Raw genomic sequence first — 72,089 nt, forward strand, 5'->3', positions numbered from 1 at the left:
CATCGACAGAAGCATCCACCAAACCAGACATCACGACCCCTGACCGTCTTTCGCCGCCTCAGATCTCCTTCCCTATCGCCGGCACCCACCGCAACGGCATCACCATCATCGACTCAGCAGATGAACCTGAGGAGTGCTTATGTTATGCATTGCTTAATATTACCTGCTACTTTATTGTCCTGTTCACCTCTTAGACTCCAAGTCATGTCCAAATTGATGTTCAAACATGAGTTCTAAATTAGTTGTGGGGCACATATCGAGGCAGCAATGAATAGTATCTCTTTCTAATATCTGGTTCACCTACGGTATGCCTATGTTGTTCATCTTGGGTGGGAAACAAATAGTAAAGCAATCATCATCTGTTTTTTATTAAATTAAAGCAATCATCGGCCTGCTATCATTATTTTTGGATCCATCCACTGGTTGTTACCATTACTCTAGATTTCTGCATGCTCTCCTTACATACTCTCACTATTTTTTGTATGCATGTCAGATATTGTACACAGTCATGCTAAACATGTAGAGAAAAATAGAAGAGTTTTGTGCGGCAATACAATGTCATGCAGACATTGCTCCATGGTGGGTTCAATGGCAAACCCTTCCCCCCCCCTCTCCAGATTGTAATCCAGAGGAAGATATCTGTTCTGAGGCGGATTCAGACGCAGCTGACCACTCCTATTTACCCCCCAAGGTGTTTGCTCTAACTTTGCATGATGATGTTACTCATATCATGCATATGTTGCCTTGTAGTGCCTACTTTCGACATCATATATGTCATCTGCTTAGTTTAGACATGTTCTGTAAGGCCACCTGTTTAGTTTGAATATCCTATGGGAATTATGCAGTCTCATGTCTTTTAGCCAGCCATAATATATGTGAAATGTGCAATGCCATCCTGTTTAACCTGGCATCATATATTTGAATGATATCTTGCCTATCATTTTCTTCATTACATTTCCATTTGTCGACAATGTTTGTACATTAAACTAATCTTCCTGTGAATCGGCCATTTGAGTGGCTGATGGAAAAATCTGGAGTGAAAACAAGGCCTTGAGAGCAGACAGTGCTAGATGTCGAAGCAGATCTCTTGCTGGGTCCCGATAGCTCCTCAGAGATGGATTCATAGATGACCAGTCCTATTCCCCCACCAAGGTGTATGCTCTAACTTGGCACGGTTATACTGCTCATATCATGCATATGGTGTCTTGCATTGCATAGTTTAGACATCATATACACAATATTCAACACCATGTTCTTAGTTCAGACATCATATATGCGAATGCCCTCTGCTTAGCATATAAATCACATATGTGAATTAAATCATGCGATCCTGATTACTTAGAACATGTATATGAATTATGTCATGTGATCCTGTTTGGTTAGTCATCATATCTTTGAATTATTGTATGCTATGCTATCCAGTTTAGATAGACATCATATATGTGAAATTATGTTATGCTACCCGTTTTAGTTAAACAATATACATGTCAACTATTTCATGCCCTCTTTTTTCCACACTATCTATTGCATCTGTCTCTCATACAATGTCTATACATTCAACTATGTTTCCTATTTATCAGCCATTTGAATTGGAGTGGGTGATGGCAGTATCTAGCGGAGTAAAAACACGGTCTTCAAATAAAACAGTGCTACCTCTTGGTGGAGATAGCACGCTGGTTGTACCTGCACGAGAACCAGCCCTACAACACATAACCTAGACTCTCGCAGATTCTACCCCTACTGCGATGGGCAGAGAACCAGCTTCACCCAATCTAACCCCAACCCCAGCAGATAGTAACCCAGTTCCTGTTGACACAACACCATCTCCACCACAGAGCTCCCAAACAAGAGCAGTTAGTAAGGCAGCTCCAGTGCCCAAAGCACCAATACTACCACGGAGAACCCCAACTCCACCGGTTAGTACACCTATTCCTGTGGAGGAAGCACAACCAGCCATTCATAGTTTAGCATCTATCGCATTTGATGTTGTTAAATCCTATGTGCGTATCTTCCCATCGTCGAAATATTATACTAAAGATGAAGGAAAATGCGAGTTGCAGGTGTTTGTCCAGGAGTTATGTGTAAGTAATATTATTCATGGCAATTACTTTGCTTTGTCCCATACATTCTACCTCCATGATGGTTATAATACAACAAATTTTCCAATTTTTCTCTATAGAGAAGGACCAATTTGGAAACTCAAGATGAGGTAACCTGTGCTAATACCTATGCTATCCTCAAGAATTCTTGGTGGCAGTATCGGAATTACCTGAAGAAAACGTACTTCACTGGCAAAGAAACTCATCAAATTCCCTTACGTTCTCCTGAGGCACATTTACTGGACGATGACTGGGAACGCCTTGTTCTGTACTGGTCCCGAACCAAGAATGTGGTAAGGTCTATGAGCTCATTTTATTTTAAGTACTATATGCTTGTGTCTTACTGTACTCTGTTCATGTAGAACAAGTGCTTAAACCTGAAGAACAACTGCTCTCATTTAAGATTCCATTGTTATCATGCATACTACTTTGCTCTTGTATCACTGTATTTACTCATACGAACTTATTTTTAAATTGAATGATCCAATGGAAACTACAATGGCACAACAGGTATGTTTACGCATGTTTCTTTAACCGGTTTGCTCTTATAAATAGCTCTGTTTATTTCAATTTCAATTGTGTGTACAGTTGACTTCTCATATCATGCACATTACTAGCATCACAACAGGGCCAATAGTGTTGTTGTACATGTAGACCCGTGGTACCCATCTGAAATCTTGTTGTGCTGTGTAGTTTCCCACGCTTTGTATTCTTTCAGTGTTGCTTTCTCTTGAACTGATATGATTTGAACCGTGTCTCTATTTTGATTTGGCAAGACAATGCAGTGACCATAGGACATAGATATATGTTTGTTTGATGCTTTTATGATGTACTACTTGGCAATAGAAGACTTAGTAGTTTAATCTTATCCACCTTACTAATGAACCGGTTCACCAAAATGAGTTTCATATACTAGTACATGCTAAACCTGTTATGTGTCTGCTTGTTTCTTCTTTTAGAATGCTCACAGAATATTGGGGAAGAGTGCCTTATTAAGCAATGGTAAAGGAAGTAATGCAGATAAGGTTCAGGATAGTGAGACATCCTTGTTGGTCTCCAACAAAGCTGATAAAACCGCTAAGGAAAACTATCTTGAAGACAGTGAGACAACCCCAAAGTCCTGTCTTGGTTTACTGTTCGAGTTACTGGCCACTACCGCTTGCATGAGCTATTCAAACTCACTGTCTGAATCAGTTCAGTTTCTTGAGTCTCAACTACAAGCTGAAAGACATCGATCAGCTGTGCTACGACAAGAAGCGGAAGGACTACGGAAGTCCCTGGAGCATTCAGATCATACTTTCTGGTGCAACAGCAATTGTTGGAGGATTTTAGCGCCAAACACGACAAAGCTAATAAGCTTGCTAAGATTATTGCCAGCATGGTGGATACCCAGGATAACGTTTCTTGAGCTCTTCTGAAGTTGCTTCAGCTATGGACTTGTTTTGCTACCGCGTTTATTTGCACTAGTGGCCAATTTTGGCGGCCAGTGTATGTAATATGATGCTTTGTTCCCTATATTTGCACTGGTGGCAAACTTTCATGCCAAGTGGATGTAATATGTGTAATAGCTGTAATAGGCTAGCGTTAGTTGCTTGCTTGTTTATTTCCTTATTGTCTTGTTTACTTGTTTGCATGTAGTCACTGCAGTTCTTTCCGCGTTTTTCTAGTGGCCACAATAACCTATTTTTCGTAACTAGGCCACAATAATCATGGCAACACACGGATTGTTGTAACCATGGGCCTCCTGCAGGCCGTAGGATCCATGTGCCTTCTACGGGTTGTAGGATCCATGGACTTTCTACGGGCCGTATGATCCATGGGCCTTCTACGGGCCGTAGGATCCATTGGTCTTCTACGGGCCGTAGGATCCATGGGCCTTCTACGGGGCGTATAATCATTTCGCCAAACATGGGCCGTACTATTCGTGGACCATAATGGGCCGTTAATAGGCCTTATTTGATAACGCTATGAAAACAGCCCAATGGGTTAAGGGGCCACAAACGGGCCGAATGTAACCACAGGCTGAATTTGGCCCACAAACGGAACAGGCCAGTAACGGACCGTAACTAGCCGAATTCTAGAAATGAGCCCAATAATAAATGGGCCCTTAGAAGGCCGAAGGTTAACACGGGCTGGAAACGGCCGACGGAATAATGGGCCGTTAATGGGTATAAAGCGAAACAATGTTCATTATGGGCCAGTTTCATCTTGGGCCTTTAATGGGCCCAGAGTTACAGAGGGCCTCATTTGGGCCGAAAGATATCATGGGCCATACATGGGCCGGAAGTTACAACAGTCTAGAATCACATTGGACGGCCCAGATGAAGCTACTGGGCTTAATTCCGATACGTCGTAACGGGCCAGGAGTTAGCGGGCCGTAAATGGGCGATATACGAACAGACCGTTAACAGGCTTTCCGTGGGCCGGTCCGTTACCTTTTGACCAAGTCAAACGGGCCAGCCTTTTCACCGGAGTGGGCCTATGATGGGTCGTGCCATGTGTCGACGTATCATAGGCGCCTCATGTCCAATGAGTGGATGACATATGTCCAAACGGTGAGCCAACACGTGTTTCCTCTGGCCAATGAGAATTTTACACGTGGAAAATTTCCATTGGTCTGGGCTGTTAACGGGTTATCGGATCCAAAACTGGGCACGATAGCTTAACAGCGACCTGTTACGGTGGATGCCACGTGTCGGTCACCCTTGACAAAAGCACTTCTATGACGCGCGATTTATCGTCATGGAAGTGGACACTTCCGTGATGATAATTTTGGTAATGTCATGGAACACTTCTACGACAGCACAGGTATGACTATCTTGATTCTGTCATAAAATCGTCATGGATGTACATGCATGACAGAAAACGTGACCTACTGTGACAAACACGTATCATCACGGAAGTGTATTTTTTTGTAGTGTGGGGAAGGTGCTCCACGGCATCCATTGCACCATACTCGGCAAGCATCTTGCCATTCGCGTCCGCCATCTCTTTGGAAAAGGCCGCCACGAGCTGGGTGTGGGCGGCCGCAATCTGGGCTTGGACGGGCTCCGTCGTGGCAAGGTATGCAGCGGAGGAACGGATGGCTGCTCAAACGCTCTCGGCGATTCCCAACTCTTCGGCCGTGGGTTGCCGGCCGTTGTCGGAGAAGCTTCATTCGATTTGTGAGGTGGCCACCATGAGCTGGGCGTGGGCGGTCTCGACATGGTCGTGGGCGGCCTCCATCAGGGCTAAGGCTGCCACTACAAAACGGATAGCTGATGTGCCGCTCTCGCCAGTTTCTATCCCCGAGGCAGATGTTACTGCCGCCACCTGAGAAGCAACATCGTCCGTTTGGGCTGCCTTGGCCGCCCGGTCGCAGATTGCGGCCGCGCTCATGCACCTTGTTAGCACACGCATGGCAACTGCGGCCGCGCTCTCGCCGGAGTGGGCCGCCGAAGTTGCCCTCATGGCGTGGGTCCACGTCCTCATATTTCACTGGCGATGATTGAACAGTGAAATGATATTTGGGGAGCGAGCTAGTGTGCTTGACACACCGGCTATGGACTGTAGCTGATGCACCTTCTCGTGTAAACCATAGGCGTACTATACACCGACGGTGCTCCAGGCTATTTTGTACTGCATCTCACACGGTTAGTGATAATAAATTGTGTGGGATCTACTTGATTTTTCATCTTGATTTGAATTACATAATGGGGTCACAGCGGCAATGGACAGTGTTTGAATTGCTAGAACTTTTATCTGCAGTGAACATGCAACTATATGTGTGTTGTAAAAGAACTGGAATTAATCAAGGTTCGTTTGGACATTTTATACATTAAATTGGTTTTCTAGCCAATTCAGGTGCACAATTCAAAATTAAACTACATGCACATGCTCCGGTGCACCAACATGGGTTGTAAAATCATATATGTGTCCATGGGTTTATGCTTATGTCCCATGCAAGAAATGGGGATGAATTTCGAACACCACGGCACCATGGCTCTCCGGCAAACATTGAGGTACTTGCTTTTGTAATTCCAGTAAATCCAAAACCCGTCTGAAATTCATGAACCTTGGCATGCTATCATGGAATGGCATCAACATGCTGGGGTAAAAAATATTGTCCCATTTGGGGAAGGTTATGGTATAAGCTTCTCACAAACCAGAGCTTCTCAGAAGAAGCCTCATGGTTCCGTTAGGGAAACGTGTCACCTTTGTGGACAAAACGATATTTGTGGCCTCTTCTTCCTTTCAATTGTTTTCCTGCTGTCAACATAGAACAACAGGAGTGTCGTGTTAAATTTTGATTTTTTGGGGATCGTTTGGACATTTTTATACGTTAACTGAGTTTTCTAGGCATTTATGTGCATAATTAAAAATTGAACTACATGCACATGCTCCAGTCCATAAAAACGGGTTGCAAAATCAAATGTTTTTCCTTGGTTGCGAGCCTAGGACACATGCAAGAAATGAGAATGAATGTCAAACACCTTGACACTGTCGCTCGGCCGCTAACATTGAGATACATGGTTTTAAAATTCTAGTAAACCGAAAACTCGTCTGAAATTCATGAAACTTGACATGATATCATGGAACGGCATCGACATGCCGTGGTAAAAATATTGTCCCATTTGGGGCAGGTTTGGGTATAAGCTTCTCGCAAACCAGAGCTTCTCTCACAACAAGCCTGATGGTTTTGGTAGGGAACGTGCCACCTTGGGGGACGAAACAATATATGTTGCCTCTTCTTACTTTCAAAGATTTTCTCGTGTCAACATAGAACAACACGAGTGGTGTGTCAATTTTTAGGATTTTTCGGGGTTCGCTTGGACATTTTTGTACATTAACTGAATTTTCTATGCATTCATGTGCATAATTCAAATTTGAACTACATGCACATGCTCCAGTGCATATAAACTTGTGCAAAATTGGAATGTGTGTCCTTGGTTACATGCTTAAGTCCCATGCAAGAAATGAGAATGAATGTCAAACACATTGCCACCGTCGCTAGGCCGCTAACATTGAGATACATGGTTTTAAATTCTAGTAAATCAAAAATGCGTCTGAAATTTATGAAACTTGACATGCTAGCATGGAACTGCATCAACATGCAGTGCTAAAAATATTGTCCCATTTGGGGCAGGTTGGGGTATATAATCTTCTCACAAACCAGAGCTTCTCACAACAAGCCTCATGGTTACGGTAGGGAATGTTTCACCTTTCTGTACGAAACGATATCTGTTGCCTCTTCTTGATTTCAATTTTTTTCTAGTGTCAACATAGAACAACATGAGTGTTGTGTTGATTTTTAGGAATTTTTCGGGGCTCGTTTGGACATTTTTATACATTAACTAAGTTTTCTATGCATTTATGTGCATAACTCAAATTTGAACTACATGCACATGCTCTAATGCATGTAATTGCGTGAAAATTCAAATATGTGTCCTTGGTTGCATGCTTAGGTCCCATGCAAGAAATGGGAATGAATGTCAAACACCCTGCCACTGTCACTCGGCCGCAAACATTGAGACACCTGATTTTTAAATTCTAGTAAATCCAGAACTCGTCTGAAATTCATGAAACTTGGCATGCTATCATGGAGCGGCATCAACATGCCATGGTAAATTTTTTGTCCCATTTTAGGCAGGTTTGGGTATAAACTTCTCACAACAAGCCTGATGGTTTTGGTAGGGAATGCTTCACCTTTCTAGATGAAACGATATCTGTTGCCTCTTCTTGATTTCAATTTTTTCTCTAGTGTCAACATAGAACAACAGGAGTGTTGTGTTAAATTTTGTAATTTTTCGAGGTTCGTTTGGACAATTTTATACATTAATTGAGTTTTCAATGCAGTTGTGTGCATAATTCAAATTTGAACTGCATGCACATGCTCTAATGCATATAAATTGGTTGAAAATTCAAATATGTGTCCTTGGTTGCATGCTTAGGTCCCATGCAAGAAATGGGAATGAATGTCAAACACCCAGCCACCGTCACTCGGCCGCAAACATTGAGATGCCTGGTTTTTAAATTCTAGTAAATCCAAAACTCATCTGAAATTCATGAAACTTGGCATGCTATCATGGAGTGGCATCAACATGCCCTGGTAAAAATTTTGTCCCATTTGGGGCAGGTTTGGTATAAGCTTCTCACAAACCAGAGCTTCTCACAACAAGCCTGATGGTTTCGGTAGGGAACGTGCCACCGTTGGGGACGAAACGATATCCTTTGCCTCTTATTGCTTTCAAAAAAATTCTAGTGTCAACATAGAACAACAGGAGTGTTGTGTTAAATTTTGGAATTTTTCTGGGTTCGTTTGGACATTTTTATAAATTAACTGGGTTTTCTAGGCATTTTATGTGCATAATTCAAATTTGAACTACATGCACATGCTCCAGTGCATATAAATTGGTTGAAAAATCAAATATGTGTCCTTGGCTGCATGCTTAGGTCCCATGCAAGAAACGGGAATGAATTTCAAACACCAGGGCATTGTTGATTGCCAGCAAAATGTTGAGATACTTTGTTTTTAAATTCTAGTAAATCCAAAACTCGTCTGAAATTCATGAAACTTGGCATGCTATCATGGAATGGCACGCGACATGTTGTGGTATTTTTCGAGTCCATTTTGAGAGAAGGCGCGCTCGAATAACAGCCAACAAAGGCATTTTGAAAAAAATGGCTGCCACTTTAATATCTCAAACTTTTGTATAATTCAAATCGTGTGCGTTCTGTTAACCATTCACATGACGCCACATGTCTTGGTTTTAATGGTTATAGGAGGTGCCGTGCGGACAGCTGCTTGACTGATTGGGAGGCATGCGAGCGCAGTTCGGTGCGCAGGCTGACCGAGAGGCTTGCAAGATGTCCTCCAATGCACAGGCTCACCGGGAAGCGTGCGAGTTGTACGCTATGCAGGCTCACTGGGAAGCGAGCCCTTTGACTTCCATGTCCACCCGCCTTCCTCTCCTTTAATGGCGCCCGAGCCGCTATTTAATACGGGCGGCCTTACTGTTCGCCTCCCATTCCCCTCCCTCCCGCAGACCTCCACCAACGCCATGGTGTAGGAGGATCATCTGCCACTAGTCTTAAAGTTTGGTGAAGTAGACTCCGAGCCAGAGGAGATAGAAAATAAGGAGGAATGAGGCCTCATGGACATGGCCCTGGACGAGCTGGCCAGGGCGGTTGCTGCCCCCACTCCCGTCCTAGCTCCCATCCCCGCGCCCGCGCCAGCGACCATCCACGTAGCATTGACGGGCTGGTCGCCGAGCACTATCCCAGAGCTAGAAGCCGCGTGCGTCAGCGAGGTCTCAATGGACCCGCGCGAGCTCGTGTACATGCCAGCGCCAGCGCCCGAGCCCGCGCCCGTGCGCACCCCTCCATCCACCGCGGCGCCGGTCCCCGTGCGTTTGGCTGCACCCGCCACGCCCGTGCCCGTGCGTGCGCCCCGCTCAGTGGCATGGGACGCAGTCGTCGACCGCTACCTCTCAGCGCTGCCAGTTGTCGTCCTCCCACGCCCCGCCCGTCGATCGCACGATGACATGATGTTTGATTTACAAGTGAAGAACATTATGTGTTGCTGTGAAGACTTCAACAACGGTGTCCCGAGGATGACAAGGACAACGACGGCGCGGCACACCGCCTCCGTCGCCACCGGAAATAGTTTTTTTGGGGGTTTAATAATGTATCACGATCATATGAATATAAATTCGCAGTGTGATTGAATGAAAGATATGGTTTGAACGAACTTGCATTTTACTCTCTTAATGTACATACTTATCCAACGATTTTCTTTCGAAAAAAACGTCAATGGTTTTTAAATATAAAACACTCATCGCAAATGTTTTAGTTAGAACAACCATATGCAAACCGACCGCTTCCCCAGGAAGCCAACAGAAAATGTGTCGAGCAGGATTTGTGCAGCTCTTGATCGCAAATGTTTTAGATAGAACACCCGTATGCAAAGTGAGAGCTATGGTCTTCCCCTTAAGTCAAGGGAAAATTCGCAGCGCAGGATTTGTGCATCTCTTCAACGCAAACGGATCAGATTGAATACGGTATGCAAATCCAGACTTCAGCGCTAAGCCAAGAGAAAATGTGCCGAGCAGGATTTGTGCATCCCTTCAACGCAAACGGTTGTTTTGGATGACCCGTGTGCAACCACGTACAAACAATTTGGTAAGATTTGCATCTGCCATATTGGGTATGTTGCCATTTGTCAAACTGGAAAGATTGACATTTGTTGATCTAGTAACATTCCATTTGTCAACCTTGTAACACTGCGATTTGTCAAAATATCCAGTTAAAAATCATTAGCACTATCTAATTTTTGCAACTAAAATTCAGTAATTAAGCATAGATTTCATTCATAGATTAAGCAGTCGTTCTTTATACATACAGTTCAACTCGACAGCTCAACCGACCAAACTTTTCCCTAATTGTTGTAAACCACATACTGAAATAGCTAGTTCAACTATATATACAAGCTAATTTTAAGTACGTTGTACAGTTCCACCACATCTATAGTCAGATGAACTGAACAAAATAGCCACTAAATACTACTACTACAGAGGGGCTTTGTACTACTTCCGGCAGCCTCTCCTCTACCGAGCGCGCTCAGTAAGAGGCAGAGGAGGAGGAGCCTATCGACGAGCTGGACAACTGCAATACGGTGCCTGCCGCTGCTGCACCTTCAGCGACGCTCACCTCGAACGTCCTCCGCCGCTCCAGATGACCCCTCTCGAAGGAGTGGTTCTCCTCGTAGATCTCCTGATTCCTCGCCTCTGAGGCGGCGTGTGCCGCGGCCACTACAGCGGTAAGGCTCTTTGCGTGCTCGACGAGGCGCTCCTCCTCCTTCCGCGGGAACTCGGTGTAGCGCGCAAGGTCACTGACACACGTGCAGGCCTCCACCTCCATCTCTCGCCTTCGGGGGGTGGCGGCGGAGCGGGTGATGACCCCGGCGGTCGACGGTGGGCTGGCGGCCACGACCACCACCTCCCGCCTTTCGGGCCATGGTGGCGGAGCGGGTGATGGCCATGGTGGCCGGCAGTGGGGTGGTGGCCACGACGGCCACCTCCCGCCTTCAGGCCGCAGCGGTGTAGCGGGTGATGTCTACTACGCAACTTTATTCTTGTAGACTCATGTTGGGCCTCCAAGCGCAGAGTTTTGTAGGACAGTAGCAATTTTCCCTCAAGTGGATGACCTAAGGTTTATCAATCCGTGGGAGGTGTAGGATGAAGATGATCTCTCTCAAACAACCCTGCAACCAAATACAAGAAATCCCTTGTGTCCCCAACACACCCAATACAATGGCAAATTGTATAGGTGCACTAGTTCGGCGAAGAGATGGTGGTAAAAGTGTATTATTGATGGTAGAAATATATTTTTATAATCTGAATAAATAAAAAACATCAAGGTAACAAATAGTAAACGGGAACAAAAACGGTATTGCAATGCTTGAAAATGAGGCCTAGGGTCCGTACTTTCGCTAGTGCAATCTCTCAACAATGCTAACATAGTTGGATCATATTATTATCCCTCAAAGTGTAACGAAGAATCACTCCCGAGTTCCTATTAGCGGAGAACAAAAGATAGGAATTGTTTGTAGGGTACGAAACCTACTCGAAGCTATTATTTTCATTCGATCTATTCAAGAGTTCGTACTAAAATAAAACAAAGCTATTTTTTCCGTTCAATCTATCCTATAGTTCGTACTAGAATATCACCAAAGCAAATTCATATTCATAATACTCAATCCACACAAAGAACTACAAGGGGACCCCAAAGTTTCTATCAGAGAAAAGATAATAAGAACATGCATCAACCCCTATGCATAGATTACCCCAATATCACCACGGGAATCCGCGAGTTGGATGCCAAAACACATGTCAAGTGAATCAATATGATACCCCAATTGTCACCTCAAGTATTCATACCGCAAGATATACATCAGGTGTTCTCATCTCTGAATATTCATTCCGACAAGACAAAACTTCAAAGGGTAAAGATTCAATTCATCATAACAAGAGTATAGAGGGGAGAAACATGATATGATCCATCTACATTAACAAAGCCCATGATATAGATCATGAGAGAGAGAGAGATTAAACACATAGCTACTGGTACAAGCCCTCAACCCCGAGGGTGGACTACTCCCTCCTAAGCGTGGTGGCAGCCGGGATGATGAAGATGGCCATCGATGATGATTCCCCCCTCCAGCAGGGTGCCGGAATGGGGTCTAGATTGGTTTTCGGTGGCTACAGAGCCTCGGCGGTGGAACTTCTAATCTAGGTTAACCCCGAAGGGTTTTGGAATATTTTTGAATTTATAGGGCGAAGAGGGGGTGCGGGAGGCCACCGAGGTGGGCACAACCCACCTGGGCGCGCCAGGGGGCCCAAGCGCGCCCTGGTGGGTTGTGCCCCCCTCAGGGCACCCCCAGGTGCTGCTCTGGCCCATCCTGGGTGTTCTGGTCCATAAAAATTCTCCAAAAAGTTTTGTGGTGTTTGGACTCCATTTGATATTGATTTCCTACGATGTAAAAAACAAGCAAAAAACGGAAACTGGCACTGGGCACTGGTTCAATAGGTTAGTCCCAAGAAATGATATAAATTTGCTATAAAATGATTGTAAAACATCCAAGAATGATTATATATTAGCATGAATACTTCATAAATTATAGATACGTTGGAGACGTATCAGCGTCTCCAAGCTTAATTCCTACTCGTCCTCGAGTAGGTAAATGATAAAAGAAATAATTTATGAAGTTTGAATGCTAGCAAAGTGCACATGTTTCATCAATGACAATTTAATTCACTTTTCCTAGCATCAGAACAACAATTCTTTCTCATAAAATTTCTCATGTTGTAGTGGCAACCAATTCACATGTTAAGGTTTAAACAATGAACTCTCTTGAAACCCAACAACCTATGTTCTTAGTCACCAAGCAATTGCAATTCAACTTATTCAACGGAGTCTAAGTAAGATCTCCGCATACTCAACCATCATATAGTCTTCTATGATTGCTAACACTCGCCGCGTACACATGAGCAAAATGTTTCAACCGGACACATAGAAAGATAGGGGCTTATTGTTTTGCCTCCCAACGTATTCACCTCAAGGGTGATGTCAACAATAATAACTCATGCTGCCCATATTCAATTGGCCATATGTGCCTAGATCTTTCCTCACCACATGATGCTTGCCAAAGGAGAAAAATAAAAAGGAATAGAGAGAAAAACTTTGACTCTTTGCATCAAAATAAATACTGAAAAGTAAAAGATAGGCCCTTCGCAGAGGGAAGCAGAGGTTTCCATGCGCTTATTTGTTTGTATGCTCAATCCCTTAGTGCAAAAGAACGTCACGTTGTATTGCCCCTTAAGATGGCAACCTTTATTATGCAGTCTGTCGCTTTTATTCTTTGCCATCCAAGTTCGTACAATGCTCAATTTTCTCTTACACCAAATGATCTCACTTTTAGAAGCAATTTTTATTGCCTTATTGCACCGATGAAAACTTACTTGAAGAATATTATTCAATCCTTAGTTAGGTATGGTGGACTCTTGAAAATAAGATTTGGGTTTAAGGGTTTTTGGATGCACAAGTAGTATCTCTACTGGGTGCGGAATTTTTGGCTAGCAAAGATGGGGGAAAGCACCACATGTTGAAGGATCTATGACAATATAACTTCTATGTGAATATGAACAAACATAAACCATTATGTTGTCTTCCTTGTCCAACGTCAACAATTTTGGCATATAATATTTTGATGGGGCTCACAATCACAAAAGATTTCCAAGATAGTGTATTTGCATGTGAAAGTTCTCTTCCTTATACTAATTATTCGTGAATTGCTTGTATGACCAATATTGTGATTGTCAAGCCTCAAAATATTTCACTTTCTAAACCCAATGTGAAGCTACCACTAGGCATGATATGATTTCAACTTCATGACATTCAATTTATTCAACAATTTACTCATAGGATATAAGTGAAGCACAAGAGTAAATGACAAGCTACTCCAAAAAGATATAAATGAAGATCATGAGCATAATATTTCTTTCTCTTAAATTAATTTAAGTGAAGCAAGAGAGAATTTCTTCAAAAATACTAAAGCACACCGTGCTCAAAAAGATATAAGTGAAGCACTAGAGCAATTCCATAGAAAGGAGCTTCGTTGACGGGATGTGAATGCCGCTTACTTAGCCTCCCTGGCAACTATTTGAGGACTAATTTATTTAAAAACTTTCAGATCTAAGTACTTTATTAAAACAGTGAGAAAAACAAAATGAAATGACATTCCAAGGATAGCACACATCATGTGAAGAAGCAAAAACTTAGGATCAACCGATACTAACCGATAATTGTTGGTGAAGAAAGGTGGGATGCCTACCGGGGCATCCCCAAGCTTAGATGCTTGAGAATTCTTGAAATATTATCTTGGGGTGCCTTGGGCATCCCCAAGCTTGAGCTTTTGCGTCTCCTTAATTCCTCCCATATCACGGTTTTCCAAAATCTCAAAAGCTTCATCCACACAAAACTCAACAAGAACTCGTGGGATAAGTTAGTATAAACCAATGCAAAAACCTTATCATTCTCTACTGTAGGAAATCACTAAAATTATTATTCAACATTTCATACTAAATGCCTCTGCATATTTAATGCTCCTATCCTCAAATAGAATCATTAAACAAGCAAACATATGCAAACATAACAGCAATCTGCCAAAACAGTACAGTCTATAAAGAATGCAAGAGTATCAATACTTCTTAAACTCGAAAGATTATGAAAATCTACCACACTGTAGAAAATTTATCAGAGCTTATTTTGCAAAAAATTTCAACATTTTATCACATTGTGACTTTTCTAGGGAATTTTTGCAATAGCGGTAAACTTTCTGTTTTCAAACAGCAACATGTAGACTTGTAAAATAAGCATAGTAAAGGCTATCAATGCCACTTTTATTGAAATAAAAGGTGCAAAAAATTATTCTGAATAACAGGAAGCAAATCCTAACAAAATAAATTGACGCTCCAAGCAAAACACATATTATGTGACGAATGAAAACATAGCTCCAAGTGAGGTTACCAATAATGTTGGAGATGAAAGAGGGGATGCCTTCCGGGGCATCCCCAAGCTTAGTTGCTTGGATCTTCCTTGAATATTACCTTGGGGTGCCTTGGGAATCCCCAAGCTTAGGGTCTTGTCACACCTTATTCTCCTCGTATCGACATCTCACCCAAAACTTGAAAACTTCAATCACACAAAACTTAACAGAACTTCGTAAGATAGGTTAGTATGATAAAGAGCAAACCATTTCACTTTGGTAATGTCAAAGAGAAGATTCATAACTGTTTCCACACAATGCCTACTATAGAATATCATTTACACAATTTATATTGAGCAATATAAGCCATAGAAACTAGAAAACAAGCAAACTATGCAATGGAAACAGAATCTGTCAAAAACAGAACAGTCTGTAATGATCTGGATAACTACCATACTTATGCTACTCCGAAAATTATGAAAAATTTAGGACCATGTGAGAAATTTGTATATTAAACTTCTGCAAAAATTATCAACTCAAAATCACTCTTCTGTTAAAAATGAGAATTATTTTCGTGAGCGCAAAAGTTTCTATTTTTTTAGCAAGATCAAATTAACTATCACCCAACATGATCCCAAAGGCTTTACTTGGTAATTTATTGAAACAAAAGCAATAAAATATGATTAATACAGTAGCATAATCATGTGAACACACAAAAACATAAGGTAAAAGTGTTGGTTTGTCTCCCAACAAGCGCTTTTCTTTAATGCCTTTTAGCTAGGCATGATGAGTTCAGTGATGCTCGCATAAAAGATAAGGATTGAATCATGAAAAAGAGCATCATGAATCACATGGCAAGCACATTTAAGCCTAACATTCCTCTTATGCATAGGGATTTTGTGAGCAAATAATTTATGGGAACAAGAATCAACTAGCATAGGAAGGCTAAACAAGCAAAACTTTAAAACTTTCAACATAAAGAGAGTAAACTTGATATTATTGCAATACCTACAAGCATATGTTCCTCTCTCATAATAATTTTCAGTAGCATCATGAATGAATTAAACAATATAGCCATCACATAAAGCATTCTTTTCATGATGCATAAGCATAGAAATTTTATTACCCTCCACATAAGCAAATTTCTTCTCATCAGTAGTAGTGGGAGCAAACTTAACAAAAAAACTATCATGTGATTGAAAATTAAAATCATGATGACAAGTTTCATGGTTATCATTATTATTTATAGCATATGCCATCACCATAATCATCATATATAGGAACTTTGTTCTCATAATAATCAATTGAAACCTCTTCCGAAATAGTGGATTCGTCACTAAATAAAGTCATGACCTCTCCAAATCCACTTTCATAATTATTACAATAAGATTCAACACCCTCCAAAATAGTGGGATCATTAGTACATAGAGTTGACACTCTTCCAAACCCACTTTCATCAATATAATCATCATAAATAGGAGGCATGCTTTCATCATAATAAATTTTCTCATCGAAACTTGGGGGAGTAAAAATATCATCTTCATCAAATATAGCATCCCCAAGCTTGTAGCTTTGCATATCATTAGCATCATGGATATTCAAAGAATTCATACTAACAACATTGCAATCATGCTCATCATTTAAATATTTTGTGCCAAACATTTTCTTGACTTCTTCTTCTAACAATTGAGCACAATTTTCCGATCCATCATTTTCAAGAAAGATATTGTAAAGATGATCAATAATATGATGCAACCTCAATTCCATTTTTTTGTAGTTTTCTTTTATAAACCAAACTAGTGATAAAACAAGAAACTAAAAGATTCGATTGCAAGATCTAAAGATATACCTTCAAGCACTCACCTCCCCGACAACGGCGACAAAAAAGAGCTTGATGTCTACTACGCAACTTTATTCTTGTAGACTCGTGTTGGGCCTCCAAGCGCAGAGTTTAGTAGGACAGTAGCAATTTTCCCTCAAGTGGATGACCTAAGGTTTATCAATCCATGGGAGGTGTAGGATGAAGATGGTCTCTGTCAAACAACCCTGCAACCAAATACAAGAAATCCCTTGTGTCCCCAACACACCCAATACAATGGCAAATTGCATAGGTGCACTAGTTCGGCGAAGAGATGGTGATAAAAGTGTAATATTGATGGTAGAAATATATTTTTATAATCTGAATAAATAAAAACACCAAGGTAACAAATAGTAAACTGTCAGAAAAACGGTATTGCAATGCTTGAAAATGAGGCCTAGGGTCCATACTTTCGCTAATGCAATCTCTCAACAATGCTAACATAGTTGGATCATATGATTATCCCTCAAAGTGTAACGAAGAATCACTCCCGGGTTCGTATTAGCGGAGAACAAAAGATAGGAATTGTTTGTAGGGTACGAAAGCTCCTCGAAGCTATTCTTTTCGTTTGATCTATGCAAGAGTTCGTACTAAAATAACACAAAGCTATTTTTTCCGTTCGATCTATCCTAAAGTTCGTACTAGAATATCACCAAAGCAAATTCATATTAATAATACTCAATCCACACAAGGAACTACAAGGGGACCCCAAAGTTTCTATCAGAGAAAAGATAATAAGAACGTGCATCATCCCCTATGCATAGATTACCCCAATATCACCGCGGGAATCCGCAAGTTGGATGGCAAAACATATGTCAAGTGAATCAATATGATACCCCAATTGTCACCTCAAGTATTCATACCGCAAGACATACATCATGTGTTCTCATCTCTGAATATTCAATCCGACAAGACAAAGCTTCAAAGGGTAAAGATTCAATTCATCATAACAAGAGTACAGATGGGACAAACATCATATGATCCATCTATATTAACAAAGCCCATGATATAGATCACGAGAGAGATAGAGAGAGAGAGAGAGAGAGAGAGAGAGAGAGATTAAACACATAGCTACTGGTACAAACCCTCAGCCCCGAGGGTGGACTACTCCCTCCTCATCATGATGGCCGACGCGATGATGAATATGGTCACCGGTGATGATTCCCCCCTCCGGCAAGGTGCCGGAACGGGGTCTAGATTGGTTTTCGGTGGCTGCAGAGCCTTGCGGTCGCGGAACTTCTGATCTAGGTTAACCCCGAAGGGTTTTGGAATATTTGTGAACTTATAGGGCGAAGAGGGGGTGCGGGAGGCCACCGAGGTGGGCACAACCCACCTGGGCGCGCCAGGCGGCCCAGGCGCGCCCTGGTGGGTTGTGCCCCCCTCGGGGCACCCCCCAGGTGCTGCTCTGTCCCATCCTGGGTGTTCTGGTCCATAAAATATCTCCAAAAGGTTTCGCGGTGTTTGGGCTCCGTTTGATATTGATTTCCTACGATGGAAAAAACAAGCAAAAAAACAGCAACTGGCACTGGGCACTGGGTCAATAGGTTAGTCCCAAAAAATGATATAAAGTTTCTATAAAATGATTGTAAAACATCCAAGAATGATAATATATTAGCATGAATACTTCATAAATTATAGATATGTTGGAGACGTATCAGCGGGCGATGGCCCTGGCTTTCGACGGTGGGGTGGCGGCAACGGCGGCCGGCAACAGCTGCCGACGGGCAGTGGCGGCGGAGCGTGTGGTGGGTGTTCCGCGCACACCCAAAAGGGACGCCACGCGCACTACACTACACTGGGGACTGCGCCGCCGCCGCGGTATAGCCTCCCAGCTGGAGCTGTCCTCTGATGACGGCGGAGTGGCTGAGCGACGATGACGGACCGGTGCCATTGGCGATTGTGGGAGAAGCAGACAAGATAAGCTACAGGGAGGGAGGGCAAACGCGACGCAGGACTCGCCGGCTGTGAGGGTTTATATGGCAGGCCGGTAAGCATTGGGATTTTGGGGGATTTCACCGAGTCGGGTGGGAAGCTTGCATGGGAACCTGCGAGGTTTCATGGGAACGGGCTCACCAATGATTCATTGGCGCCATTTCGAGCCACTATTTGGCCAAAAGAACACCACCCCGTGATGCGCAAGCTTGCGCTGTAAGCCGTCTACGGCAGCGGGGTGACAAGACGTGCGGGAGGAGGACGAAAGGCCACGTACACATAATGTTAATAAAAAAATGTTTGCGATTTAATTACCTACTATACCCCCGTCCTGGTTTATAAGTAGGATTTAACTAATAAAATACGAATGCATGTCGCCAAAGATTATATAGTTGGATCCGTATTTGAACATAGTTTCCAATTATATAATTTTTATAACATGCATTAACATTTTGTTGGTTAAATTTAAGGGCAAAGTATGGCACAGAATATAAAGGGGACTATAGACCAAGACGGAGGTAGTAGCACAGGGCCGCTCTCTACGCAGTGACGCAACTGTCGGCCGGCTTGTAGGCGACCATTTCCTGCGTTTTCAACTGCTCTATGCGTGTGGTTGCTTGTGGTTGAGGCAGCCACGGCACGCTCTGCTCTCGCGTCCCTCCGGGACCTCTGCCCTCGTCTCTCCACATGCGCTGCCAGTATTTGGGGCCGGCGCATGATCACGCATGTTCGTGTGCATGCGGTTGCGCCGAGCGCAGGGCGACGATGCAGTTACGTGCTGCAAAAACTGCCATGCGGACGCACCGAGAATCCAGGCCGCCCGGCCCAATTTATTCCTGCGGCCATTTACCTTCATCTCTCGCGTCATACGACACAATAAGCACACCCACGATGACACATACAAAGAGGACATCCAGCAGTTCCAATGGCGCTCCCCATGGCTCCAATGGTGCTCCCAGTGGTCGACGACGACAACTGCGGGCAGTTCACCACGCATCACGTAGTGGACACCCACGTGAGGGGGGAGGCCCTCTCGGTGGTGTACACGAACGATCCGGTCTCGGTGGAGAGCTCCATCCAAACTATGGAGTAGTTCCTTGCCGAGGACAAGTACCAAGTGGTCGGCTTCGACCTCGAGTACACCATCGGTCGTGCCGAGCACGATCAGAAGGTTGCCATCGCCTAGTTGTGCGTGCGACATGACGTCCTCATCTACCAGTACCACCTGGACACAAGGCCTTGCGAGCATTTCTCCAGGTTTATCAATAGCTCCGACTACAGTTTCACTACAGTGGACACCACCAACAATCTAAAAGCGCTCAAGGTTTTGGGCTTGAAATGCCGGAATCTTGTCAACATCCAGGACCACTACAAGCTCTGGGGCAGGGACAACAACAAACTGAACTCCCTGGTTGACCTCGCCTCGGCCAACATCGACCCCTACGACATGAAGATGAAGGATGAGAGCAACAAGGACAAGAATGCCTCGCACAGTGTTTGGCATGAGAGACTGGACGAACAACACATCAAGTACGCGGCCAAGGACGCGTACACAAGCTACGAGATGTACAGGCGAATCGTTGACATGAGGAAGTGTCTTCTTCCTGCCCTAGACAAGGGATCAAGCCACAGAGCAGTGGCGGGAGCGTCACAAGAAGTAGATGACTAGATGATCATTTCTCTTACTTTAGAATGCATGCAATTGTTTATTGAGGTGTGTGTGAATGATCTGTATAGTCACTTATGTAATTGGATGTTTATTTCAATTATATATGTACATGTTATTCTTTTATAGATAGAGCAAATCACACGGCTTATTAGCAGCAATCGTCTGTGTTATTATTGGTCTTCGCACACATTTCTGATTACAGGCCCGTTTGCCGCATATCACACACATCTTGTTCAGTTGAACCGTTTCCATTGTGTTGCCTAATCACACACAGTTCATCCTAGTGAACTATATGTCGTATATCGCACACACCCTCATCTGGCTGCCCATTTGTGTTGTTCTGCATCATCGTAAACAGTTCTTCTGGATTAACCGTTTGCCACTCATCGCACACGCAAATCTAATATGAACCGTGTTTGATGTCGTCGTCGCCGCAAACGTTTTGCATCTTTTTTGACGGTCTTATTACATCACCGTTTGTGATTGATGCATCGCACACAGTTTTGTCGAAGGGTCTCTGATTCGACTGTCGCGTTTGGACCATCCTGCGGTAGTGACGTATCAGTACTGTTATATATAATCAGACCATATGACCAAAAAATAGAAAACTATACAAATCATCTTCTTCAGAACGTAAAGGGTGTTACGAAAGTACAAACCCTACTACTACGAATGTATCGTTGTTATATATTCAACACCGCGGGAAGTAAAATAATTAGGATTTGCTTGATAATCAACGGGGTATTATGATCTCAACTGATACCCTCGCATGCGTGCTTTTTCCCTAGGGCTTTCTCTTATGTAAATCACTGTTTTACTATACAAGAAATTAAGGGCAATTCATTTTGTTGTCTAACTAATAGGAGAGCAAAGACATACCAAGATTTTGGTTGGACATGACGGATGATAGTATGGTTTTCCTTTGCAAGCACTCCTATACAATTCCACAGGATAATCTCATATGTTCCACCTAAAGAGAGTGGACAGACAACCTTACTTACTTACTAATAGAAACAATGCCAATAAACATCATAAATACTGAAGTAGTAGTGTTTTCAACTTCCTGTTGAAGGAAAAAAATGGAAATAAGCTAGTGGGGAGATGAAAGAACAGGCGTTACAGATAGGAAAGGGTAGGTCCTCAATATTGGACAATTCACACCCGAGGAGGTGGGCATGCTGTGGGGAATTGCATGAGGTGTGACGTGGCTGCATTGCTGATGTGTACATGTTGCACGTTAAGATAAATCAAGTAGTGGGGATGAATTTCTTAGGTATATATAGGATTCTAAACTGATATTTTATTTGTCTATTCATTATCAATAATTTGTGATTTGCTTCACAACATTCTAGATGAATGACATTGCAAAAGGCTAGAACAAGCATGTACAAATTGGAACCAAATTTATCAACAATCTCAACAAGGATGTACAAATAGGCAAGAACAATTGCAAAAGGCGGCCGCCTGAGCACTAGATGCCAGCCACCATGGCTCGCATATATGGTTGCAGCCTGAGCACCGGATGCAAGCGCTCCTCTTCATGGCCTTGGCCACGCGCCCGCCGATGCCACCCGTGTCGGCAGCCGTCCTCTCCAACCACCGGCCGAGCGCTGGACGCCACACTTGTCTTCCCGGCGTGAGCCTCGCACCCATCGCTCCTGATGCCGGCCCTGCTGACGCCCGTCTGTGGGGATCGTCAGCTGAGCACCCGCCGCCCCACTACTGCTGCCTGAAGCATATTTGACACTCGGCGCCCGCCAGACGAGGGAGAGGAACGACAGGCGGCATGAATCTAGGAGAAGAATGTTCGGCATCGCGAATCCAAGGAGTGGGTCGAGAGGACCTCGTGCGAGAGAGAGGGACGGGCGCTCGGTTCCGCGTGGTCCGGCCAATTTGGAGAAAGGGCGCCGGTGCGCCGGCCCAAAACTTTCGGCTAGCCCGCTGCTAGCCACCCGATCTAGAAAACACAAACTATCGGATGCAGCACAGCAAAGGTAAGTATTTCCCTCAGTTATGAAACCAAGGTTTTCAATCCAGTAGGAGAACCAAGCAACACTATGTAAAGAGCCCTCACACACAAAGAACAAAAACTTGCAACCCAACGCGTAAGAGGGGTTGCCAATCCCTCCTCAGTATTGAGATAGATTAAATTGTATGAGATTTGATAAATAGATCTAACTAAAACACAAAATAAAATAAATAAATAAAAAGTGCAGCAAGGTATTTTTGGTTCTAATATGATAGGAAATAGAAATGGGGGGGCGTAGTTTTCACTAGAGGCTTCTCTCAAGAAAATAGCATATGGTGGGTAAAAAAGTTATTGTTGGGAAATTGATAGAAAAGCGAATAATCATGACGATATCCAAGGGAATGATCATGTATATAGGCATCACATCCAAGATTAGTAGACCGACTCCGGCCTGCATCTACTAATATTACTCCACACATCGACTGCTATCCAGCATGCATCTAGTGTATTAAGTTCATGGAAAATGAAGTAATGCAATAAGAACAATGACATTATGTAGACAAGATAAACTCACGTATGAATCCCATCTTGTTACCCTTAATAGCAATGATACATGTGTGTCATGTCTCTTTATGTCACTGAGATTGAGCACCACAAAATCGAACCCATCACAAAGCAGCTCTTCCCATTGCAAGAAAAAATCAATCTAGTTGGCCAAACCAAACCAAGATTTCAGAGAAGAAATACGAGGCTATAACAATCATGCATAAAAGAGTTCAGAAAACACTCAAATAATATTCATGGATAGAACTGATCATAAACCCACAATTCATCGGATCCCAACAAACACACTGCAAACAGTCATTACATCCAATAGATCTCCAAGAACATCGAGGAGAACATTGTAGTGAAAATCCAAAAGAGAGAAAAGGCCATCTAGCTACTAGCTACGGACCCGTAGGTCTGTGGTAAACTACCCACGCATCATCAGAGGGGCAAGGGTGATGATGAAGAACCCCTCCATGATCATTGCCCCTCCGGCAGAGTGCTAGAAAATTCCTCTAGATTGGATCTCATGGTTCTGGAACTTGCGGCGGCTGGAAAAGTATTTCGTCGACTCCCCTAGGGTTTTGGGGATTTTAGAGTATTTATAGAGGCAGAACTAGGTCAGGGGGTGCCCGAGGTCTCAACTACCCACCAGGGCGCGCCTGGGCCTCCTGGCGTGCCCTGGTGCCTAGTGGGCCCCTCGAGGCCCCTCTCGTTTGCTCCAGAAGCTTCCAGGGTCCATTGTCACCAGAAAAAAATCTCAAAAAGTTTCATGGCAATTGGACTTCGTTTGATATTGATATTCTACGAAGTAAAAAACAAGCAAAAAATAGCAACTGGCACTAGGCACTATGTAATAGGTTAGTCCCGAAAAATGATATGAAGTTGCTAGTAAATGTATATAAAACATCCAAGATTGATACTTTAATATCATGGGATAATAAAAAATTATAGATACGTTGGAGGCGTATCAAGCATCCCCAAGATTAATTCCTGCTCGTCCTCGAGTAGGTAAATGATAAAAAAATTGATGTGGAATGCTACCTATCATATTCATCCCATGTTCTTTTCTTTTGTAGCATGGACATTTGGACTTTAAGTGATTCAAAGCAATAGTCTATAATTTGACATGAAGAACTTAATACTCAAGCATATCAACAAGTAACCATGTCTTTTAAAATATCAACACTAAAGAAAGCTATCCCTAGCCCACTATGCTCAATCATTGATCCATTCATGAAACACACTCAAATATTTGCTACATCCAATGCACAAGTATAATAATAGTGTTCCCTAGTTGGTGCTTTATAAAAGAAGATGGAGACTCAATAAAAATAAAAATTGCATAAAAGTAAATAGATAGGCCCTTCGCATAGGGAAACAAATATTTGTAGAGGTGCCAGAGTTCAAAGCTTAAATTGGGAGATAAAATTGTTTTTTGAGGCATACTTTTCCCGTCGATGAAAACGACCAATAATTCCCAATAGTTTCCATGCTAGATAGATCATAGGCGGTTCCCAAACATAAAATAAAGTTTATTTCCTTTTCCACCATTGTGTCACAATCCGTGGCTAGTGATACGTCTCCATCGTATCTACTTTTCCTAACGCTTTCCTCTTGTTTTGGGCTCTAATTTGCATGATTTGAATGAAACTAACCCGGACTGACGCTGTTTTCAGCAGAACTACGATGGTATTGTTTTTGTGCAGAAATAAAAGTTTTCGGATTGGAACGAAACTTTGCGAGGAATTTTTATACAATAAAAGATAATTTCTGGAGCCAAGAACCACTGGAGGGGGGCACCTGGGTGGGCACAACCCACCAGCCCCCCCTGGGGCGCGCCCAGGTGGGTTGTCCCCACCTAGTGGCCCTGCAGACTTCAACCCTGATACTATAAAATCACATTTTCGGAGAAAACAATCAGGGAGAAGGAATTATCATGTTTCACGAGACGGAGCCGTCACCACCTCCTGTTCTTCATCAGGAGGCCAGATCTGGAGTCCGTTTGGGGGTCCGCAGAGGGGGATCTTCGATCTTCGTCATCACCAACCCTTCTCCATCGCCAATTCCATGATGCTCCCCACCGGGAGTGATTAATTCCTTCGTAGGCTCGCTGGTCGGTGAGGAGTTGGATGAGATTCATCATGTAATCGAGTTAGTTTTGTTAGGGCTTGATCCCTAGTATCCATTATGTTCTGAGATTGATGTTGCTATGACTTTGCCATGCTTAATGCTTGTCACTTTGGGCCCAGGTGCCATGATTTCAGATCTAAACCATTTATGTTATCACCATTATATCTATGTTCTAGATCCGATCTTGCAAGTTATAGTCACCTACTACGTGTTATGATCCGGCAACCCCGGAGAGATAGAAATCGAGACACTTCTCGGTGATGACCGTAGTTTGAGGAGTTCATGTATTCACTATGTATGCTTTGTTCCGGTTCTCTATTAAAAGGAGGCCTTAATATCCCTTAGTTTCCAATAGGACCCCGCTGCCACGGGAGGGTAGGACAAAAGGTGTCATGCAAGTTCTTTCCATAAGCACGTATGATAATTTACAGAATGCATGCCTACATTATATTTATGAACAGGAGCTAGTGTCGTATCGCCCTATGTTATGACTATTATATGATGAATATCATCCAATGAATTCACCGTTCCAATGCCTACGAATTTCTCTTATATTGTTTCTGCTAAGTTACTACTGCTACTGTTACTAACTACTATCAAAACTATCATACTACTTTGCTACCAATCACTTTGCTGCAGATAATTAATCTCCAGGTGTGGTTGAATTGACAACTCAGCTGCTAATACTTGCAAATATTCTTTGGCTCCCCTTGTGGCGAATCTATAAATTTGGGTTGAATATTCTACCCTCAAAAACTGTTGCGATCCCCTATACTTGTGAGTTATCAGCTAGCCGTATCCACGGGTGCCTTCCATACCAACACTTTCCAAGAATTTATTATTGAACAACATAAGTAAAAAAATCATTTCGGGATTGGGATCCCTATTACCTGCCACACTCTCGTGCAATGACAAGTGAATAAACACTCATCTTGAGAATAAAATATCTAGCATGGAAAATATTGGCCACCCCCTGCCGCTTCATGAGCGGTACGGGCACACAAAAAGGAAATTCATTTTGAATATGAGAGTTGGCACATACAAATTTACTTGGAACCTCATGGAAATACCGTATATAGGTTGGCATGGCGGACTCATTTCACAAAACTTTGGGTTTAAGGAGTTGGATGCACAAGTAGTATTCCCGTTTAGTACCAATGAAGGCTAGCAAATAGATTGAGAAGCGACCAACCAAGAAACGAAAATGATCATAAATAAGCATTAAGCATAACTAGGAAGCATGCCCGTGCGTTGCAACGGGAGAATTTTTTTATCATACCCACGTATCTCCATGCTGCCTCGGACATAGACGTCGTCAATGCTGCCTCGAACGCGATGTAGTTGACACACCGGGAGAGTTTGTTTTAGACTTGTGTGTGTATGATTAGCAAAAGTACGACACCTTTTTTTCAATGGAAAGGAAGCTACGAATATCTTACGGCTGGCGGTGTAAATTGGCCATTACTCAAAAAATTGACCAGCGCCAGACGTGATGCATGCATGCAGCATGAGCAGTTTAATTCCGATCTCACTCTCATTAATTAATTTTCTCCTGGCCGCTATCTCCCATTAATTCTCTCTCATAATCCCACAATGTTCTCTTCTCTCTCTCCTTAATTCTATCACATAATCGCACAATTTTCTCCTGGCCTCTCTCTTCCCCATTAATTCTTTCCCATAATCCCACAATTTTCTCTCCTCTCTCTTTCATAATTCTCTTCTGGTCTCTCTCTTTTCCATGAGCCGGTTTAAATCCGGTCTCCACAAGTTCTGCCGGTCTGTCTCTCTAGTCCGCTTATTGTTATCAATTGGTAGACGTATATAAGTTAGTGTTATTTTGTGTAAAGTAGCAATGTGGGACAATATAATCCGTATGGGCCACCTGTTTAACATAGCGGTCTGCTAGTTCAGCCGGTTGTGCGCTAGTCAAACGAACAGAAGGTTTGGAGTCCGACTCCCAGTAGGCATGTATATTTTGGCTCCCGGAAGCCGGCGGGGTTATATAGATAGATTAGTACCACCTCGGATATAGAAAAACATATGGGCGAAAAAACATACGGGTGAAGTGGATGGACGACGACGGACAAAAAATGGATGAAATTATGGTGGCAAGAAGCAATAGCCCCTTTATTAGTAGGTGTATACTAACACTAAATAATGCACCACAAGTAGGATGTAACTTCGTTGCATAACTATTGACTTTCGTGCTTGCATAGGGAATCACAAACCTTAACACCAATATTCTTACTAAAGCATAATTACTCACCAACATGACTCACATATTACTATCTCCATATCACAAAGCTATTGCAAGGAATCAAGTTTATAATACCCAATGATCTTCATCACAGCTTTTATTATATCACTCTTGAATATCTATCACTTTGGGACTATTTTCATATCTTAAGCATATTACCATTGCTAATAACAAGCTCTCCAACAAATTTAAGTGAAGTACAAGAGCATACATATTTCTTCAAAAATTTCATCTCTCAAAATAATATAAGTGAAGTATGAGAGGATATTATTTCTTCAAAAAAATCTAACTCTCAAAATAATCTTAGTGAAGCATGAGAGGATTTCTTCAAAAAGAAATCCAACTCTCAAAATAATTTAAGTGAAGCATGAGAGTACTTCTTCAAAAATTAAACCACCACCGTGCTTAAAAAGATATAAGTGAAGTACTAGAGCAATTCCATAGCTCAATTTTTTTTAAGTAAAGCACATAGAGCAATTCTAACAAATCATAGCATAATTATGGTTGTCTCAAATAGATGTGTCCAGCAAGGATGATTGTGACAAACTAAAAAGCAAAACAAGCAAAGACTCATATAATACAAGACGCTCCAAGCAAAACTCATGATATATGACGAATAAAAATATAGGTCCAAGTAAAATTACCGATGGTCGTTAGAAGAAAGAGGGGATGCCTTCCGGGGCATCCCCAAGCTTAGTTGCTTGGGACTCCTTGAACATTACCTTGAGGTGCCATGGACATCCCCAAGCTTAGGCTCTTTTCAGTCCTTATTCCTTCATCCATCGTGGTCTCACCCAAAACTAGAAAACTTCAATCACACAAAACTTAACAAAAACCTTCGTGAAATCCATTAGTATAATAAAGCAAATCACCACTTTAATTACTATTGCAAACACATTCATATTTTATTATTGCATTGTAACTACTTATTCCAACTTCACCATGGCTTATACCCCCCCCCCAATAAATCCATAGATTCATCAAAATAAGCACACAATGCAACGAAAATAGAATCTGTCAAAAACATAACAGTCTGTAGTAATCTTAACTTTGACCATACATCTGTAACTCTAAAAATTCTGAAATATTAGGAAGATGTAGAAAATTTGTAATCAATCATGTGTAACAAATTCAGAGCAAAAGAACGTTTCTGTTAATTTTGAAAATTCCAGCACTAGGCGCAAGAGTTTCTGTTTTTCAACAGGTACAAATCAACTATCATCCAACATAATCCTAAAGGCTTTACTTGGCACAAACACTAATTAAAACACTAAAATATAATCATAACAGTAGCATAATTGTGCAAACACACAAGAAAAATAATAAAAAGTGAAAAATATTTTATTCATTGGGTTGCCTCCCAACAAGCGTTATTATTTTATGCCCCTAGCTAGGCATAATGCATAGTTTCAAGTATTGTCATCTTTGGTTTTTGTTCCATAGGTTGCCCTCATGATTGATTCTTATGGTGGCTTAATTCTAAATCTAGGGAAGTGTTCCATACCCTTTCTCAAAGGAAACTGAAATTTAATATTCCCTTCTTTCATATCAATCACGAAACCTGTAGTTCGTCAAAACGGCCTACCAAGTATTATGGGACAAGACGGATTACAATCAATATCAAGCACAATAAAATCTATGGGCACATAATTCCTATTTGCAAGAATAAGAACATCATTAATCCTTCCCAAAGATTTTTTAATAGTAGAATCCGCAAAGTGCAACTTAAGAGAACACTCCTCCAAATTGGTAAAACCTAGCACATCACATAGAGATTTCAGAATTGTGGAAACACTAGCACCCAAATCACATAAAGCATTGCACTCATAATATTTGATCTTGACTTTAATGGTGGTTTCCCATCCATCATATCATTTTCTAGGAATTGAAATCTCCAATTCTAACTTTTCTTCCAAAGCTTTCATCATAGCTTCTACGATATGTTTAGTAAAAGCTTTATTTTGTTCATAAGCGTTGGGCGAATTTATCATGGATTGTAACAAAGAAATAAATTCTATCAAAGAGCAACTATCATAATTAAAGTCCTTATAATCGAAAAGAGTGGGCATATCACTAGTTAAAGTTTTGACCTCTCCAAACCCACGTTTATCAATTTTTTCAACAAGATTTTAACCCTCCAAATTATGGGCATGCCTTCTAGCTAGAGTTGACTCTTCTTCAGTCCCCTTATCATCAAGTTTAATATTACTAAACAAGGAATCAATAGAAGAAACACCAATCATCTTAACATCTTCATCATTACTAATCTCTAAAGATTCCAGCTTAGCTGCCATTCGATTCACTAGCGTGGCTTGTACATCGGACATTTTTTCTAATAAATTTTCAGTATGAGCAACCTCGGATTGAAGATTAACAACCTCTTTGCTGACATGATGAAGTTATTTCGTGATAGCATCAAGTAAAACAGAGTGTTCCCTAAGCTCGTCCGTAAAAAAAATTATTGTGCTCAAATTGCGTGGTAATATAAGCCTTAGTACTTTTCTGGATTTCTACCAATATATTAGGATAAGAAATACCATGATAATCTTCTTGTAACATGATGACTCACGCAAACAAGATAACAAGCAAACGAAAGATCAAACAAGAAAAAAGCAAACGAAAAATATTTTTGTATTTTTGCAAAAAAAAAATTAGAAGTGGGGGAGATGAAAACGAGAGGCAAATGGCAAATAAATTAATTGCAAGGAGATGAGAGTTTATGCGTAGGTACTTGATAGATGTTGATGATATCTCCCCGGCAACGGCGCCAGAAATTGGCAAGTTGACGGGAGACTATCTTGACTTGATCCTCCTCGGCAACGGCGCCAGAAATTCTTCCTAATTGCTTGTATATGCGTTGGTAATTCTCCGAAGAGGAGAGAATGATGCAGCACAACAAAGGTAAGTATTTTCCTCAGTTATGAAACCAAGGATATGAATCCAGTAGGAGAACCAAGCAGCACTATGTAACCAACACCTGCACAAAAACAACAAAAACTTGCAACCCAATGTGTAAGAGGGGTTTCAGTCCCTTCCCGGTATTGACACAGATTAAATTGTATGAGATTTGATAAATATATCTAACTAAAATACAAAATAAAATAAGTAAAGAAAAAGTGCAGCAAGGTATTTTTGGTTTTAATATGATAGGAAATATACCTGGGGGCATAGTTTTCACTAGAGACTTCTCTCAAGAAAATAGCATACGGTGGGTAAACAAATTACTGTTGGGCAATTGATAGAAAAGCGAATAATCATGACGATATCCAAGGCAATGATCATGTATATAAGCATCACGTCCAAGATTAGTAGACCGACTCTTGTCTGTATCTACTACTATTACTCTACACATCGACCGCTATCCAGCATGCATCTAATGTATTAAGTTCATGGAAAACGGATTAATGCAATAAGAACGATGACATGATGTAGACAAGATAAACTCACTTATGAATAAACCCCATCTTGTTACCCTTAATAGCAACGATACATGCATGTCATGTCTCTTTTTGTCACTGAGATTGAGCGCCGCAAGATTGAACCCATCACAAAGCACCTCTTCTCATTGCAAGATAAATCAATCTAGTTGGCCAAACCAAACCAAGATTCGGAGAAGAAATACGAGGCTATAACAATCAAGCATAAAAGAGTTCAACAAAGACTCAAATAATATTCATGGATAGAACTGATCATAAACCCACAATCCATCGGATCCCAACAAGCACACTGCAAAAAGTCATTACATCGAATAGATCTCCAAGAACATTGAGAACATTTTATTGAAGATCAAAAAGAGATAAGTCATCTAGCTACAGACCCGTAGGTCTGTGGTAAACTACTCACGCATCATCTAAGGGGCAAGGGTGATGATGAAGAACCCCTCCAGCAGAGTACCGGAAAAGGCCTCTAGATTGGATCTTGTGGTTCTGGATCTTGCGGCGGCTGGAAAAATATTCCGTCGACTCCCCTAGGGTTTTTGGGATTTTAGAGTACTTATAGAGGCGGAAGTAGGTCAGGGGGGTGCCCGAGGGCTCCACTACCCACCAGGGCGCGCCTGTGCGCCCTGCTGCCTAGTGAGCCCCTCCAAACCCCTCTCGTTTGCTCCAGAAGCTTCCAGGGTCCATTATCACCAGAAAAAAAACTCTAAAAAGTTTCGTGGCAATTGAACTTCGTTTGATATTGATATTCTACGAAGTAAAAAGAAAAGAAAAAAACAACAACTGGTACTAGGCACTATGTCAATAGTTAATCCCAAAAACTGATATAAAGTTGCTAGTAAATGTATATAAAACATCCAAAATTTATACTTTAATAGCATGAAGCAATCAAAAATTATAAATATGTTGAAGACGTATCTACGACCGACGGACATTTTTCCTACAATGGGCGACGGTGAAATTTGTCGCCGGCGAAGGTAGACGGCTACAACCGACGACCAGGGAAGATGCGACCCGTAGATAAAAATGCTACACCGGCAAATGGAAAAGCTACAACGCACCGCGAGCTGGGATGGTCGCCGCGCAGAGCTGCGATGGTCACCATGGCGTTTGGGACCATGGTTGCGGCAAGCTGCAGCAGTCACCTTGCCGAGCTCGAATGGTGGCTGCGATTTGTTGCATTCGCAATGACGAGCCGGCGAGCTTCAATGCCGGTGTCTCCGCTCGTCCATGATCAGGGGTCAGCGGGGACTCGGTCGTGGCCGCGCTTGCCGATGGCAGCACTGGTTCAAGCAAGCTGGAAGAAGAAGGAATGGGCATGGCTGTTTGGTGAAGAGATGATGTTGTGTTAAGAAAGAAAAAATACATGTGTGGGCCTAGCCTGTACGTGCGCGGGGGTTACGAAGCACATGATCTATACAAAATCACACGGCCCGCACGTCCAAGGCAGCGTTTCGACCGGCGCCCTGACTGGAAACGTTTACCTTAAGAAATCGCTCGGTTTTGGATCTCGGCAGAATACTCGATGGGCGGGAACGAGTGGGTTCCGTCTCAGTGATGAACCAAACGCGAGAATGTGGCCTAGGAACGGGTCCGACCCGTTACATTCCGGTTGATTTCTGGAACCAAACACACCCGCAGAGTCCAACATCTATTTAGAAACGAAAGTTTCCAAGTTTGCACTGAATTCCATTTTCACTTGGTACGTCGCCAAGAAGCAAAACGGGAACAATATTCGTGCTCAAGCATGATTCATGAAAGATTTTCAAATTGATAACGTTTACAATTGACTAGTACTTCCTCCGTTTGTTTTTATAAGACGTTCAGACAGTTTCCTTTGTACTTCTGTGTCCGAAAAAGTTTGTCCTTCAAATGGATATATCTAGCACCAAGTTAGTGTCAGATACATTCATTTGAGGAACAAGCTTGGGACAATCTTTTTCGGACGGAGGGAGTACTGTTTTGAACCGTGTCTGAAAGTCTAAAACATCTTATAAAAATGAAGAGAGGTAGTACTGTACTAATGCTGATCTATGCTTTTGTATCTGGTCGAGCAGTAGACGAACTGCAACAGGTTGAGCGCGCTGAGAGCAGCCATGAACCAGAAGAAGTAGTCAAGGTGGCCTTGGTCGAGATTGTCCGCGATCCACCCGGTGGTCGACGCGACAGCGCCCAGTAGGACAGAGTTGAGGTAGTTACCGCCAGCGATGGCGAGCAGCGCGAGCGCCGCGCCGAGGCTCTTCATGGACACAGGGGACTGGTCGTAGAAGAACTCGAGCATGCCGATGCTGGTGAACACCTCGGCCGCGCCCAGCACGAAGTAGCACGGCGCCTGCCACATGATGCTCATCGAGGTCGCCGGTGCCGCCAGCCGCCTCGTCTCAATCAACGCAGCGTACGCCATGCCGGCCGCAGAGAGTGCTAGGCCGACACCAATGCGCTGGAGCTGCGTGAAGCCCCTGTCCTCGCCGGTGACACGCCGCGCGAGCGGCACAAGGACAGAGTCATAAATAGGAACCCAGACGAGGACGCTGATGACGTCGAAGGTAGACAGGGACGCAGGCGGCACAACAAAGGTGCCGACGCGCTTGTCCATAGCCATGCCCTGCTCGATCATCGTCGAGGACATCTGCGCGGTGACTGCGAAGAAGATGAGCAGCAACGCCCAGACGGGGGACATCCGCAGCAGCATCTTCAGCTCCTCGACCTGCGACACTGTGCAGAGCCGCCACGGGCCCTTCTTCTCCGACGACGGCAGCACGATCGCAGCCTTGTCAAAGAACCTAAATTGACTTGTATGCTCACCTCTATCATTTTCGTGCAGGGCCGAGGAATCATCGGGCAGCTCGAGACGGCAATTCCTCGTGGCTGCCACAACCACCTGGAAGACCCTGGCCAGCGGGCTACCTCCCCCTCCTAGTGGCTTGTACCTGTAAATCCTCCCCCCGGCGACGAACACGGCTAGGCCGAATCCTATGACCGTCGGGATCGCGAACCCGACGGTCCACCCGATGTTGTCCTGCACCCATACGAGCAACGTCGCCGCCAGCAGCGAGCCAATGTTGGTCGAGAAGTAGTACCAGTTGAAGAAGGAGCCCTTGGCCACCCGCTCCTTTGGGTCGGCGCCGTCGAACTGATTGGCGCCCAAGGCCGCGGCACAGGGCTTGATTCCTCCTGTGCCGAGGGCGACAAGGTAGAGCCCCAAGTAGACGGCACCAGGTTGGACACCACCACTCTCGTCGGAGGAACGAGGAAGGAGAAACGGAAGCGCCGCCGATGATGTCATGATGAGCATCCCCTGGCACAAGACAATTTTTCAGAGAGGCACATGGTCAATGAAAATTTGCAGAAATGCCGCACAACAGTTTACAGTAAATCCAGAAACGTTGTCTCGCTTACAACGATGTAAACCGACAGGAAAACTGCAATTGTGGAGTATCTTCCCCAGTAAGAGTCGGCCAAGAAGGCTCCGATGACCGGAGTGAGGAAGCAGCTGCCGACCCAGGTGGACACATTCCTCGCAGCGTCGACGTTGCTCTCATGGAGCACCGTCGTGAGGTAGGTAACCAAGTTCTTGGCGACGGCAGAGAAACACAAGCATTCGCTGAATTCGGCACCTGATTTAGGTCCAAGGCTCAACATATTACTTCTATATGTAAAATGTTGGAGCATGAAGCAGATGTTCTTAGTAAGCTTTTCGCAGTACCTAGAATGAAGAAACATGCTCTCCAGTTACCAGTGCTCTGCTTGAGAGCAGGCTGTCTGTAGAAATCAACTGTTCCATCACTCGTGTACCTTGAACATTCGTCCTGAACAACAATGCAGAAACTAAAGTTGATGACATATTTACACATGCTATGTGCCACATACTAATTAGACAGTAGGGATGCTGGTTGGGCAGAGGAATATCTATCACCTGCGGCTGTGGAGGCCGGCAATGGTGGTTCAGCAGTGGCCTCTCCTCGTCTGTAGCTTCCATTTGACACTCTTGATGTAGTACTCTACTTGTGAAGTATTCTTAGGGAGTTCCTGCGAAGAATTCTGTGTACACCGGCGTACCAGTAACTCGGCTATATAGTGTAGACTGATGTGACAAAACATAGAAGAAAGAAAAACTCAATCGGGATAAGCAAAACAATAAAAGCTGTTGTGATTGTCTGCACGTTTGTCCATTTGAAGTCGGCTCCACGACACAAATCCAGGCATTAGATGTGTTTTTTATGGAATTAAACTGGCCGTTTCTTGCAAGCAACGCGCAATATTAATTTGGCCGGCGACGCGAGCGATGAATAACTCTACGGATAACGGGAGAGCAAGCTGACTTTTTTTCATTTGCATGTTGACCTGAACTTAACTGATTGCGCAAATGTGCTGCCGTATAAGCAAGGGGGTTCCTTCTACTAATGGACTATCATCATGCGCTCAGACGGTAAGCAAAGGGGTTCCTTCTACTAATGCACTATCATGTACTCCTACTATCATCGTGTGCTCAGATTGCGATCTCTTGCTTGGACTTTCAGGTTTCCCAAATATGCAAGAACAGTTCTGTGCCTAGCGAAGCTCAAGTTTGGCCAGATTCCGTGAGAGAAACAGAGTCCATAAAGAGACAAAGTATGTACATAGTTCAACAAATTAGAGGGAGAGAAAGACCTGTGTGACTGAGAGCATCTCCGGCCATTCGGCCCCAGGACGCCGAAAAAGCGCCGTCTGGGGCCGAACCGACGTTTGTTTTCGGCGTGGGGGTGATTGCGTTCCCAGTCGTCGCCCCCAACTCGCCCCCAAAATCACGCAAACTCGGCGATCTGATACTAACTCGGCGGTTTTTCATTGAAATTTGCACAAAAAACAGAGAAACATACAAACTACGCCTAGAACTACGCCGTGGCCGCCGCCCGCCTTCTACATGCTGAGGAGTCTGTAGAACTGGGTGTAGTCGTCGTCGTCGCCGCCCTGCGCCCCGCTGCAGCCGCCGCCGTCCCTACTGCACCCCTGACCAGGGTCGCCGACACGCGGAGGGTTGGACAGCCCGGGCTCGTCCTCCTCGTCGCTATCGAGGACGACGACGCCGCCCTACTCGCGTCCGCGGCGCCGGGCCGTGATCTCCGCATACGCCCGTCGCTGGCGCGCCACCTGCTCGCGGACGTAGTTCGCCTTCGCCCACTTGAGGGCGGTCTCGTCGGCAGCGGCCATCTCCGCATGCTCCGGCTTCATGGGGAGGAGCCCCGGCTCGGTCTTCGGCCGGACTAGGCGGAGGGAACGCGGGTAGGGGCGGCCGCCCTCGTTGATGACGAGGGCGTCGCTGCGGGTGCGGCGCCAAAGCGGCGTCTCCTCCGGCTCCGGCTTGATGAGGAGGTCCCCACCTCCATTCGCCGCGGCGTCCAGGAGCTGCCACGGCGGCGAGAGAATGACGGGTGCGGCGGGTACTCGAGGCGCGGCGTGTTGCCGGTCTCGATGTGGTCGAGGACGGCCTTGAGGGTGCGGTCGGGCACGCCCCACCACTCGCGCCGCCCATCGGCGTTGTAGCGGCCGCGGGGGATGATGCCGTTGGCGGAAGCAATCTGGTCTTCGCGGCGGCGCTCGAAGTACATCGTCCACAACGTGTGGCTGTCGGCGGCGTACCTCGGCTCGTTCCGCTGCGCCTCCGTCAGCGACGAGCGGATGTGGGCGATCTCGGCCCACCGTTCAGCCCCGGCGGAACCGGGGCGCCGCCGGCGCTCAACTTCCACGTGCCCGGCACCCGCATGTCTAGGGGCGCCGGATAGTCGGACTCGTAGAGGAGACGCGCCTCGTCCTCGTGGAGATGGCGTCGCCGCGGAGTCGCCGGGGTACCGCTCAGCTATTGCTCGTTGCCGGGGAAGAGGGGCGGAGAGGTGGCTTCTGTGGGGAGACGAGGCTAGAGAAGGCGAGTTGTGGCGACTGTGGCGTTCACCGGCGGGGAGATCGGCTTTTATAGCCGAAGCGGGGCGGTGAGAACCTGCATACCGGGTGACGCGTGGCGGAAGCGGGCGGGACGCGCGTCGCGACGCCTTTACTGCGCCGCCGTGAGGCATCAATGGAGGCTGACCGGCGCGGCAGTGCGGCAGCCTTGGCATTGATTCCCGCGGGAACCGAGGCGATGAGGACTGACTCGGCGGGCCCATTCCCGTTCACGCCAAAATCGCTTCTCCGGCGCCCCCCAGCGCGCCGGGTTCGGCGTGGGTCCGCCGGCATCAGTTTCGGCCCAAACCGGCAAAAAAAGGGCTCCTAGAAACGTGACTGGGCCATTTTTTTCGCCGGCGGCAAAAAATAGCCTCAAAGGGCCTGTTGACGACGCGGTTGGAGATGCTCTGAGGTGTGGCTTGAGTAGAGGAGACTTGTGGTCTGCTCCCCTCGAGGAGGAAGCCGAATGCGGCAGCAGACTCCTATCTCCGAACTAACCCAAGCAAAGCTATAGCCTACAAGGCAGCAGTTTCCTCACTCACCGCTCACTGTGCCATGCTTACCCGTCACTTTCAGTTCTCGACCAATTGTTTCCGCGCTGAGCATTGTCGTGCGGTACAGTATTTCAGATCGGTTTGGTGGATGGATATACAGAGTTTACTCTGCCTGTCGCCCTAGACAATGTCGTCTCTACTGCGGTCTAATTCTATGAAGAATCCTAGAGTAAGTTTTGGTCGTCAGGCAATAAATTCACTGACTGTTTAGTCGCCGAGTTTTCTAGCCGGGGTTATGGAATAGATTCCCCTGATCGTTTTGTTTCTTTGTCTTCAAGTTCAGGGTCAACTATTTCCAGATGAAAATTTCTGAATTCAAAATTTATTTGAATGTTTTCCGCTGTAACAAGGATAACCGCAAATCCCGTCCCACCTCGATAAAATTGTCGTTTCGATAGCTAAAGCTTTGCTTCTACAAAACGAAGGCAAGCGAGGCAGTAGCTTCCTATCTACCCCGAGTCACCAAGAAAAATGAGCAGCAAGTTTCAAAAATAAAATTTAAAAATGGAGCGGCAGCTTTCTATATGCTATCCACCTACGACTTTCTAGCGCTATTTAACGAATTATTTCCACACAACTTTGATATGATATTTATGCTAGAGTTTGTTAATGTGTCATTTGAACTGGCAATAATGTGCTGATAAGTGCTATCCGGTTAAACCCTAGACTTGGTACTCAAAGTAATATTGTTTGACAATGATCGGTATAAACAGAGTGGCCCCTACCTGGTAGACACGCCTCACCACATAGTCCTCGTCCCTTCGCACATGTTCGCATGATATTTGAGCATGTATCTAAATGGCATCCTCTCCTCTTCTCCGGTGACGACGCCCCTTGAGCACACAATTCTGACAATCTCACCAGGGAAAAACTAGATGCTCTGGAAAGCACAATTAAGTTCTTCATTGGTACCAGGCGCATAGATCGCTGGCTATGTTGATGGATCCGGAGGGGTGCTACCACCGTTCTCGCATTTTCAGTTGTGGGCGCCATGTCTGATGTGCCAGTGACTGATGGGTGCTTAAGTCAATATCCCCCTTCAATATTTGTACGAAAATTGAAGCGCCAAATGTGCCATGACACGCTGTGGGCTATAGCGACCACATGTTGCATGTCAACTTTGACAAATATGCGCTTCCACCAATATTCACTCTTCATATAAAAAGAAACACCATAACCTAGGTCAACTAGTAGAAATGTATACAGTATACACCATATGTCACCTTTACACCAACAATATCGCGGTAGGGTAGCTTATTGTTCATATTTATTTTTGAAATACTAACCATTGGTTGGGTGGCTGCAAAGGTGATAGTGCATACGGACACCAAAGCCAGGATTTGAGAAGACAATGTCGATATTAGTGCAAAAATATATCAAGTCTTCTAGTATATAGTATCGATATCAAACTGTAACAATATATTTCGTAATTCAGAAGAAAGCCACAGTAGTATTCCCAAGATCTTTTAGATCACTAATAAAAGGTCTTATATTAGTTTACAGATGGAGTACATTTCTACTGGTGTAGTGTAACTCTAGGTTGGTGGTGTGTTTTTCTTCATTCTTAACGCGTAAGAGAACTAGAAAAATAAATAGACTAGACTTTCACTTAATCCCGACGCAGCCCTATGTTGTATGGATGGAACATGTAGTCATGTACGTATGTAACTTGGCATGTGTACAGCATACCTGTATCGATCGTGAGGTTAGGTCTGAGCCGTATGGACCGTGAGGTCGGAGAAGACCGGCAAATCGGCTGATCCGCCTCGGCATGCGCGCGGCAGCCGGCGCAGGTCACCGTCGTCGAGTTCTTGACGAAGCTTCCGAGAGGCGCTGACGGCCCTCATGCGGTTGTGCCCTAGGGCGCGCGGCGGCGATCAATCGCTTATCGACGGGAACGCGAGAGTTGTTCGAAAAAAAAAAAGGGAACGCGAGAGGGAGACGAGAGCAGGTTTTATTTTCAATGTCGTGGGGACACGAGAAATATATATCTGGCTTAAGGGCATGTCCAAAGCTGACAGGCAAACCGGACATGATGCGGATGACAGCCATCCACAACTATCTGTACATGGGTAAAGTAAATTTAAAATTCAAATCTGTCCGATCAGAAAGGGCGCGTCGGATCTCATAGCAGTGCCGGATTACATTATCGTCTGATCATAATAAAAAGACAAATATGCTTAGTTTTTACATGCCCGGTAACAAAAGAATATCAGTCCGGCAGTCCATGCAAACAATTGAATTTTCTTGCCTGCTGGTCCGGTAATTATAGCTACAGCCAAAGAACAACATACATAGTCAAGGGGAGAAACACATCATGGCAAATTTGTGTATAAAAAATTAAAAATATCATGATGCATAGACACTACTTGTCGTGATGTTAAAAAACACATCATGGTGACACACTGGTCTGTTAAGATTTGCTTTCAAGGTAGATTAGAAAGGTTTCGGGTTCTAACAATTACTCTAAAAATGCCACCCACAAAACAAAGTTGTCATTGTCATGAGACCATGTTTTAATTTGTAAGAAATTGGCAACATTTCAATCTAATGATTTCTGATATTTTTTTTTTGAAATATTGATATCGCGAAGATACCAATTACAACCAGGCTCTGCACCAATAAAATGTTTCAAAGACATCGAGGATGCACACAACCCGAAAAGAAAACAAAAAATAAAGGAAAGAAAAGGCCTTGCCACAGTGATCAACTCCTGTCAGCAGAAGCAGCACACAAACCATCACCAAAGACAACACCCGGAAAACATAAAAGGTCTTCAAAAACGACGCCTTCAAGAAGGAAATAGTGCACACGCGCCGTCGTCGCCCAATCCAAGATCTTAAGTTTTCATCCTAGAGAATGTCCAAACTCTTACCTCTGCTTCTGACTCCGGACCTTCAGTAAGGCAATTGCCAGGCATGACCCATGAAGGTCTGACCTTCAGTTTTCACCCTAAAATTCACGACTCGACACCCCGAGGAGCACCACCAAAAATGAAATCCTTGCGGTCCTCACTTCTCACTTCTGCTTCTGAAAGTTATCAAACACGTGGCTGACTCTATCGTCTGCAAGGCACCCTCCGCCTTACTGATCCCTCGATCTCAACCACCATGACTTTCTCCACCGCTGTCTATGCCATGGAAATCGAGATACCGACATGTCTCGTATTGTCAACAAATAACTGAGCTTCACGTCACGCCCTCGTGGAGCCGCGTAGGCTGATATGGACGCACACGACCGGATTCTACCCGATCCAAATATCATTCGGCAAGATCTTCGGCAACAGTTCCATAACACGTTGACGGGCAGATCAAGGACCATGCTACATGGCAAAATGGGCCTATAGATCTATTTTGCCTTAAAATGGGCATGGACCAAAAAATACAAAACATTTTCAATAAATTTCTATGTTCTTTACAACATGCTTACATACATTGTCCACTGTCCACTGCATTTTCACCGGCCACTCTCCATTGCATAAATTGCCATAACTACAAAATCCACGAGTGATTGACAAAAAACTACCGCTTTAGGGGTTACCGTCCCACGGAACTACCACTTTTAAAAAACTGACCGAAAACTACCAAAATTTTCTAATTTCGTGACTAAAAACTACCACTTTCGGGAAATGGCCGGTTGAGACGATTTAAACATGTTTATGACATGCGGGGCCTACCAGTCAGGGCTGACATGCTTATTTTTTCTAAATTCCCAATCTCAGTTAAAAAAGTCAACAGCTGCCCCTGACCCCGCATGGCACCGTCGCTCCACCTGCACCTCTGCTCCTAACTCTGCTCGCTGCCGGAGCTACGGGATCCGACGAGCAGCCTCCCCTCCATGTCCCGGCGAAGCAGCCGCCCCTCCATCTCCCGGCAAGGTAGCCGCCGCCGCCGCGGGATCCGGCGAGCACCCGCCCCTCCATCTCCCGGCGAGGAAGCCGTCGGTGCCGCAGGATCCGGCGAGGACCGGCCCCTCCATCTCCCGGCGAGGAAAAGACGCTGGCCGCCGGCGCTGCTGTTCCAGGAGACTTGGCTGCTGCTGGTTCCCGCAAACGCAGCCGCGACACTCCTATTCCAGCCAAGACCTGGCTGCTGCTGACGGTGCACTACTAGGAAAAGGGCTATAGCTAATATGGACATTAATGGCGCACCATGTATGTGGTGCGCCACTGCTATATAGCAGTGGCGCACCAGATACAGGTGCGCCATTAGTGTCCTCATTACTAATCGCGCACCAGACACACGGTGCGCGATTACTAGCAAATTTTATTTTATTTTTTATTTTTCCAGAACTATTAATGGCGCACCAGGGCACAGTGCGCCATTACTAGTTTTAACTAGTAATGACGCACCACACGCCTTGTGCGCCGCTACTAACAATTTTTTTTACTTTTTTTTTTCAAAACTAGTAATGGCGCACCACAACCATGGTGCGCCACTACTAACATTTTTTTTTTGCAAAACTAGTAATGGCGCACCACATAACTGGTGCGCCATTAGTAACCAGGGTTACTAATGGCGCATTTTTAGGTGGTGCACCATTGGTAACCTGAGATCAGCTAGATATTTTGGACAGCCACCTACCACACTCACTTTCCCCACTTCATTCTCTCCACCTCCTCCTTCAAACTTGTCTCGGCTGCCTCCTCCTCCTCACCTCATTTGCACCATAGATTCACCGAAATTAAATGGTTAAATTATCTTTTTTTGATAGGTAAGTAAGGGGAAAGCTTTCTTTATGTTGTAGATCTACTTTTTTCTCCCTCCAACAACGTGCACATGCACTTTTTATGGCCTAGATCTACGTATGTTTGTGGTGTTGCATATGTTTGTGGTGTTGCATATGTTTGTGTTTGCAGGTACCGGTATTTGAAATGCGATAGTTGCCAATATTTTGCCGGAATGTTGATTCATTTCCGTTTCGGCGAGAATTTGGCACTATGCATTCTTTTTGGTCCTATTTTTAGGCAAAGTCATGCCAAATTTTTTCTTGGTTCTAAAATATCGTTTTGCTCTACCCCGCAGGCGACCATGGTCCGCACGATGACCGAAGGCATCGTGAATAGGTTTTTGAGCTCCGCGAAGGCCGAGATGCTTCAAAAGAATGAGACGGAGATAAGATGTCCGTGTCGAAGATGCAAGCTGAAGAGCCTTATTGCGGACTCGGATTCCGGACAGGTGCGGGACCACCTGCTCTTGCGTGGTTTCATGGATGGCTGTCGGTGGCAAGGTGATGAAGATGACTATGAAGTCGTCCATGGGGGTCGGGCAAGAAATGAGGAAGGGCAGCAAGACAACCACCGCAGCGAGGGCGGGCGAGAAGACGAAGAATCTCCAGGACATGATCACGACGGTCATGCAGTACACAGTCATCATGTAGAAGATGCCGGACATGATGATGAGGAAGATCAAGACGAAGGGCATGATCATGAAGATGAAGATGCCGGAGCAGACGACGATGGACCATCGATGGGCTGGGTGCAGGACCCTCATATTCAAGATCTGCTTCTCAAGCAGACGGATAACGCAAGAGCTGCCGCCCGAGAGAAAGCCAAGCTGGATCAACTGGAGATAGACGCGGTTACTCCATTGTATGAAGGATGCAGGCCCGAGGATACCCGCCTGAAAGTAACGCTCATGGCTCTGGAGATGAAGGTAAAACACAAAATGACCGACGCATGCTTCGACGAGAACATGTCATTCTGGCACGAACGTCTTCCCAAGGGGAACAAGTGCCTGACCAGTTTCGAGGAGGCGAAGAAAATCGTGCGTCCTCTGGATTTACCGCATGTGAAATGCCATGTGTGCATGAACAATTGCATCATTTATCGGGACGAGCACGCGGAGTCTACCATATGTCCGGTGTGCGGCGTCACTCGATACAAGAAGAGGAAGAAAGCTCCTCGAAAAGTGGTGTGGTACTTTCCGATCACTCCTCGTCTGCAGCGGTATTTCGCGGACCCTAAGCTAGCAAAGCTCCTGCGTTGGCACGCGGATAGGGAGGAGAAGAAGCGAGAAGATGACGGAAATGATCCGGAGATAAATAAAAAAGATAAGATGCCGAGTCACCCTAAGGATGCGAGCCAGTGGCAAGCGTTGAACTTCGAACACCCAGAATTTGGGGACGATCCAAGGAACATCATGCTGGGCGCGAGCACCGATGGAGTCAATCCGTTTGGCAGCCAAAAAGCACACATAGCACCTGGCCTGTGTTTGTGTGGATGTACAACCTTCCCCCCTGGTTGTGCATCAAGAGGAAGTACATTCAGATGAGTATGCTAATTGAAGGGCCGAAACTACCAGGGAACGACATCCATCTGTATCTGGGGCTGCTGAAAGAGGAGCTAGACACGCTGTGGAAAATGCCAGGCAATACGTGGGACGCCGCAGAGAAAGAATATTTCCCTATGAGAGCCGCACTGCTCATGACGGTGCATGACTATCTCGGTTACGGATATCTCGCGGGGCAGGTGGTCCACGGATTTTCTGGATGCGTCAGGTGCATGGATGACACAACGTATCGCCAGCTAGATAGAGATCTCGGGTCTTCGAAAACCGTGTTCATGGGACATCGAAGGTGGCTTCGCGACGATGACTCATGGAGAAAACACAAGGATCTGTTTGATGGTGAAACCGAACCCCGAAGACGCCCGCATACGAGGAGTGGTGGGGAAATAGACGAGCTGTTGAAAAATTGGAAAGAGTGCCCAGAGCCGGGAAAGAAGCGAAAGGCGCCAGAGCCGCTACTAAAGGTATGGAAAACGAGGTCTGTTTTCTCGGACTTGTCGTACTGGAAGATCCACCGTGTGCCTCACAGCCTTGATGTCATGCATATCACGAAGAACGTGTGCGAGAGTCTGCTTGGTACCCTGCTCAACATGCCAGAGAGGACCAAAGATGGGCCGAAAGCAAGGGCAGACTTGAAATCAATGGGCATCAGGGAGGAGCTTCATGCTAATGATGATGATGATGAGGCGAAGCAAGACACAGAAAGTCGTCGCAAAGGCAAAAAGGCCAAGAAGACCGGAAATGACTACTGTCGTGGTGGGCGCACGGCAGATGCCAAGGGATGGCTAAAGAGAGGAGGAGGCTCGAGGGCGCTGGTGGGCTTCAGAGGCGAGGTTGGCATGAGCGGGGGCGGGACGCCGGACATACCCAGGTTCGGGGCTCTCCGGAGAGATAATACCCCTAGTCCTGCCGAGTGTAGTTGGATGTTCGATAGTACAATGTTGCTCCTGGAGTTGTATGAAGGAGGAAGGAAGCTGGCCAAGGCTTGGGCTGCTCCTTCTCTCCGGTGTTGCTGTTTTGTGGCTAGTTCTCTTTCTTCGTCCCCGAATGATCGTGGGCTCCCGGGGGTTTTATAGTCCAACCCCTCGGGGGTACAATAGTAATGTTATAAGTCGGTGGGTCCGTGGTGTCGGTGTCCGGGGTCCCGGGCTGGGCCCCGCTGAGGGCTCGTGGTTCATCGGGTTCCCCTAGGCGCGGGCCCCGCAAGCCTAGGGGGACTATGCGCCGTCTTGTCGATTATCAGGGCGTGGCCGAGTCGAGTCGCGTACAATGCTCTCCGTCAGGTTGCCGCTTGCTGTCGTCAGCGGTGAGGGTGGGGGCACTGTTTGCCACGCCGGCCCTGGTCAGCAGGTAGGTGAGGGGCACTGTTGCCACGTTCCTGCTGACCAGAGGCATGGGCGGGGCGCTGTTTCCCCAGTCATCATTGATTGAAGTCTCGTCCCCATCATACGGCCTGGATGGGACGGGAGCTGACCCGTGGCTGGATTGCGTAGCACGCCATGGGTGGCGCTGGATTGGCGAGGAGGCTTTGGCCATGCCGGGTTCGGCTGTCTTGCGCCAGTTGTTGGGGCCGAGTCGACGTGTCTTGCCGGGTCGGCTAGTTTGGCCGGCTTGCGGGGCTTGGCCAGGTCGAGTGACCCGGCCAAGCGCGCGCCGGTATTGAGGGGCGGTGCCAGCCCTGTTGTTTTTGAAGAAGATCCGGGTTCCGTTGCCTGCCCGGGGTCCATCCCCCCGACAGTAGTCCCCGAAGCTGTGAAGGTCCGCCATCTTCGGATGAGTAGGCCTTCGTAGTTTCCCCCTTAAGCAAGGTGGATTCTGCGAGCGCCGGGTCCGGCAACACCCATTGTGTGCCGGTTTTCTCGGAAACCGGATCGCGGCGTCTCGGTCGTGATGGGGACCGAGAAGTCCGCCGAATCTTGGGGCAATCCCTCGGGCTTTGCGCGGGCGCCACGTGGTGCCCGGAAGTCGGAGGGTCCTGACAGGCCACGCGCATGATGGGACTGGGCGACGGGCTGGGGCCCACCGCCGCGCACCCTCGGCCCAAGCGCGCGGATTTATTGCGGCGTCCGGGGGCCGGTTGCTCTTCCCCGGGCAGTTACTGCGCGTGTACGTGCGCACTTATTGCGGGGTAGTGGAACGGGCGCATGCAGACGATCCCACTTCCCCACTTCCCCATGTTCAAACCGAGGGTTATAAATCGGGGGCGGGGGGCGGCGGACATTATTCTCGCTCGCGCCCTCCTGTCCCTTTGCTCTTGCTCCGCTCTTTGCAATTGACGCACTGCGACGCCCGCTGCTCTAAGCAGAACTCCTTCGACGTCCATCTTCCTTCTTCTTCCTTCGACCATGTCGCTACCATCGGGCTCCTGGATGGGCTCGAACGTCACCTCCGAGGACATCACCCAGCTCCGGGCGACGCGGCGCCTGCCGCGGGAGACGGACATCACCGTCCGCCTGCCGCGCGGCGAGCAGAGGCCTCGGCCCGAGGGGCAGGAGCGCGTGGTCTTCCTCACGCACTTCGAGCGCGGGTTCGGGCTGCCGGCGAGCGCCTTCTTCTGCGCGTTCCTGGAGTTCTTCGTGTTGGGAATCGTAGCATAATTTAAAATTTTCCTACGTTCACCAAGATGCATCTATGGAGTCTACTAGCAACGAGGGGAGAGGAGTGCATCTACATACCCTTGTAGATCGCGAGCGGAAGTGTTCCAATGAACATGGATGACGGAGTCGTACTCGCCGTGATCCAAATCACCGATGACCGAGTGCCGAACGGACGGCACCTCCGCGTTCAACACACGTACGGTGCAGCGACGTATCCTCCTTCTTGATCCAACAAGGGGGAAGGAGAGGTTGATGGATATCCAGCAGCACGATGGCGTGGTGGTGGATGTAGCGGGTCTCCGGCAGGGCTTCGCCGAGCTTCTGCGAGAGAGAGAGAGGTATTGCAGGGGAGGAGGGAGGCGCCCAAGGCTGTAGGTTGCTGCCCTCCCTCCCCCCCACTATTTATAGGACCCCTGGGGGAGGCGCCAGCCCTTGGGAGATCAGATCTCCAAGGGGGGCGGCGGCCAAGTGGGGGGGAAGGGGTGCCTTGCCCCCCAAGGCAAGGGGGAAGCTCCCCCCCAGGGTTCCCAACCCTAGACGCATGGGGGGAGGCCCAAGGGGGGCGCCCCAGCCCACTAAGGGCTGGTTCCCTTCCACTTTCAGCCCACGGGGCCCTCCGGGATAGGTGGCCCCACCCGGTGGACCCCCGGGACCCTTCCGGTGGTCCCGGTACAATACCGGTAACCCCCGAAACTTTCCCGGTGGCCGAAACTTGACTTCCTATATATAATTCTTCACCTCCGGACCATTCCGGAACCTCTCGTGACGTCCGGGATCTCATCCGGGACTCCGAACAACTTTCGGGTTTCCGCATACATATATCTCTACAACCCTAGCGTCACCGGACCTTAAGTGTGTAGACCCTACGGGTTCGGGAGACATGCAGACATGACCGAGACGCCTCTCCGGTCAATAACCAACAGCGGGATCTAGATACCCATGTTGGCTCCCACATGTTCCACGATGATCTCATCGGATGAACCACGGTGTCGAGGATTCAATCAATCCGTATGCAATTCCCTTTGTCAATCGGTATGTTACTTGCCCGAGATTCGATCGTCAGTATCCCAATACCTTGTTCAATCTCGTTACCGGCAAGTCTCTTTACTCGTACCGCAATGCATGATCCCGTGACTAACGCCTTAGTCACATTGAGCTCATTATGATGATGCATTACTGAGTGGGCCCAGAGATACCTCTCTGTCACACGGAGTGACAAATCCCAGTCTCGATCCGTGCCAACCCAACAGACACTTTCGGAGATACCCATAGTGCACCTTTATAGTCACCCAGTTACGTTGTGACGTTTGGCACACCCAAAGCACTCCTACGGTATCCGGGAGTTGCACGATCTCATGGTCTAAGGAAAAGATACTTGACATTGGAAAAGCTCTAGCAAACGAAACTACACGATCTTTTATGCTATGCTTAGGATTGGGTCTTGTCCATCACATCATTCTCCTAATGATGTGATCCCGTTATCAATGACATCCAATGTCCATAGTCAGGAAACCATGACTATCTGTTGATCAACGAGCTAGTCAACTAGAGGCTTACTAGGGACACGTTGTGGTCTATGTATTCACACATGTATTACGATTTCCGGACAATACAATTATAGCATGAATGATAGACAATTACCATGAACAAAGAAATATAATAATAACCATTTATTATTGCCTCTAGGGCATATTTCCAACACTTCGGGCTCCAGCCGCATCATCTTGGCGCCAGCGCCATCGTCCAGCTCTCCGGCTTTGTAACCCTCTGCGAGGGGTACCTCGGTGTCGAGCCTACGATCGACCTCTGGGCGCGCTTCTTCTCCTTGAAGCAGCAGGGCCCGTCGGCCGGGGAGTTCGCCGATTGCGGTGCTGCCGTCATCTCGAAGCGGTCGGGGGCGGATTTCCCCAAGATCCCGCTGGAGGACTCTGCCAAGAAGTGGCAGAACTCCTTCTTCTACGTCTGCAACCTTGGAGCGGATCGCATCAATCTTCCGGCCTTCGCCATCGCACCGCCGCGGGCGAAGACGAACTGGGGCTACTCACCCAAGCGCCCGTAGCAGGAGATCGTTAATCTCTGCGAGCGGGTGATGGTGATGAGGATGCAGGAGGGGCTCACCGGCACCGACCTCCTCGCCGCGTTCATCATGCGCCGGGTCCTTCCGCTTTAGGGGCGCTCCTGTGTAACGCCCACGATGCGGCTATATCTCCCACGTGTCGAGGCACGAGTTAGAGGCATAACCGCATTGTGGTTTTGTCGCAAGATGGGTCATCTTCACACAATCCCATGTAATGAACAAGAATGGGATAAAGAGTTGGCTTACAATCGCCACTTCACACAATACATAAATAAATCATACATCAATCAGAGTACACACATAGGTCCGACTACGGAACCAAAAGAGAAGAAGACAACCCCAAATGCTAGATCCCCGATCGTCCCAACTGGGCTCCACGACTGATCATCAGGAAACGAAACATAGTAACGACCAAGGTCCTCGTCGAACTCCCACTTGAGCTCGGTTGCGTCATCTGTACACAGGTATCGTCGGCACCTGCAACTGTTTTGGAAGTATCTGTGAGTCACGAGGACTCAGCAATCTCACACCCGCGAGATCAAGACTATTTAAGCTTAAGAGTAGGAAAGGGGTAGTGAGGTGGAGCTGCAGCAAGCACTAAGTATATATGGTGGCTAACATACGCAAATAAGAGCGAGAAGAGGAGCAACGGAACGGTCGTCAACTAGTAATGATCAAGATGTGATCCTGAACTCCTACTTACGTCAAACATAACCCAAAAGCCGTGTTCACTTCCCGGACTCCCCCGAAAAGAGACCATCACGGCTACACACGCGGTTGATGCGTTTTAATTAAGTCGAGTGTCAAGTTCTCTACAACCAGATATTAACAAATTCCCATCTGCCACATAACCGCGGGCACGGCTCTCGAAAGATAATACCCTGCAGGGGTGTCCCAACTTAGCCCATTATAAGCTCTCACGGTCAACGAAGGATATTCCTTCTCCGGGAAGACCCGATCAGTCTCGGAATCCCGGTTTACAAGACATTTTGACAATGCTAAAACAAGACCAGCAAAGCCGCCCGATGTGCCGACAAATCCCGATAGGAGCTGCACATATCTCGTTCTCAGGGCAACACCGGATGAGACAGGCTACGAGTAAAACCAGACTTCGAGTTTCCCCGAGGTGGCCCCGCAGGCGGCTCGGTTCGGACCAACACTCGAAGGAGCACTGGCCCGGGGGGTTAAAATAAAGATGACCCTTGAGTCTGCAGAACCCAAGGGAAAAGGCTTAGGTGGCAAATGTTAAAACCAAGGTTGGACCTTGCTGGAGGAGTTTTATTCAAAGCGAACTGTCAAGGGGGTCCCATAAATCACCCAACCGCGTAAGGAACGCAAAATCAAGGAACATAACACCGGTATGACGGAAACTAGGGCAGCAAGAGTGGAACAAAACACCAGGCATAAGGCCGAGCCTTCCACCCTTTACCAAGTATATAGATGCATTAATTAAAGTAAGATATATTGTGATATCCCAACATAAACATGTTCCAACATGGAGCAATCTCCAACTTCACCTGCAACTAACAACGCTATAAGAGGGGCTGAGCAAAAGCGGTAACATAGCCAAACAACGGTTTGCTAGGAAGGATGGTTAGAGGCTTGACATGGCAATATGGGAGGCATGATATAACAAGTGGTAGGTAGCGCGGCAAAGCAATAGAGCGAACAACTAGCAAGCAAAGATAGAAGTGATTTCAAGGGTATTGTCATCTTGCCTGAGATCCCGCAAGGAAGAAGAATGGGTCCATGAAGAAGACAAACGGACGTAGTCGAACGAATCCTCACAACTCCGGAACGAAACCGAAGCTAACGAGAGAAGCAACCCGGAAAGAAACAAACAACATAGTAAACAACCATCACATAAACATGGCATGATGCACAAACAAATATGATGCATGTCCGGTTTAATGAGGCATGGCATGGCAAAGTGCACAAACAATACTACAAATCAAGTGGAGCTCAATATGCAACGAGTTGCATATTGACGAAACACCACATTCAAGTTATTTAGTTCGCTCTTGTTTATGTACCCAACAATATTAAATGTTATTAAACATGGCAGGGGGTGAAGCATAGTAAGACTATCTATCTAGGCAAGTTTAAATGAGGCTGGAACAACAAACAACAATTCTGGAAAATCCCCATGTCATTTAGCAATTTTAATGCAAACATCAATTTTAGACATTTTAAATGTTGTATCATGATGCGGGTGACATATGCATGTTTTAAGCAATTTTTTGAAAATATTGACTTGAGCAAGATACGAGGCATTTGTCATCATGGCAAAAAGAAAGGGTGTCACGGCGACGATTCCCAAAATGATGCCACGGTAACATATCGGTTCCGGTAGCTCATGGAGATACCGGTGCAAAAGAAAGTGTGCGGATGTGCGAAACATGCAAAAGATGGTGGGGTGCTCCCAACTACCGGGTTCCCACAGGTTAGAGGCATGGAAACGAGTGACAAATCGGACACGGTGCAAACATGAGAAACTCATACAACACATGCATTCGTTCATGGGCGGTCGTCTCGTCATTATACCTTAGAAGCGTGCGTTTTGAGGCGGTCCAAAAATGTCGAGGGAAGTAGTCGTTCACGGGTCGCCGAGGGAAGTAGTGGTACACGGCGATGGTAGTTGCACACGGGTCTTCGGCGACGGTAGTGGTACACGTTTTCATAGATGTTCGGGGTTGTCGGTAGAGGTACTTGACGTCCACGGGGTCGACGATAGAGTTACACACGTTGTCGGGGTACTTGTTGTTCCGGTCTTGGCGTCCGTAGATGTACACGGCAATCATAGTGGTACTTGGCGGTTCCGTGTAGTCGAACTTGACGATCCGAGGGGGTACTTGGCGCATCACCGTGTAGTTGTACATGGGTCAAACAGAGGCATTGACACATCTGGAGGGGCATCGAGGGACTTGTCAAGGCCCTGCCTCAGGAGGTCACCGGAGGTGCGTAGAGGCGGCAGAGATGGTGTTGCGCGGACGCGGACACAAGACGGGTGAAGGGGTGGCGAGGTGCCCAGAGGCGCGAGGAGGGGGATCCTGGTCGCGACAAGAGAAGGCAGCGGGGCGACGTCCTTGTCGGACGGAGATGGTGCAGGCGAACCATGGCGAGGCCGAACGTGGGTCTCGGGCAGGAGGTGAAGAAGATGGCAGGGACGCGATCTCCGGCGAGAAGGCGAAGCAGAGGAGGCTGGGGTCGAGCACGGGCCTGACAGCGGGTCGACGCGGCTGGAGAGGCGACAGCAGGGATGGCCTGGACAAGGCCGCAGGTCGGGGAGGGAGCGGCCGATGGTGGCCGGACCAGGAGTCGAGGCGGCGGACCTCCTGCCCGGCGACAGACGAAGCAGCAAGGAGGAGGCGAGATGGCGCTGCGGTGGAGGGGAACTCGCGGGCACACCATCGGGCAGAGGACGGCGCGGGGCTCTGCTCCTCTCTGCGTGTCGCAGCGCAGGAGGAGGACGATGGGGCGAGGGGATCGGGCGTGAGCGAGAGAGGGATGGCGGCGCACGTGGAAATGAGGAGGAGGAGGAGATGGATCGGGGTGAGGCTAGGGTTATAGGTTTAGGTGGGCTGGCTGGGCTAAAGGGCCGGCTTAGTTGGTCAGGCCTAAGAGGCCGGCTGGGCTGGCTCTCGTCTCTCTCCCTCTAATTTTCTAGCAGAAAAGAAATAGAGAGAAGAAAAGAAAGAGAGGGTTAGGGAAAGATTTTGCGCATGGGGATTATTTTCCCGGACTTATAAAAATGCGCTTGATCCAGGAAAAATAGAAGTGGCACAAATGCAAGATCTAAATTCAAACTCATTTGAATTAAATTCAAATGGTTTGAACTAGGACAAGGTTTAGGAGTGGCCAAAAATATTGAGACTTGAGGAGCCTCAATAAAAGATATAAGAATTGTTGACAAAGTTTGAGGCAAGGAATTGAGATAGAAAATGCATGTAACTTAAACTGCAGGTGTGTTATGGTGATTCCAAAGTTAATGGAATATTTTAATATAGCTCCCTAAGTATTGGGAGGATATGTTATAAAGAGAAATCACCATGTGAATTCCCACGATTTAAATAGATCAAAATCTATGCAATTTATTTAGTTGAGTTTTAAAAATTAAATGACATGATGACATGATGCAATGAAAAATAAAAGAGCAAGCACAAAAGAAACACACGGTGAACACGAAAAAACATGGAAGCCGTCTGGAGCGTCGGTCTCGGGGCGTTACATCCTGCCTCATCGGCGAAACGGTCGGCCTTCAAGACCCCAACCACATGGGGTCGACGCGGCTGTTCACGGAGCAGGTCGCGCGCGGCGTGAACGACATCTCCAAGGCCAACCTTGGGGAAGACTGGCGGTTCGGCAAGGCGCCGTACAGCCAGTCGAACCCGGCACCGCAGGTGAGTGTCTGGTCTTCTCACTTTGCTACCGTGCACCTTCTCATCCGTCCTGACGCGACGCGGGGGGTACTTCTGAACGCGATTCGGCATCCTTACGCCCGGGCCCCGTCGCAGGTGGAGCCGGTGGCGCCAGAGGAGCCCGTGGCTCATGGCGGGGAGGAGGAGGCCGAGTCCAACGCCGGCGCTGGGCGTCGCGCGGGTAAGTCTCGTGTTTTTCTTCATGTGTCTTGAATCGCTGACCGCGGCACGGAACGGCCGGTGCTGATGCCAGTTGTCGATGTAGTGGCGTTGGGCGGGGGAGGCGGCGACGCGGGCGGAGCCGGTCCTCGCATGGGGTGGCGCCGAGCCGCCCGCATGGGAAAGACAGCGTCACGCCGCGACCCCGGGCACCAAAGCGCATGGCGGACCCGGCCGGGGCCGGGAGGCCGGCGAAGAGGAAGCGCGGCGGCGGGCATGGGAGGCCAACCCCGGTCCCAGTCTTGGCAGGGTAAGCTCCATCTCTTGTTTGAGCTCAGATTTTTCCTTGAGCTAGTCCTGCTTCTTTTCTGCTCATTCTGTCTTCTTCTCTAGGTCGCCAATCGAGCTGGCGAGGGCGGCGGCGGAAGCCGCGACTGCCGAAGGGGCCGTGTTCCGCAGGAGCCGGTCCGACCTTGCCGACCAGGCCGAGGTGAAGGGACGGGCCGACTCGGACCTCGGCCTGGATCCGAACGACGCCGAAGCCTTGGCCTGGCGGGACAGGAACCGGGCCGAGGCGGAGCTGGAGGCGACGTCGGTCCGGGCTTGGACCGACGCGGCGGCGGCATGGGCGCGACCTGGCGCGGAGCCGGTCTGGCGCGAGATGCCAGAGGGCACGGTGGTGGCGGCGACGGTCTTTGAGCCGTCGTCGGTGAGGGAGCGCGGCCGTGGAGGCCGGGCTGAGGTGGTGATCCCCGACCGGGGGGTCGTGGAGGTGGAGGATGACACCCCGCCGTGGGCCGACGTGGCCGAGCGAGCGGTGACTGATGGTGGTGGAGGCGGCGTCGTCTTGGAAGAGGCGCTGCGGGCGGCGGCGGCGGAGGCGCCGCCGGTTTTGGAGGAGGCACCGCGGGTGGCGGTGCCGGAGGTCACGCCGGCAGCTAGGCCGGAGGCGGCGACGTACGTCATCCCGGCGTCTGGGTCAGAGACGGCGACGCAGGGCGTCCCAGAGGAGGTGCTGGCCGCGTCGCGAGCGGCCAGCGGGGAGCACGCCTTGGTGCCCCGGCAGGGAGAGCGCCGAGCTGCCGTGCCGCAGCCGGCGCGGAGCGGGGGTGCCGTTGTCTTCGGGCCTCAGACCCAGGAGGAGGCGGCGCTGGACGCCGTCAGTCGCCGCCTGCGAGGCCGGAAGGAACGGCTCGAGGCCTTCGCCCAGGCCGAGGTGGAGCGGTCGCGTGACCTGGAGCGCGCCATTTTGGTAAGTCTTCTTGCAATTTTCTTCTTTGTGGGGGTGCGCCAGCGCACCCACTGGGTGTAGCCCCCGAGGTTCGGGCCAACTACGTAGTAGTTGGGTCGAATCTTTAGAGTGTTGGCCTTGTTCTGATTTCTGCTCTCTTCAGCATCTCGACGCCTTCCGGGTCGCCGCCTACAATTGTCTCCTGGTCAAGCACCGGGAGCTCGTGGAGCGGCTTGCCGCCAAGGAGGAGGAGCTCCGCGTCGCCGCAGGTATCCTTGTGCTCTTTTCTAGTGGGGGCGCGCTAGCGCACCCACTGGGTGTAGCCCCTGAGATTCGGGCCAACTGTGTAACAGTTGGGCCAAATCTTAAGTCTTGCCTTTTTTTCTTCTGCTGAGTCCTTCTTTTTCGCAGCCGAGGTCCTGTCCTGGTGTTCTCGTCTGCTCCGAGCCGGTCATCACTACGACCGGCTCATTGCCGACACCGGCCGTCTTGGCGTCGAGGTGGTGCAGGCGAGGGAGGACGTGGCTGCGGCTCGGCGGTCTCTCGACGAGGCCAACCGGCTGCATGAGCAGCTGGCGGGTCACAAGAGCCGCCTCGAGGCCGAGGTGGAGCTCCTTAAGGCGGAAGCCGCCAAGGTGGCAAAGGCGCAGCAGGCCCTGGTGGAGGCGAACCAGCAGCGCGGCCAGCTGGCCGACGACAAGGGCCGGCTCCAGGCCGAGGTGGATCGCCTGTGGGGGCAGGTCGCCACGGCTGAGGGGGCCCGTCAGGACGAGGCCCGTCGCCGCGAGGCGGCCGAGAAGGCGGCCGAAGACAAGGACGTCGAGCTGAAGGCGGCCCTTGCCAAGGTGGCCGATCTGGAGAAGGCGCTCGAGGAGCGCGACCGCGCCATCGAGCGGGAGCGGCGTGGTACGTTGCTTGAAGCGCAGCACCTGGAAGAGTCCTTCTCCAGTAAGTGCTTTTTTCTTGTCGTTTGCCGGGTCAGGATTCGGCCTTTCTTCCTTGTTCTTCTTCTTCTCACTCGCTTCTTCCTTTGCGGCAGGGGCCTTCCCAGAGACGCAGCGGCTGGCGGAGTAAGCCGTCCGCTATCAGCGCGACCCGACCGGCGTCGTTGGGTCCGGGACGGATCCGCGGGTGGCCTGGACCTTCCCGGAGATCATCGCTGCCGCTGACGCCCGCCTGCAGGCCCTGGGGACGTAGTTGGGGCGGATGTCCTAGGCCGCCACCGCAATGACGGCGGCCCTATGGCCGGACTCCGTCCAACCGAGCAGCTTCTCGCGCCTGGCGTGTTGGTTGGAGATGGGGCCGGACCGGCTTGGCGAGTGGCGCGTCTCCGTCGCTCGTGCTGGTGCTGAGATGGCGCTCCGGGTCGCGCTGTCCTGGCATCCGGACCTGCAGCTGGACGCGTTGATGGGCCAGTGGGCTGGTTCGGAGCAGCTCTTGCAGGAGCAAGCCGGCCGGATCGCCTCCCGGGCCAGCTACATCGCCGAGTTCGCCTTCCACGACGAGTTCCATCCGGAGCGGACGGACGATGGCGGGGCCGTGGACGGAGACAACTACGGCTTGCTCTTCCACGATCCGGAGGGGAGCTCGGAGGAGACGGGCGTCTACCGCGACGCGGATGCTGAGGAGGGCACTGACACCTTGCCGGACCCGGAGGCCACGAGGGGAGAGTTGTCGATGTCGCGACGCGGCGCTGGAGATGCCTGAGACACTTTGTGTAAAATTTGTTAAATAGCAGGTCCACCCACCCACTGGGGGTTTTAGGGTGTAATGAACTCGGGCCGTGGGACTTTTCCTAAGTACTTGTGTATATGTCGTGGGTGCTTTTGCTTTTTTTTCCTTCCGTTTTTTGGACCGATTTCATGCGCTTTTCCTTTCTCAAACCTCCCCCCCCCCGCGAGTCAGACGGTCGAGGCTCCGATCCCTGATAAGGAGTTTGGTTCTTTGAGAGAAGCGCGCAGGACTTGGGTCCCTCGAAACATTGAGCGCGAGCGAAACACCCACTGGGCCGGCTGGTGGCAATCCGGCGAAGCCGGTTGGCGAGCAGCCGGTCGTGCGGCCGTTCATTTGATGAGTGGTGGGCCAGGTTGATCGACCCGGCAACCTTTGGCTTAGTGTATGAAGCGTAAAGGAGCTTTGGCCCGTTGTGCTTGCCAGCCGACAGCCAAAGCTGGATCTGTGGCTTTAGGGCGAAGTGGGGGACCGCGACATCCTAACTTTATCAGGAATCACCAAGTAAGGCTGTGGGGTGGCGATCGAGCCGGCCAGCCCCCGAGCCCCGGGTCGAGCGAGTCGGACCGGTGGCCGGGTTCAGTGGTATAGTGATGCAAGAAAATAGGGACACAATAAATTGGTCGACAAAAGGCAGCCCCCGAGTCTCGTTCGGGGACCCCATAGTTTCATGTGTTTACAAAAGGCGATGATACATACGCTCGTGCGGCTAACTGTAAAACGGGCGGAGGAGTTCCGCGTTCCACAGCCGGTTCGTTTCTTCACCGGCGGTGTCCTTCTTGCGCTTCCTTGACTTGCGTGCGTCGATGAGGTAGTAGGTGTTGCGGTCGCGCAAGGCCCTGCTCACAATGAATGGGCCCTCCCATGGAGGGGACAGCTTGTGCTGGCCTGCCTGCTCTTGGACGAGTCGGAGGACGAGGTCGCCCTCGCGGAACGCGAGGGGCTTGATCTTCTTGCTGTGGTAGTGCCTCAGGCCTTGCTGGTAGATGGCCGAGCGACTGAGCGCCAGGAGGCGTGCTTCTTCGAGCAGGTCGACGCCATCTTTGCGGGCTTCTCTGGCTTCGGCTTCGGTGTACATCACGACGCGCGGCGAGTCGAACTCGACGCCGGTCGGGATGACGGCTTCGGCTCCATAGACGAGGAAGAACGGGGTGAACCCGGTCGACCGATTCGGCGTGGTGCGTAGACTCCAGAGAACGGCTGGCAACTCGTCGAGCCAGCTGCCGGGTGAGCGGATGAGCGGCTCGACGAGTCGCGGCTTGATGCCGGACAGGATGAGTCCATTGGCCCGCTCGACCTGCCCGTTGGACTGCGGATGCGCAACGGAGGCCAGGTCGAGGCGGATGCCGGAGAGGAAGCAGTATTGCTCGAGCGCGCCCTTGGCGAAGTTGGTGCCGTTGTCGGTGATGATGCTGTTTGGCATGCCGTAGCGCACCGCTATGTCCTTGATGAACCGGACGGCTGTTAGCCCGTCTAGTTTCTTGATTGGTCTTGCCTCGATCCACTTGGTGAATTTTCCACTGCCACCAGCAAGTGCGTCATGCCGCCTCGGGCGGTTTTGAAAGGTCCCACCATGTCGAGTCCCCAGACCGCAAAGGGCCAGGCGATCGGTATGGTGCGGAGTGCTGACGTCGGCTGGTGGCTGCGTTTGCTGAAGCGCTGGCATCCCTCACACTTGAGGACGAGCGACTCGGCATCTTGGAGGGCCGTGGGCCAGTAGAAGCCGTGGCGGAACGCCTTGGCCACCAGGCATCATGATGCGGCATGGTGTCCACACTCGCCCTGATGTATGTCGAGGAGGATGTCGATGCCCCGTTCCTGCTCGACGCAGTGCTGGAACATGCCAGTGGAGCTGCGCTTGAAGAGCTCGTTGTTGATGATGTTGTAGGCGGATGCCCGGCGCTGCACTTGCCGAGCTTCGGTCTCGTCCATGGGGAGAACCCCGTTATCCAAAAATTCTAATATTGGGAGGGCCCAAGATGGAGCCGTAACCACGACGAAGACGGTCGCCAGGGTGGGTTCCTAGTTGGCAGCCCCCGAGCTGGGTTGAGTCAGGGATGGCGACGGCCAGGTCCGGGGTGATGGTGGGCGGGTCGAGCTGAGCAGCCCCCGGGCTGGGTTCAGCAATCCCCGGGCCGAGTTGAGGTGCGGCCGGGTCGTCTGGAACGTGGATGGACTCGGAGTCCGGCGATGGCTTGATGGACGGCTTGCGCAGGTGCTCGAGGGAGACGTCGAACGGGATGGCTTGTCGTGACAAGGCGATCTTGGCGAGCGTGTCGGCTGCTTCGTTCTCCGCACGCGGGACGTGGAGGAACTCGCAGCCCTCGAAGGATCCGGACAGCTTCTGGACGAGGAAGCGGTAGCTTGCCATGTTGGAGTCGCGGGCATCCCATTCGCCGGAGCATTGCTGCACCACCAGGTCCGAGTCGCCGTGGCACAGGATACGTCGGATGCCGAGTTCCTTGGCCAGCCGGAGGCCGTCCACAAGGGCTTCGTACTCGGCGACGTTGTTGGAGGCGGCGAAGTGGATCTGGAGCGCGTAGCGGAGCCGGTCGCCCTTCGGGGACGACAGTACGATGCCGGCCCCCAAGGCGAGTCGCATCTTGGACCCGTCGAAGTGCATGCGCCAATGCGTCGAGTCGGGAGGCGGCGGTAAGTACTGGGTTTCGGTCCAGTCGACGAGGAAGTCGGCCAGGGCTTGAGACTTGATTGCGGTGCGGGGCTCGTAGAGGATGGTGTGGCCGGCTAGCTGGATCGCCCATTTGGCGACCTGGCTAGAGGCATCCCGGCACCCGATGATTTCTCTGATAGGCGCCGTGCTGACCACGGTGATGACGTGCTCTTGGAAATACTGCTTTAGCTTCTTGGTGGTGAAGTACACGCCGTAACACATCTTCTGGTAGTGCGGGTAGTTCTGCTTGGAGGTGGAGAGCACCTCGCTCAGGTAGTAGACTGGGCGTTGGACGGCTTGGATCTTGCCCTTCTCTGGTCGCTCGACCACCAGCACCGTGCTGGCCGCCCGCGAGGTCGCGGCTATGTAGAGCAACAGCGGGTCCTTGTCGGTCGGCGCGGCCAGGACTGGTGCGGTGGAGAGCATGCGCTTGAGGTCTTGGAAGGCCTCGTCTGCCTTGCCGTTCCATTCGAACGAGCTCGTCTTCTTCATCAGCTGGTACAGGGGTAGCGCCCTCTCGCCCAGCCAGCTTAGAAACCGGCTGACCGAGGCCAAGCATCCGGTGAACTTCTGGACATCGCGCAGCCGAGCCGGCTTGCGCATGCACTCGATGGCCTTGATCTTCTTCGGGTTCGCCTCAATGCCGCGTTCCGAGACGAGGAAGCCGAGTAGCTTTCCGGCCGAGACGCCGAAGACGCATTTTTCCGGGTTAAGCTTGACCTTGTATTCGCGGAGGTTGGCGAAGGTTTCCTTCAAATCGTCGAGGAGCGTGAGGTGCTGCTTGGTCTTCACCACGATGTCGTCCACATATACGTGGATATTGCGACCGAGTTGCGGCAGCAGGCATTTCTGCATGCAGCGCTGGAAGGTGGCGTTGGCGTTCTTCAAGCCGAACGACATGGTGATGTAGCAATACACCCCAAAGGGCGTGATGAAGGACGTCTTCAGGGCGTCGGCCGGGTCCAGCTTGATCTGGTGGTAGCCGGAGTAAGCGTCCAGGAAGGACAGGAGCTCACACCCGGCGGTCGAGTCGATGACTTGGTCGATCCGCGGGAGGGCGAACGGATCCTTGGGACAGGCCTTGTTGTGGCTGGTGTAGTTGATACACATGTGCCAGGTGTTGTTCTTCTTTAGGACGAGGACTGGATTGGCCAGCCACTCGGGGTGAAATACTTCCATTATGAAGCCGGCCGCCAAGAGCTTGGCGACCTCTTCACCGATGGTTCTTCTCTTCTCTTCGAAAAATCATCGTAGGGGTTGACGGACAGGCTTGGAGTCCTTGCGGACGTGAAGTTTGTGCTCGGCGTACTTCCTCGGGATACCTGGCATGTCCTTGGGGGTCCATGCGAAGATATCCCGATTCACACGGAGGAAGTCGACGAGCTCGCCTTCCTATTTGCTGTCGAGGCGGGCACCTACGACAACGTACTTGCTGCAGCTGGGGTCTTCTGGGTTGAGCTTCACTTTCTTGGTCTCCTTGGAGGGCTTGAAGGCGGCCTTGTCGGCCGGGTCCGGGGTCGGGATTGACGCGGTGGAGGCCTCGCCTGCCAGGGCGACGATCCGGTCGAGCTAGCGCCGCTCCTCGGCAATGACCAGCAACTCGGCCAACTTGGCGCCGTCTCGGGCGCACTCCAGGGACTTGCGGTAATCGCCAGTGACGGTGATGAGGCCCTTGGGACCCGGCATCTTCATCTTCAGGTGGTCGTAGTGGGGAACTGCCATGAACTTGGCGAGAGTGGGCCGGCCCAGCAACGCGTGATACGCGCTGGACAGGTCCACCACCTCGAACCAGATCGGTTCGCGCCGGAAGTGGCTGCTGTCACCGAACATGACATCTAGCCGGACCCGGCCAATGGGGGAGCAGGAGAGGCCGGGTACGATGTCGTGGAAGATCATTCGGGTTGGCTCCAGGTCCTCGGCCTTGAGGCCGAGCTTGGTCATCGTGTCGCGGTAGAGGATGTTGATGCTGCTGCCGCCGTCGATGAGGACTCGGGAGAACATGCACGTGCGCCGCGCGATGATGGTGGGGTTGAGGACGAGGGCGTAACCACCCGGGCTCGACATGACTGTCGGGTGATCCTCCCGGGTCCAGGTGATCGGGCGATCCGACCAATGCATGAACTCCGGCTTGGCCGGGACGACGGTGTTCACCTCCTGCCGAAGGAGGCACTCGCTGCGCTTGTCGTCGCTGAGGCTGGTGAAGACGACGTAGGCCGCGCTCTGGTCCGGGTAGGCATCGTCGCGCATCGCGCCACGGGCTGGAGGCGGCGGTGGAGGCGGAGGCGGCTGTCCCATGCCTGGAGCCGGAGCCGGAGGGGGCGGGACGTCGCCCCTCATGATGCGCTTGGCGATGGCGCACTGCCGAAGCGTGTGCGTGGAGGGTCTTGCGCCGCTGTGGTGCTTGCAGGGGGCGTCGAGCATCTGCTTGAAGCTCATGGCGGGTTGCCATGCCGTCTTGCCGGTTTGCCGGCGCTTCGCCGCCGGGTCCGCCGCGGGCTCGGTGGCCGCGACGAGCCGGTTGTCGTGACGCGGCGCTGGCTGGTCGGCCTTGCGCTTGTTGTTCTGGTGATGCTGCTGCCGGCTGCTTTCGCCGGCCGGCTTCGGGGGCGGAACCGGCTTCGCCTTGCCGGCTTCATCCAGCGCCACCTGGATCTTCATGGCGGAGTCAGCGTTGGCGTACTTGTCCGCCGTCACCATGAGCGCGGCCATGGTGGCTGGCTCGAAGCGTAAGAGCTTGTGCTTGAGGAGGGTGCCGTCTCGGCACCCGCTGACGAAGTACTGGATCGCCTGGACTTCATGGACGCCCTCGCAGCTGTTCCGGAGCTCGGTCCAGCGTGCGAGGTACTCGTGACCGGTCTCCATAGGCCCTTGCACGCACATGGTGAGCTGGCTAGGGCGGCCGAGTCGCTTGTAGGTCCACGTGAAGTTGCGGACGAAGGCTTCCTCGAAATCCACCCACGTGTTGATGCTGCCCATCGGCAGGCTGTTCAACCACGTGCGGGCTGACCCTTGGAGCATGAGCGGTGCGTAGCGCACGACGAGACGACGATTGGCACCGGTGATGCCAATGGCCGTGGTGTAGTCGGTGAGCCAGTCTTCCAGTCTTCTGGCTTCACCGTCCCGTTGTACTTGGGGGTGTCGCAGGGGAGCATGAATCCTTTGGGGAAGGGCTCCTCCCGGATGCGTGGGCCGAAGCACGCTGGCCCGATAGCGCCGCTCTCCTCTACCTCCAGGGAGCGAGCGAGCTGATCGAGGCGGCGGCGAGCGTCGGTGTCGTCGATGGCGCGCGGGCCGCGTCGACTTGCGGCCAGGCCACGGGGGGGCGGGTCGGTTGGAGCCGGACGCCGGCCATGCTGGCCGGGTCCGCGCTGGGTTTCTAGGACGGGCTCGTCGCCCAATCCGCCGGCGGCTGTAGTGGCTAGAACGCGCCGAGTCTGGGCTCGGCCGGAGTGCGCCTCGCCGGGTGGCGAGGAAATGGTGTGCAGAAGTTCGCCGGGCCCGCCAAGGCGGGCGGAGCCGGATCCCGTCGGCTTGGCGAGCTGGTTGAGGCGGTCCTGCTGGGTGTTCGCGGCGTGGAGGAGTTCACGCATCCGCCCGATGCGCTCTTTCAGCTCCTCACCCGCGAGCTGGTCCAGGCCGACTGTGGCTGCCTGGGCAGCGCGCATGTTCTTCGCTGGGGTCTCGTAGACGGCCGGGACGGCGCCGAGGGCCCGACCGATCGCTCCTCCCCGAGCACGCACATCGGCGACCCGTCTTGGCTCGGCCGCGGCGGGCGTGAATCCATAGGCGGCGTCGCGCTCTAGCTGAGCGGCGTCCAGGCGACGCTGAGTGGCGGCGAGCGTCTCAGATAGGTCCAGCATTTGCTGGCGCCTTTCCTCGAGCTGGGTTCGGGCCTCAACGACATTGGTGGCGTCGATGTCGGTGCCGATGGGGATGCGGAGGCTCTGCATCGCGGCGCGCAACGGATCGGACGGCTCGATCCGATCCGCCGCGGCCCTGGCTTCGGCAGCCTTCCTCGTCTTGCTCGACAAGGAGGAGGCGTTGTCGCCGGTGACGAAGACCTCCACGTGGACGTCCATTGCCCCGGCGGAAATGCCGCCGCCGAGGGAGAGGGGAGAGTCGGAGTAGCTGAGCACCTCGCTAGGGTACTCGTCGGCCGCGAACGCATCGGAGATGCGCAGCGCGGTGAAGGAGGCGACAAGCGCGCCGACGACGTCGTCCGCCAGCGCGACGGACTCGTCGGGGTAGGAGAAGGGCCCCGTCCGAAGCATGCTCCCGGCCAGCTCCTCGAGCTGCCCCATGGTGGGCGCCAACTGTCGTGGTGGGCGCACGGCAGATGCCAAGGGATGGCTAAAGAGAGGAGGAGGCTCGAGGGCGCTGGTGGGCTTCAGAGGCGAGGTTGGCATGAGCGGGTGCGGGACGCCGGACATACCCAGGTTCGGGGCTCTCCGGAGAGATAATACCCCTAGTCCTGCCGAGTGTAGTTGGATGTTCGATAGTACAATGTTGCTCCTGGAGCTGTATGAAGGAGGAAGGAAGCTGGCCAAGGCTTGGGCTGCTCCTTCTCTCCGGTGTTGCTATTTTGTGGCTAGTTCTCTTTCTTCGTCCCCGAATGATCGTGGGCTCCCGGGAGTTTTATAGTCCAACCCCTCGGGGGTACAATGGTAATCTTATAAGTCGGTGGGTCCGTGTTGTCGGTGTCCGGGGGTCCCGGTCTGGGCCCCGTTGAGGGCTCGTGGTTCGCCGGGTTCCCCTAGGCGCGGGCCCCGCAAGCCTAGGGGGACTGTGCGCCGTCTTGTCGACAGTCAGGGCGTGGCCGAGTCGAGTCGCGTACAGTGCTCTCCGTCAGGTTGCCGCTTGCTGTCGTCAGCGGTGAGGGTAGGGGCACTGTTTGCCACGCCGGCCCTGGTAAGCGAGTAGGTGAGGGGCACTGTTGCCACGTTCCTGCTGACCAGAGGCATGGGCGGGGCATTGTTGCCCCGGTCATCATTGATTGAAGTCTCGTCCCCATCATACGGCCTGGATGGGACGGGAGCTGACCCGTGGCTGGATTGCGTAGCATGCCATGGGTGGCGCTGGCTTAGCGAGGAGGCTTTGGCCGTGCCGGGTTCGGCTGTCTTGCGCCAGTTGTTGGGGCCGAGTCGACGTGTCTTGTCGGGTCGGCTAGTCTGGCCGGCTTGCGGGGCTTGGCCGGGTCGAGCGACCCGGCCAAGTGCGCGCCGGTATTGAGGGGCGGTGCCAGCCCTGTTGTTTTTGAAGAAGATCCGGGTTCCGTTGCCTGCCCGGGGTCCATCCCCCCGACAACTACCCTCCCGCGTGCTTCACTCTAAGTCAGGAGGAGATCGAGCAGTTTTTCACCTGCTCGTAGGAGTAAAACTTCCTTACGGTTACGCGGGGAAGATAAGCAGATACCTAGACTCAGCGAAGCAGAAGTTCAGCGGGATGAAGTCTCACGACTGTCACGTGCTGATGACGCAGATACTTCCAGTTGCAATCCGTGGGATCATGGACACGCACGTCCGTGAAACGCTATTTGGCCTATGCAACTTTTTCGACGTCATCTCTCGGAAGTCGGTTGGCGTGAGGCAACTCAGAAGGCTACAGGAAGAGATCATGATGATACTAAGCGAGCTTGAGATGTACTTCCCGCCCACATACTTCGATGTTATGGTGCATCTGCTGGTCCATATCGTGGAGGGTATCATCCAACTCGGGCCGACGTTCCTGCACAGCATAATGTCGTTCGAAAGGATGAATGGTGTCATCAAAGGATACGTTCGCAACATGTCACGTCCAGAGGGAAGCATAGCCAGGGGCTTTCTGACCGAAGAGTGCATCTCCTACTGCACGAATTATCTAGGCATCGAGAACCCCGTTGGTCTGCCCGTCAACAGGCACCTCGGCAGGCTTGCTGGATGGGGTCAGCGCGATGGTCGCCACGAAATGCATGTCGACTTTGAGGGTCGACTCGCCGACTTTGAAAGAGCAAACCTAGTCGCGCTACAACACATAGACGTGGTCGATCATTGGGTGGTAGAGCACAAAACCTTTATTGAGAAGACGTACAATGACCGAGGCCAACAGAGGACGGACGGAGATATAATCAAAGAGCACAACTCATGTTTCACGCATTGGTTCAAGGAGAAGCTTCTGTCGTACCCTTTACATGAGGATTCTTCCGCGGAAGAAAAACTCATATTCGCCTTGTCACAGGGCGCCGAGCACAACCTGATGACCTATGAGGCGTACGATATCAACGGCTACACATTCTACACCGAGGACAAGGCATGAAGAGCGATGGTTATCAGAACTCCGGGGTAACGATGGAATCCTACACCGGTAACGACAACGACAGATACTACGGAAGGATCAAGGAGATCTGGAAGCTGAGCTACGCTGGAGAGAAGGTCCTGATGTTCCGTGTCAGATGGGCCAAGAGCGTCCTAAAAGAAGACCGGTATTTCACCACCATGGTTATACCCGAAGCCAAATCCAAGACCGCGGGCGCAAACGTCACCGCAAAAAATGAGCCATGGGTACTGGCTTCCCAAGTGGACCAATGCTTCTTCATTACCGACCCGTCAAAGCCCAGTCGTGTTGTCGTGAGGAGAGGCAAAAGGAAGATCATCGGAATGGATGGAGTCGCCAATGAGCAAGACTTCGACAAGTACGGCGACCCGAAGATGGAACATGACGACGACGATGAAGTGCCATACACCACAAGAAGAAGCAGGACCACCCTACATAAAGGACGTCCGTTCAACAGAAGAACTCCATTTGCGAAAAAGAAGGGCAAGAAGATTGTGAAAAGATAGCTAGCTAAGATCGATTGTATTTAAATCGTAGTCTTCATTTCTCGATTGTATTTCGACATTTTGAAATGATATTTCTTCTGTTCTAGTCGTCATGAATATTTATTTATGTTTATTATCGTATTGAATTTCTAACTCACAAAAAGTATTGAATTTGTTAATATTTTTGAACTCATGAATATTTTTAAATTTCATGGGCACTTTTTGAATTCATGAATATTTTTTTCAAATTTGATAATATTTTTTCATATTCATAAATGTTTTACCAATTCACAAATGAATGCAACTAAAAATCCAAAAAAAATATTGATGATATTTTTAAATAACAAATTTGATGATATTTTTTCATATTCATAAATATTTTGAAATAACAATTTTGATGATATTTTTTCACATTCATAAATGTTTTCAAATTTGATTATCATTTTCTAAAAAATTATTAGATGCAACTAAAAATAAAAAAAAGTTACTAATGGCGCACCAAGAGAAGGTGCGCCATTGCTATCTGTGTACTTATGGCGCAACCCTAGGAGGTGCGCCATTGGTATACCAATTTTTATGATATTTTTTCAAATATTTTCAAATAACAAATTTGATGATATTTTCAAATAACAAATTTGATGATATTTTTTCATATTCATAAATACTTTCAAATAACAAATTTGATGATATTTTTTCACATTCATAAATGTTTTCAAATTTGATTGTCGTTTTCTAAAAAATTATTAGATACAACTAAAAAAAGTTACTTATGGCGCACCCCTCGGTGGTGCGCCATTGCTATTAGATGCACCCCCTCTGTCCCTTTCCCCCTCGCCCCCCGCGCCAGATCCCCTCCACATCTCTCGATCGCTATCTCCCCCCTCGCAAGATCCCCCTCACCGCCGACGACTCCCCGCACCCTCCCCCGCTCCACCGCCGACGACGACCCCCCGCACCCTCCCCCGCTCCAACCTAGGTTAGGCTAGGTCGCGTCGCGCCCCAACCCCATTCGCCGCAGCCGCCCCACCCCATCGGCAGCTGCACCTCGTTCCGCAGCCGTGACGAGGAAGCCGGAGCCCGGAGGTGGAGACTTCGGCGGGGCTACCCGCAGTCCATCGACGGCTGACAATGAACGCCCGCTCTGTCTCTCATCTCCCTCGACGGCCGACGCGACGCCACGAGGCCGGCCCACGACCACGACCGGCGTCCTCCTCCTTCTACGGTCTGCATCTCCGACGCGACGCCAACCACCGCCTCGTCAACGAATGTAAATGCTCCCTCCCTCCCTCCTCTACTCCTCTGCTCTATTTCGAATGTTACTGCTGCCTAAAAAGACTGTATTTTGAATTTTTGATTGATTCGCATGGATTATCAACTGTCCTCTCCTCCACTAGTTACCTTACTCCCTAGGTAGTACTGATTCAGTTACCCAGATGCTAAGTGTATAGTTATCACCATGAAATCGATCTAGTTACCTACCCTGCTCTCCAGGTAATAGTGACCAACACAATAATAGAGTTTTTGAGGTGTTCAGGGTACAATTATCACAACGAAATTGATATACTAGTTATCACCCTAATACTTATGTTTCTGGAAAACTTGTTAGGTTCACAATATTCATATACTTGAAGAGTAGTTGAAGTAGATGCACTGAATTTCATGGCCATCCTATCTAGTTGCTGGGTGGAAATTTACTGAATTTTATTTGCAGTAGATGCACTGAATTTCACAGAAGAGTAGTTGCACTTCTGAACTGCTATGAGTACAAGTACTCTTCTCATTGGAGTATGAAAGTTGTCAGCAGTTGCTTATGCTAGAGAAGTACTCCTGAACATTTAGCTGTACTCCAGTGAGTACTCCATGGAGTTACTTACTCCAGTAGCTTAATTAAGTGCAGTTGATTCACTTACTCCAGTAGCTTAATTAAGTTGCAGTAGTGCTTGTAAGTTTGCAAGTTTTGTGTACTGTACTGCTTGCATCAGTACTTTTGTGTAATCTGACTGTAGTGCTTGTATAGTTTCAGTAGTTTTTCTTCAATTAATTTGTTTGGTTGTATTAGTTTAGTGTAGGACAACAATAGTATAGCACTTGCTACTGCTGTTAAGTTTCAGTTAATTTGTTTGGTTGAATTTTGGAGTACAGCACAAAGAAACCTTTTCAGTAGTTTGTCTTGTGCCCTCCATATTGTCTCATCTTCTTGTCTTGTTGTACTCCTGCTACATTCTTGCAAGTTCCAGGGTTTGCATCAGTATTCCTGCTTGTAGTAGTTTGAAGGAGGATTCCAGTAGTGCAATAGTGCAGGAGTATTATCAATAGTGCAGTAGTGCACTGCTTACAATAGCCCTAAAATCCAGTAGCAAGTGCTCTCCTTTAACTGAAACTTTAAGTGAAAATTTAATTTAACTTTAAAATCAACTAAAACTTTAACTGAAACTTTAATTTAAACTTTAACTGAAACTTTAATTAAAGTTAACTTAAGTCTTTTCCTTTAATAAAAATTGTATGGTGGATGTCTTGTTGTAAAAGTGTATGCATAGTCAGGCCCTTTCATGTTTTCAAGGAAACACCAGACTTTCCAGTTAGTGCTTTCTCAAACTTCTGCAATTTGCACTTCTTGAACTACTGCTTGGAACTAAACAGAATTATACAATGAACTTCTGCAGGCTGATCTGAGTTGGACCATCCTCTGCAGCCAACTTCTCTTCGGCAAGAGGAAGAAAGGAGAATCAGGGTAGGGTTTCATGGCTAGAAGATATATTGTTGTACAACAATTTGATACAAACTGCATTTATTTACAAATAAAATGAAATGAACTGTGTTTTTACAATGATGTACAGTTTACAGCAGGTTAGTGGATTGGTCAGCGGATCTGAAGGTCAGTGGATTCCGAGCAGCCAGATCAAAGGTACTGAAGAAAACACCATTGCTCTGTTATGCTTATGATGGCCTGAATGATGGTACTTGTGATGGTCTGATAGTTGTAGACATGTTCTGTTGATACTTGTGATGGTCTGATAGTTGTAGACATCGAGAAAGACTTGTAAAGATGATGATCATCTTTTACAGAAAACAATTTATGTAAACACGTCAGTAACTTTGCTAGTTTGCTGGGTTTTGTCTCCGATCATCGTGTCGTGATGATTTTGCAGGTGCCCCGAGAGGCCCTTGAGTTTGCCGGAATGTCGATTAACTTCCGTTCCGGCAAATTCGGGTACTCCATATGTCCTATTTTCCGCAAAGGTCATGCTGAAATTTTCCGTGAATTTTAGCATGACTTTGCTAAAAATAGGACATATGGGGTACTTGCGACTAATGCATGGGTCGGGGTATCTTAGTACTTAATTAAGTAGGATGACCCTAATCTGGTAGGATGACCTACTAAAAAAAGCCCATACCACATACTCTATTTGGATGGCCCTGCTAACCCTTGACCATAAATACTTGAGATGGATGTAGCATGCTTAAAGAAAGAAATGTTTTTAGGCCAACTCCACTGGGCCTGGCTGAAAATGCACAAGTGTGCATGACTAACAATATTCTATTGTAAAGCTAAACAGGAAAGAGGAACCACTCATCCTAACCATTTGCTCTCAAAATTACCACTTCACTTCTTACTACTGAAAATGTTAGACCATCTCCATTCACCAATAGCTCAAACCAGTTCGAAGGGCGTGTTTTCACCACACTGTGGATTATCTTATTGGACCCAACAGATATTTGCAGAAGTAACTTCCTATTCACCTAAAGGCATGAATTATCCAAATCTTGATTCATCCTCATTAAAGCTTTCCATCTGAATGGATTCTGCTACCTATCTATCCTCTACAAGACCCTCCACCTATGTTTCTAATTAGATACCTTTCTTTCAACTCTTAACCAGTTCCATTTCTCCACTAGAATTTTCCCTAGAACTTGTTATATCAACCAATCAACTCCTTAGTAGAAGAACTCCACCAGAATTTTCCCTAGAACGCATGAAAGCTTCCAAGTCCTTGTAGGGTCTCCGTTATAACTTATAAGAACTTGGAAATGCAATCTATTAGTGCAAGAAGTGAATGAAACTCTATTACTTAATTAAGATTTAACAAAATGTCAATATTACTTAATTAAGTAGGATGAACTTAGTTGTTATAATATTTTCAAGATGATATGATGATGAAGGCTTTTAGGGTGCCTTGTCATCGATAAACCCTAAATGATGAAAAATTAGGCTTTTGGGGTGCCTCGGCGTCGACAAACCCTAAATGATATAACCTTGGCTTTTAGGGTGCCTCGGCATCGATAAACCCTAAATGATGAAAACTTAGGCTTTTGGGGTGCCTCGGCGTCGACAAACCCTAAATGATATAACCTTGGCTTTTAGGGTGCCTCGGCGTCGACAAACCCTAAATGATAAAACCTTAGCTTTTAGGGTGCCTCGGCATCGATAAACCCTAAATGACGAAAACTTAACTTAGCATTTAGGGTGCCTCGGCATCGATAAACCCTTAGCTTGTTCATTCTGTAGATTTCCAAAATTCAGTTTTGTACCGCACATCGAAGCCAACTTTTTGGTGACATTCCTCGAGAATTAGGTTATTTGGTCAACTTAGAGATCTTGTTCCTTGACAATAACCAACTTTTTTACCAAACTTTTTTCCTATTTAGAGCGAAACATGGACCACAATGATGAGGCTGGCGGTTCAGGCAAGGCATTCTGGGAGCTGTCCCAGGAGATGGAGGAAGAACCTCACCGTTATGAGGACGCCATGGAAGACACCGATCCCGACTACACAACCCCTAGTGGCGTTGGGGATGACACCACTGATGGTGCCGCCGAGGATGCCACCACTGATGATGGCAGCGCACGCACAGATGGCAGCCAACCGAAGAGGCAACGGAAGGACCGGCGCCCGAACGTGCTCGGCACCGTCAAGGAGGAATTTACTGAAGTGTCCTCCGAGGGGCATCCAACGGCGCCCAAAGAAATAGTCAAGGGGTACGCGGGACAGCTCGGGTGCATTCTCCGGAGCACCGTCTCGATCAACACCGAGAACCTAAGGTATCGTGACCGAGGGAATTTGCGCAACCTCCTCTTCACGAAGTTGCACGAACGATACAAGTTCCCCGGTGACTTCGCAAACACACGCCTCTCAGGGAATAAAGTGAACAGTGCCGCCCTCATGAAGATGAGCACAGCCCTGGCTACTTGGAGAGCCGCAGTGAAGAGATGATTGAAAAAGGTGATAGTTATGAGAAGATCAAGGAGAAAAATCCTTCGATCAGCGAACATGACTACCGGGAGTTCAAGATCAAGTGCGAGAGCAACGCATCTGTGGAATCAAGTCAGTGGGGGAAAGATATGTGGGACTTGAACTTAGGGGTCCACAAACTCGGTCCCGGCAGTTACAGAGTGGCGGAACCTATATGGGACAAGGAGGACGCGGAGCGTGCCGAGCAAGGCCTACCGCCCCTCTTCGAGAAATACCGTGAGAAGCAGACCAGGAACTATGTCAGGGCCCGGTACAAGATTGACCCGGTAACCAAGGAGCTTACCACGGATCCGAAGACCAAGGCGCTTGAGCGTGTTCTGGTAAGGAATACACCCCCGCGTAATTAGCTCCATAAGGTTGCATTCTAATTAATGAAGCCAAATTTCTAAATGGTTCACGTTCCTTCCGCAGGATACTGAAAGCAGTAGCACGGGGTCGTCTCAGAGCTCCCCTTTCGACACCCCTTTAAATAGGGCGTTGAACGTAATGAAAAACAAGGATAAGCTCAGTAAGCCGTCGTTAGTTGGTCGTGTGGCCGGCAAAGGCTTGTCCACGAAATGGTCGGAATACTATACCGCTGGGCGAAAGGAGAGAAAGACCAGCTCGGAAAGCCAGGAGCACGAGGTTCAACAACTCAAGGCACAAGTGGCGCGGATTCCAGTGATGGTCGAAGAGCAAGTGCGAGACCAACTAGGAGCGACGGTCACCGCCATTATACCTACCTTGGTTTCTGGGCTGCAGGCGTGGATGGCGGGCGGCCAACAGGGGCCGCCCCCGATTCCCAGCTTCACGGGCAGCAACTCGCGCAACGCGCCGGCGGCGCTGTTGGTGTCTCCGGCGGAGGCGGCATTGGTGTCTCCCGCGGCGGCGCCATTGGTGTCTCCGGCGGAGGCGGCATTGGTGTCTCCCGCGGCGGTGCCGGCATTGCAGCTTAATGCACCCGGGTGTGGGAAGAATACGCCGGCCGGCACCTCAGCAGCAAGCGGCCCCTCCGTCAATTGGACGCCCGCCGTTGGCGGTGCCTCGACATTAGCCGAGCTCGACGCCATCATGGTAACTAATTAAGCCTCTCGGCCGATGACTTCATCTCCTTGCCTTTGACTGGGCATCCCTGACGCCCTACATGTTTTCGCAGGGCGCCGCCGACGTTCCATGCACTCTCCTACACTTCATGGACGGCGAGTTGATCGATGTCGCCAAGGCCAGAATCGTTCAACCGGGCAACCGCCTGTTCCACGGTAATCCGATGCCACCCAACGTGCATAGGGTTCAACTGGTTCGGGTGCTGCGGGGCTGCGACGACTTGTTACCTCCGTTTCGACCCTCTGGGGCCGACGAAGATGATGTGATGACCCTCAGCGCCTGCTTAAGCTGGCCCCTGCTTTGGCCGAAGAGCCAGATTCGTTTGGGGGCGGGAGACACCACTCCACAGACAACACCGCCAGTCGTGCCGGTGCCAAGCCATGGCAAGACCG

At 48.9% G+C, this 72,089-nt stretch overlaps 1 protein-coding gene across 1 annotated transcript; it reads right to left on the reverse strand.

The window, feature by feature from the left end:
* Positions 1 to 32,658: 32,658 nt before the first annotated feature.
* LOC123170183 (protein NRT1/ PTR FAMILY 8.3) lies at positions 32,659 to 39,342 on the reverse strand. The gene is made up of 5 exons (XM_044588014.1): positions 39,087 to 39,342; positions 34,841 to 34,965; positions 34,631 to 34,733; positions 34,324 to 34,541; positions 32,659 to 34,222 (listed from the first exon to the last, which is right to left on the reverse strand). The coding sequence occupies exons 2-5, from the start codon at positions 34,901 to 34,903 to the stop codon at positions 32,945 to 32,947; spliced, it is 1,662 nt and encodes a 553-aa protein (XP_044443949.1). The 5' UTR covers positions 34,904 to 34,965; positions 39,087 to 39,342; the 3' UTR covers positions 32,659 to 32,944.
* Between the last annotated feature and the right edge of the window lie 32,747 nt (positions 39,343 to 72,089).

The sequence above is a fragment of the Triticum aestivum genome, chromosome 7D, assembly GCF_018294505.1.
Source record: "Triticum aestivum cultivar Chinese Spring chromosome 7D, IWGSC CS RefSeq v2.1, whole genome shotgun sequence".
In the NCBI taxonomy this organism is placed as follows: domain Eukaryota; kingdom Viridiplantae; phylum Streptophyta; class Magnoliopsida; order Poales; family Poaceae; genus Triticum; species Triticum aestivum.

Bases quoted from the DNA above. Each gene is read 5' to 3' on its own strand.
- LOC123170183 (XM_044588014.1), bottom strand. From the start codon at position 34,903: ATGGAAGCTACAGACGAGGAGAGGCCACTGCTGAACCACCATTGCCGG. The intron at 34,734-34,840 runs GTGATAGATATT...ATTGTTGTTCAG, and splicing joins GCCGGCCTCCACAGCCGCAG to GACGAATGTTCAAGGTACAC. The intron at 34,223-34,323 runs GTAAGCGAGACA...GTCTTGTGCCAG, and splicing joins TCCTGTCGGTTTACATCGTT to GGGATGCTCATCATGACATC.